We start from the raw sequence: 72,089 nt of genomic DNA on the forward strand, positions 1-72,089 counted from the left end.
GATGACAGTGCTCTCAGTATTACGCTCCTTCCCTAAAGAACCATGAAGGCAAGACCCCAGAGCATGAGGGCTTCTGGGTTTGTTTGGGACTGTGACTCTCTGCAAAGGAACTTTAAAGCTGTGGAGACAAGAAGTCTGCTGGCCCCCCCTGTAAGAGGAACCTCCAGGGTTAACCGTAGTTTCTCTCAGCCTCGCAGCAGCTCCTTCTCATGACTTCGCTGGCTTCCGGGGCAGAGAAGGGGAAGAGGGGGAGCAAGAAAGCAAGAGCAATTAGGGTCATGAAGAATATGGCACTGTTCATGTTACATCTAAAAACTATACTTTGCCTTCTAAAAATTTTCCTCTAGAAAGCTGAGAGTTGTCTTGACAGCACAGTTTACAGTGTCTGATTTTTTTTTTTTTTTTAAATTTTTATGGCATGCTATGAACAAAATTTAAATACCAGTGCCAAGAATTAGGATGATTTACATCATTCTCTCCAGGGTGGGGCATACTCTGTTCAGTTAGAGGCTCATAATAGCCCCCATGCTGCTGAGCTGTGTTTATCACTATAAATTAAAATGTTTCCATTTCAAATCCTTTCAGCTCTTGAAGTGGGGATGGCTTGGGGGTTAGGAAGTGGGGTAGGGGTTCAAGTCCCGAAGGAATCAACTGTTTCCAGCACAACCACAGCTCCTGGCTCCTGCTTCATTCCTGTGAGCCTGAATGCAGCCATTCATCTAAAAAGCAATAGCCAGAGTAAAAGGAGAGTGCTTGACATCCTACCTTCTCTGTGTAAGTACCGCATGTCTTGTGACCCGTTTTCCAATGCGTTTACCTTGAAGCAGAGCCACACAAATGCACTTTTTGCACTTCTGTCTTGGAGGGCAGCATAGCAGTACCGAGCTGGGGATCAAGCTGGTCAGACACTCAACCTGTCGCTGGCAATTTAATGAATTTCAAATCAAAGCACGCTCGCAGCTAATAACATGATTCAGCTAGTTTGCCATCTCTTACCAGGACTACCCAAATCCAGATGTTCAGGAAAGTTTTGCCCAGACTCCACCAAAATCCCAAGACATTCCTGAAGGAGAGCCATATTTCTTATTATTCTTCCAGGGCTAAATTATCCTGCTCTGCAACAGTTTCCAGCAGCAAATGCAATCCTACCAGAGCCCAGCTAAAGCCAGTGCATTATTATTTATTACTTGGTTTTTTTTTTTTTTTTTTTTTTTTTTTTTTTTTTTTAATATTTAAGCAGACTAGGGTAAAATTACCCCAAAGGTGCTAACAAAAATGAATATATTGTGTACAGTTTGCCAATATTACCCCAAGCTCCTTTCTTCTACACGAAAGGGGGCATATGCTAAAGAAACAAGACCTTTCTGTATGACCAAAGACAAAAGCTATAAGCTGCAATTTTTAATGCATTTCTTTCTCTGAAGTTACTTTAACTGCTGCAGGCAGAGTTCTCATATGGCTCCTGCAGCATCTAAAAGGAGATGTCCATAAGCAATGCTCTCACAAAACAAAGGTCTCCTATCAGCAGATAAAAACAGAAAGTTTAATAAAATCCTCTAACAATAATGTGTTGGAAGCATCAAAAATTGCTGGAGAATAGGTTTTCTGTTACTTATTTTACACAAGCATTAAGCAAAGGAATCAGCGTCTGCCACAGCATCGTGTATTTGCCTGCAAAACTACACACAGCCAGCAGATCTAACTTAAGGTTTGTAGTTCATTCTCAATGCTGTTTTTAATCGAAGATGTTGCAGCTTTGGAATGAAATAAAGCTTTAATACTGAAGCGCTATACCTTGCTCTCTCAAACAAAAGCCATGAAATAGCTTCCATCCATATTAGGTCATCTTCTAAGACCTGCAGAATTTTATTATTATTATTGCTACTATTATATCAGCAGCAAGATCCAGAGCTACAAGGAGTTGTGTTTACTTTAGTTCAACGCTCTGTTTTCTTAGTTACCTCAGAGTACTACTTAAAAGAAGAAAAAAGTAATTTTTGCTGAAAAGGCAGCAAAAGCATGGGCCTTCATTTTTTTTTTTTTTTTTTTTTTTTTTTTGCTGGCTGCTGGATACCCAAGTTTAAACACAGCTGCCAGAAAGATTGTGGTGGCCTCTAGTGGCTGTTTTTCCTAGCATCCCAAACTCATTACATGATTTGGCTCATAAGGCTGCATCTGCTCCACTTCCTGGCAGTCTTTGCTAGATTATTTTGAGTGGGGCAGTAGGGCAAGACAACGATACTGAGGAGCAGCTGGGGAAAGGCAGGACTTGTTAGTCTTCCCAGCTGCCATTTATGTATGTTATCTGCCAGTCCTCACCACCAGGTGCAGTTGAATTAGTGATCTGACAGCTACATCTACCCCTGAAGTAGCTGTGGTTCTTAAAATTATGCTTTTTCTATTGATTTTCTAACACAATTTCTTTTTAAGCTACAAGTGTGTCAATTGTAATTGACCCAATTGTAATGAACCCAAGAACCAGATGTGTCTTCATGGATGACTAATCTCCAATTAACATTTTCTTTCAATTAATTAGAGGATTTACAAGTTACAAATGCAGGATTTAAAAATAGCTAAACAGTTCTTTAGGAGAAAATCTCTGATTTATCTTGAATTGACTACAGAGAGCCTTGACTCTGGTGCCAACCCCTCCACCATGTAAAGATCAAACCCATTCAAAGGTAACATTTGTAGCACACATTTTCTACAAACTGTTCAACTTTACCTCTGGTTAAGGTAATCAGTTCCCTACCACCTTGCTTAGACCACCACTGGGGTGAACATAGAGGCTATTTATAGGATTGGATGAAATTTTATTCTTCTGTATCAGTGAACCTGAAGCCTACCGTCTTTAGAAACTGCTTAGCTGAAGAAGAGTGGAAACATCTGAATTTGACTTGTAAGCTCCCAGGCCACAACGGAAACTTCCCAGAAGGGCTTTTGGTGTTCTCTCCGTAAGTTTGTGGTTCCCCTCCCAAGCTTGGAAGTGCTACTCAGAGGACACAAAGCACTGCACAAGCATTACAGCAAACAAGCCGCACCTCCCTATGAGGGAGGACCAATGCACTTTCTCAAGTTGACAAATGTGAGAAACTCAACCTTGAATTCCTGATAAATTTTGTGCAAGCTCCAGCCTGAGCTATGGGACGTTCCTCTTCAGTCTATGATTTCCTGGTTGGGTTCATTGGTTAAAGTAAATATCCTCACAAAGAACACTGTATTTGTCTTTGACCATAAGTCTCTCTGGTACTGATACTGCTTGACTGTTAGCAAGCCTCCACTTCTGTAACAGACTATTCGAGAACAGTTTTAATTAGATACTTTTTATTATGATATCCAGGAAAACGATAACAAGGTGATTGCTTATTACAGCTTCCACAGATTGGGGCTCCAGGCCTTACTGGCCTGGGTACACACGCACACACACACACAAAAGACAACCCTTGCCACAAAGAACTTACAATCTAAATAAACAAAACAAAGGTAATGATGAATCTAAGAAACAAAGAGGAGGAATCACCTGCGTGAGAACACAAGATAGTTTTGGCTTGGCTTCTTGCCTGAAGTTTGAGAGCTGAAATTCCTACCCTGTTACAGTATTCCCAACACCACGGACTGATTTTTTAAAGCTGTCCATTACAATGCAAGATACATTCTTCAACATTTATAATCGACATAAGAAGTCACAGACAAAGATCAACATCCTTGACCATAATTTCCCAATATCTTTGTTGTGTACAGCAAAACTACAATCCAGAGATTCAGAAATACTAAGTGCCATGAGATGCAACAATAGTGAATGAAATACGGAAAGCTTTGAGACTAATGAAAACATCCAGGAATACCAATTTCTCCCAGAACAGTCAGGACTCAGCAACCCCCGCCCCCCCAAGTATATCAAATTGTATAACATTCTTGTGTGGGGAATGAAGAAATGACAACTGCATTGTGCTGCATGATCGTGCCTGACCTTAAACATTAACCACAATAAATAAGGAGAAAAAAATGAATACTGATGAGCTATCAAATTATGCAGCTACACCTTAGATGCTCTGATTCTGCAAAAAAAAAGTTTCAAGCGTAAGAAGGAAAGGAGTTGTCATTTCTGGCACTCACATCACAAGTTTGCCAGTCTCGAGACAGATAAAAATAAAGCATTTGCAGGTACCCAAAATAAAAGTGACAGGACACATAGCAAGAGATCAAGAGCAAATGCCTTAGATTCAAAACTAGGTAGCACATTTTTTTTTCTTTTTAAACCTGAAAAAGGAGTTGTTGACTTTCTTCTTGTCAACATCAAAAGAACTTCTCTAAGAGGCAGACAGAAGCCTACTGCAGCTGCAGCCCAGGACTCCTCATCCATCATTCACAGAAGGGGAACCGACAGTTGTAGATGCTAATAGCAGTTCCGTTTCACTGACAGAAAGGCACTTGCTAGCTGAATGTGAGCTATATTCAAACACCTCACTTGAAACATGAGTTGTATCAAAATGTATTCATCTTAAAGAGTTTCAGGTCCCATTAAACAGGTTCCGATGACACCCTATATATTGCTTTGATGTGCTGCTTTCTCCTTGCATGTTTGCTCCAGACACACTCAGGCACTGCTTCTATTTTAGTTCTGAAAAGTACACCAAATTCCTTAACGTGTACAGAGCTAGGCTCATCAGATCCTAAACAGAGTAGTTCAGGGAGCAGTGAAAGAAGGGGACAGCAATGAGAAGAGGGTATACCCCCTCCCAGAGATCCATCACAACAATCTACAGGGGAAAAAAATCAAACAAACAAAAAACAAACAAACAAACAAAAAAAAAAACAACAACCAAAACAAACAAGCACAAGCTAATCTAGTGATCTAAAGATAATCCACGTCTAACAGTGTGAGAAAGTCATATACAATGAACAGACGATAGCAGATGTCAGTCCTTCAAAGAGTCCTATTCTTTCCAAAGGATCTCTCCTAAGTTTTCCCCCAAAGCCTTAATTTTGTGGGACATTGTTATACCCAGCCCAAGGAATAATCTAAGCACTTGCCTAACAAGATGACTAGTAAGTACTACAGCCTGCAGGCATTAAACTACCATCCACCGGAATGCAGCGTGCCCTGCGTGCAAACTCTCAGCATGCCTGTAAATGATACAAATATCATGACTGTCTCTACTTGGTGGTGTTCAAGTCCCTTCAATACCGAAATTTTCCACACAGAACATTAGGCCAGCAATGACCAACATGGACAAGACTGCCTATTGATCCTGCTGATCCCCACCTTCTAGAATGCAGGTCCAAAGGGCTGAGTCACAAACAGAACAAAACTGAAGTATGACCTAAAAATTGGCTAGCCAACTTTTTGAGAACAGAAAAATAAACCCAGAGAAACTGAATAACCCTCCCTCCCACACACCTAGATAGAAATACAATGCAGTTCTTGCGAAGCTCTCTGGAAGACCTACTTCAATACATAAAGGGTTCACGTAAACAGAAGCTGCAGCTTCCGGGCTGTTAAGGAAAGCAATCTTAGTCCTTGATCCAAGAGAAACTATGTTTTCAGAATTCCTATTTCTACATTACCAGTACCACCTTCCGCTGCTTGGAAAAACAGAAGCTGAGACAGATAAAAAGCATTTCAATAGAGAATACTGATTATTTCCCTCTCACCACAATACCTGGCAAAAGAGCCCATAAATACTTTAACAGTTTGGCATGCCAGAGCTACCAGATGGCCCAGTTTCCTTCTAGTACTGAAAACTGGAAGGCCTTCAATAAGGTCTCCCATCTTTTACACATAGTGTAATCTACTGTCATTTTCAACCACCAAAAGCGCAGTTGAAAGGGGTGTAGTTGCCTTGATGCACGTATTCCTGGCATCTTTTCTTCTTCCTTATATATAAATACTCGTGTACCTCCAGGATTACTATCAGGCAACCAATCCAGCAGAGAAGCAACCAAGCAAAAATGTCAGGTTTCAGCTGCACCAGCTCCCTGATCAAGCCGACTGTGCAACCAGAAGGGCTTGTGCTAGAAAAAGGGAAGAGACAGGATCCCGTATTTTGGCAGCAACCTACACTATTTTCAGTTCAGTGCAGCCATGAGAATGGCTCCCTTCCCTCCAACATCAAATTTTGCCCTTGACAAAACTGCTTCAGGTGCAGTTACTTGGATACTTGCGTGGAACAAAAGGCCTGGAGATGTACTTTAACCCTTTTTACAGAAGTCTTATTACTTGTATCTTATTACTTTGTACACGCTACTTACTAGAATTCTGGATAATGCAATTCTATTAACACAACTAAAATTCTCAAAGAAACTAAGTATTTAGGAAAAATATCAAATGCTTAATAGCTACCGAATTTCCAAATACATTATCCCAACATATATCATTTACTTTCAGCATATTGTAACAACATAGCCTATGCATTTTCTCTGCACAACAAACTTGATTGTTCCTAAGTCTGAGCATGGGATCACCCAAAAGGCAGTATTTGTAAAGTGCCATCTTCCTGAATAATTTACATGAGAAATCTATTTATTTATTTATTTTTAAACTAGCCACAAGGAGAAAACGTCCAGGTAAGAGCAAAACCTGAAAATTAATTTCAGCTGCTCTGCATTCCGTTTGCACTTGGAAGTTGTATATAATTACTTAGTAAAAGTAAAGTCCTGGCTTTGATAACAAATCCTGGCACATAACCTGAACATACATTTAGAGCCAAAGAGTCTTGAAATCATCTACTGCAAGTCTTGAAAGCATTCTGACAAGGCAGAGGGGCCTTAAGAAAATAGAATAAAAACCCTAACAACAGTCTCTATGAATCACTCAGTTCAAATCCATCTAACATGGACAAAGCCTTCTTTCTGTGGGATCTAGTAATTCACCACGATAAATAACTACAGCCTAAGCAAAATTTTTTATTAGGCATAAGAATATTACAATAAGTTCTTCAGTCATTTCCACTTCTGAACTTCCTGATTCCATAATCATGAAAACATGATTAGACAACTTAATCTTCCAGCTTACTGGACCCCAGATTACAAAGAGCCAAAATGCAGTAAGAGTTGAAAAGCAGAATTTTAAGCAACTCAAAAGCAGTTGTCCAGGCAAACAAGAATGATCTTATGCCAAAGCAGATAATAACAAATTGGAAATAGAAGTCTCAAAATCTTCTAAATTCATGAGGGTTTCCACCCTAAGGAAGAAATTTAAAAATTATTGCTTCTGCAGGAAGTCAAGAATGCCTCCTCCCAAACTCTAAATAGGGATTTTTAGGTATGACACAAAAGATGAAAGAAACTGGTGTTCAATACTCTGTTCAAACCCAAGAACAACAGAAATAATTCTCTATTACTTGGCACAAAGCATCAGCTACTATAAGGCAAGGATGAAGATTAAGTCATCACGGAAATAAAAGTTCTTTTTGTAAAGTTCAAAGGCCAAGAACATCCATAAGGCCAACAGGAGACAAAAAGCAATGTCAATATTAACAGGCAGGAATATACTCTTCTGAAGTTTTTGGAAGAGAACCTTAAGTTTACATTTCAAGACTCCTGTGGCAAAGAATGAGCTTTACAGGAAACAGTTTGCCTCAGGGAAACAACCACCAGACTCCAATGTCTCAAAGAGCTCAAGAAGTACCTTAAAAGCTCTCTTCACAATTTGTTCCTCCACCCCTTATGATTTTGACAGCACCAAGACAAACAGATTATCACAAACAAACTGATTTAGAGTCAAAGTACCAGACAAGAACTTTAAATATTTGCCCCTTTTGGCTTAAGGTACAACTTGAGAGAGCAAGGCACAGAATCTATGAAGGTCTTTGTTAGAAATATCAGACATGAAACATGATTTTGTGCAGTATTTAATGTATGCCATTCCCCCAACATTTCTGAATTCCAATTTTCCAGTTTCATGGTCAGATCGGATAGACTCACAGTTGTGCTACTTGAGTTTTATTTCTGCAGATCAATACATGATATAACTACTTCTACTGAAGCAGACTGGGTGTATTTCAGGGCATGCTGCCCCAGAGCTCTCAAGTTAAGCAAGTCCAATTCTGTCAAGTCCACTTCAGGAGCTGTGAAGCAAGCACTCAAGAACTGTGACTTAAATTAGCTGACACATGTAATAAATTATACTGTAATAACTCTAAATAGCACTATATGATTGAAGAATGGATAGTTACATGTAGTCAAGATTTTGTACTAGAAATGTTTATTCTGTATAGTAAGCAACCAAACTGTATAAGATACAGAATGCAGATTTATTATTTTTTGGGGTATAAACTAAACTATAGTAACAGTTTTAATTAAACTATTTTATTTATCAGGTTGATTGCTTATAATTACTCCTACTCAATCAATAAGCAGTCTAATACTTGGGTTAACTTGAAAGCCTGATTTAGCAACTTCTTAAGACTGAATAAAAATCTTTAACTCGTTCCCAAGTTGAATTACTCCCATTACAAAAGGATACAGAGGAAAAACATTAACTGCATATTAAACTGGAAAATCAACTGGACAAGGCTTCACATTTAATACCATTATGAAAGACAGATAACGGAAAAAATCTTAAATTAAGATTTTTCCAGCTGTAGCAAAGGGCACAATAAACCAGTTTTAAGAAGTTGTAGCTTTTAAATATTCTTTCATAAAAATATATATAGGAGAAATCAAACTATTTCCTAACAGAGGTAAAACAAAGCAAAGCAGTTAGAATAAAGGAATGTTTGTCAAAACTTGATCCATTTATCTAACAAATTCCCTCTTCACAGAGCATTAAATGCCTCCTAGAACAAGCACAACGACACACTGTAAGAACCTCCACCCTCTAAAATCAGAAAGACAAGTTTTCAAAGAAGGTCCAACGCACACCAATTCTCCAAGATATGTACACTTTTAAAAGCACAGACGGGAGTTAACAGTGCTACTCAAATGAACACTTTCAATGACATGCACTTTCCCTTCTAATTTTCAAGTGCTAAAGCTGTATCTCAGAAAGGTTTTTTGTTCCTTTAAGGATATTTCTAACCAACAAGCAATAAGACTCTGCAACATTTCCAATTAGTTCAGTTTTGTTTTAATGATATGGGGCAGTTCTTAGAGCAGACATTGTGTAGCCAATAACTACAAAATAAAAAGGTTTACTGATGTGGTCTTAGAATTCCAATTTGAATTGTGAATTTGAATCAAGGTAATTAACCAAAAAGCTAGAATATCTGCAAATGCACACTAAGTTTTCACTTGATTTTGCAATACTTCTTGAAGAACTTGGAAAAAGTGAAGTTGGTAAACAGTATATATCACCAATATTACAAAAACTGGAAAGAAATAATACATTGCATCAGTGATCCTCATTAAGTGAAGTTATCATCACAGTAAGTGTTTAAAAAAGTGTCAATGTTATTTAAAAAGTGTTGTGACCCCCCACCCCCCCCAAAGTGTTTGTAGACAGATAAAGATAAACCTTTTTTTCTTAGTCAAAATGGCTTTTAAAAAAAGTTTCACAAAACAATAGCAATAATCAAAAAACATGATTTGTATTTTCTTTAATCTATAACATCTCTAGTGCTGAAGGGCCATCCATGTAAAAAGCAGATTCTTTGGGGACATTAGTCAATTAACTTAATAAAACCCAGTTTTACGAGGATTTATCCTTCCTGCTGCGAGGCGAGTCTGCTCCATTTGAGGTCACTGTTCCATTTATTCCATTTTCTAAAAAATAATAAAAATATAATATGTATTTTTCAAGTAGAATAAGACACTTTATTATTACATTTTAGTAGGCCCTACACAAACAATGTTAACTTCTTTTCTGATGCGTCTTATTTGTTACATCTCAACTTTTATGATGCAATAGTACAATGAAGCTTTTACGAAGTTCAGAATTTAAAGTTTACTATGAAAACTGAAGGTCCAGTTTCCTGACATGACAAATATTGAAATGTTTGCATTATATTACATCTAAACTGAAAATCAAGATTAGCTGTAGTATTTTAGAAGGTATTTTCTTACAAAGAGAAATATTCAACCTGTAGATGAGACGATCCTATGTAGTTTTGGGATCATACAGTATATACAGTTCCCAGGTATAAGTCTCAACCATTTTCCCACCTGTTTTATTAATATTTGATAAAACTGCACTGTTTAACTTACCTTTACAAGCTTTTTTTATATGTAGGAAAACTGTGTATGTGTATATATGTATAAATAAGAGTTTAATTAATCCTATACTTTAAAAAACATAGAAATCATTTATGTTCTGAAGAAAATATTTGAATAGTTAGACTTGAGAGAAGTATGGAAAGACTTCAAGCACAAGACTGGACACCCATGTAAGAACACAATGGAAGAACCTGTTACCAGCGGTAGCTCTCATATTTCAATCCAAATTCTCGACCTAAAAGGTCTTAACAGTTTTAGTACGTGCAGATACCATGTTGTTGAGTATTTCATAGCAAACATTTGCACTAAAACAATGACCCAACATCTACAGATACATCACACACACAACAGAGTAAAACAGAGCAACATGATACCACTGTGAATTAAAGTATCCTCTTTATTTAATGTCACCACGACCCATGGAAGCACAGCTGTTGCCTGACAGTAACCAAATTTACAGAACAGATCTGAAGAGCAGAAGTGCACAGTCAGCTCTACTGCCTGCTGCTTACATCAGGCTCTGATCATTCAGCATCATTCTGATTTCAAGCAATTGCTGTACCTGTCCATACAAATGACTGGTTAAATTCACATTTTCCATATCCAGGTGTGTTGCAGATCACAACACAAAAACAACTGCTGGCATTCCTTCTTCCCTCCTTCCCTCACTACACCCAATACTCCCATTTATGCAAACAAGCAACTAAACAGAAGTAATGAAAAATAAAACAAAAATCAGAAACATATATAAGAAAGAGACTGGTCACAGGTCTACTTAGTCCTACAGGAACAGTTCAAGTCTGCTTAACTTTATTTGGTTGTAAATGACACCACCCTTGTAAGTTTATGTCTTCAGATTCCTATCAAAAAGTTGGGGTTATTCTTGATTTACAAAGCTTACAAATGATAAGCTAGACCCAAGCCAGCCAACTGATATTGCATTTCTTTAAAGAGATAAGTAAAAAGTAAAGTAAAAATAAAGAACAAAAATATTTATTTTGGGGTTCCCCTGGGTATCCCACATACATGATCAGAATTTTTCTGCTGTCACTTCTTGATTTTGGCACAGTCCAAAAGCAAGATACTCTGTGCCCTGTATCCCAAAATCTATCTAGCCAGCCAGATAGAGAAAAAGACTGCTTTAAACACACCTTCATTGACTATATTACTTCTCAGAAACACCAGTTTGCTGCATCCTATTCAAGTGTTCTGAACAAATAACGTTACAGGGATCTTCAGATTAGAAGAATCTGAAACACCTTTGAGATTTTAAAGTTCTTTTTTTTCTTTGCATTTAAAATTAGCTGCAAAAATTCCTCAGTCTTTAAGACAGTTTTAGCTCAATTATGTTGAGAATTAAACCACAAATCAAATTAAATGTTTTTTTTTCTATTCATTTACCTCTTTCAAGTCTCTACTCAAGTTGAGTGAAAAACAGCAAATTTGCCAAATTACATGAATGAAAGTTTCATTTTCAAGATGTTTAAAAGCTGTATTTTTAACTCACTGATTAAAATGCTATTTACGTTTACATTTTATGGATATTTCTATTTAACTTTTTAAATGAGTTCCACAAAAAAAAAAAAGTAAGACGTAACAAACATTAAGCTCAGATTCAGTGTGACAACTACACAGTAAAATAGGCTCACTCAATAAAAAGGGAAAGTCCAACCATGTTTTTCTACTGCTATCATATAAACATTTTCAAAATCTACACAACCAAACCAAGACCAAACAAAAAAAACAAAAAAAATCACTGTCACCTGAAGTACTTTTATGTTAGCATTGGGCAGTAAAAGGAAAAAAACTACAACAACAATCACCAAGTCGTGCTAATAAAAACGATCAAAAAAACCTCCAGAAATACGCTATTATGCACGTGATTTTAATATAAAGAAAAACTTATACATGTAGGTTGAAAATTTACCTATGATCATAAATCTCAGTATAACTGTTTTTATACACTAAGTTCTACGTATCAAAAAAGTGGAACAGGTTGGCAACAAACGATCATGGGTAAAAAGTTTTTGTGGTGACTCAGTTTCAAAAAAGCGCAGAAACTATTCAAGCTAACATTTAACTAAAGAGAAATTTAACAGCATAACAGAAACATTTATTTATTTACTTAAAGAGAATACATAATTTTCCTTTGAGGAAACTAGGCAGACTATTTGTCTTTCTTGCCCTCTTCATAAGAGGAATTTGACATAATCGAAAGGTCAAACCAAGAGCCATTAATACAAAGGTTTAAAGTATTAAGCAGTTATTACCTTCCTTTTTTTTTTTTTTTTTTTTTTTTTTTTAAAAAAAAGGCATAATATTTTTATTTTTAGTAAAGACGGTCAAGCATAAGCTTATTTGCTGGATCATCAAACCACCTTCCCCTAAAACCTGAGTTTAGTGGCACTAAAAAACTTACTTGAAACTCATTGCAAGAAAAATTTAGAAGTATATGATTAATGAGAACATCTAAAAATGTGTCTGTTCCCTTTTTATAACTGAACAAAACATAAGCATGACACATTTTGCACAAGTAATAAAATTAGATCTTATAAAATCCAATCCTGCATTAACTGAAGAAATAGTAATTCTTTCGTTCAGTTAATTAGAAGAGAAAACCAAACCTTTTATTACAGATGACTCACGTTCATATTTTCTTAAATAGAAAAGAATTTTCACTAATACTGTTTTATAACTGACTCGTCTCACCTGAGAGCTAAACATAAAAAGTTTAAGCAACTATATCAAAAAGGGCTCTCTGTTACTTAAAGTTGTTTTTTGAGAAGTCAAAGCAACAAGAAACCTGAAAATACCAACCTCTTTCTTTTCTGGAGGTCTTTCCTTTAGCCGTTACAAACTTCTTTTTCACTGTCTGAGGCTGGGAAGAAGAATGTTCTCTCCATCTCCGAAGCTGGAAATTAATGAACTTCCACATCATAAATGCTTGAGCCATGCAGATGGAGGCCAGCACACTGATTCTAGGGGAAGGAAAAAAAAAAAAGACAAAAAACACCAGATATAAAAGTTTATCAATATGTTCATCTTGTTCAAAGTGGAAAGAAAAGTAGAATAGTGCCTCACACAGTTTTTTAGATGTCAGAAACAGCTTATTTTACTCAGGTTCCACAAATGCATTAGAGTGATTCTTTCTGGATTATGCATAAGTAAATGTTCTTACATTGGCAATGTAATTTTTATTTGTATTTAATTCATTAGAAGGACAGATGATTGATTATACTTATAGATTTCTCACCTGTAGAGTGTAAATTATTCACTTTATTGTTACTTTACAAGTTTGTTACTGAAGCTACTATTGATCCCATTAGGTGCAAGAAAACACTTAATCATTCAGTACTAGCATGAATACCACACAGTTGATATTGTGTATTTAACACAGGTTTATAGCTCATGCTTAAGAACCATTCCAAGTTTACTGTACCTAACAGCCAGGATGTTAAAGTTTCCAGTACTGAAATTCAGCTGTTGATCTTCTGCTCTTGCCAGTCCAAAGCCAAAAGTGAGGACTGAAAGAATCAAGGTGAGAAGCCTTCCCAAAACAAAAAGAACTGCCCACAGTGAAAATCTACAAAGAAAAATATCACAAACACTATTAGAATTCTCTGTTCACACCACCACAAGGACTAACAATGCAAATATTTATTCTTAACTATGTGAATTCATCTGAGAACTTGATTAAATTCATTATTTTGTTCTTACCCTAAACTAATGTTGATTTCCAGTACTCAAAGACAAAAAGAAAATCCCAGCCTAGCGATTTTTTCCTATGAGCCAGAACTATGTTCTGAAAATTATTTTCAACTCAACAGAAAGTGTCTGTCATTGCTACTAGAATGTAAGCATGTTCCTACAAAACTGATTGCATTAGCAACTTATGCTGTTGCCTTCCCTATGAGAGCTGTACATGAAAACGTTTTTTTTTTTTTTTTTTTTTTTTTTTTTTTAAATAGTGTGAGACTTGATTTCCGTTTATACAGCTACTAACATTTACTTGTATAGGTGAATAAGTGAAAAAAAAGAACAACGGTGCTTTAAAGACGTGAATACTAAAATGAGTTTGGAGAACTGTGGCTTCTAAGGAAATACTGAATGAATTTCCTTGTAATTTTGGCTTCTGGTTAAGTTAAATGCATGAGGCTCATGAGACGGAAATGACCACTTACCCTTTCTGGTATCTTTCATCACTGAAGTAGAAAAGACGGGATATGTGGAAAAGAAATTCAACGAAGTAATGCAATACCAGAAGAACAAGTCCAAGATGGGTCAGACTATAAAAGCAAATAGAACAAGCATTCAAACATTTTGTTAGACGTTTAAGACAGTGATTGAAGACTGCAAAACTTTACAACTGACTTACTTTAGGAGATAGGCTCCAGCAATATGAAAGAGATAAAGTCCAATGTATACAATCTGGCGAAAGATATCCTCCTATTAACAAGAAAAGAAGTAATTATATATTATACATGATGTCATACATTATTTTACAATGTTATACGTTACTACAGAATATTTCCTAGTCTTGGAAATTATTTTTGTCTTCCCAGCTACCTTGATGTGGCCTGTTCTGACACTGAATTACTCAGCCTGGATCTTCTAATTACACACATGACTTACCACGTGTTATTGGTAAGTAAGCACTATCTCACATACATTATGTGAGAAGATGCATGAAGAAGATGCTTTTTAGAATGGCAATTTTTTCTTTGATATTACTTATCTGAATTTGTACTAGTTATTACAATACTTGATTAGTATGTGTTATTGTATCTTCAGAAAACTTTCTTCAGTTCTACGTGTTTTTGCTCAGATTCTGTCAGATCACTACAGGAATAAAATGAACCAAAATGAAGAAGTTTACAGGTGTTGACATCTGTTTTAAAAAATTCAAGATTTTAGCCAGCCTCATTCAATCACGTGCTTCATAGAAGCGAAGTAATAAAGAGGAAGAAACATGAAAGAAAACACAAACAAGCAGTGTATGGAAAGCAAAAGGTACCATCTGTGAACAGAAGAATCACTGCAGTGGACTATTATTGTGACCTAGTGTTTCTCTTGAAATGGTATGTAGAGTTGTATGCATTTGTGCTCAAGAAATCCCTATTTTTCTGAAAGATTCCCTAAGCTTCAAGTAAGGGGCTTCAGTTTTGTCTTGTACATATGTAAATTAAAAATACAAAATTAATCTTGTAAGATCTGTGTTATGTTTGCAATACTCCACCTCAAAACCAACAAAAGCTCAGAATGAAATGCTCACTTGTGACAACACCTAACAACACACGTACAGAGGTACAGAGAAAACAGATGAAAACCTTTAAATTATCCGGAAAAAAAAAAAAAAAAAAAAAAGTTGTATCAGGCCAATCAAGAGTAGTCAGTACAAATACTCAGGTTCTCCAAGCACTACTAGTACAAGCCTTTTGCATTCTATTTTCAGAACCAAGGCAACACTTAAATAGCCCATGCTGCCTGCTTAAACAATTGTCAAGAGACTTATGGCCTACTGGAAAAATGCAGGTGGGTCTCCACTACCATACAGACAGCTGAGTTGAAAACCCTTTTTTCACGCTTTTTATGTTAATAGATGACTAACCTAAGTAAAAAAAGCCAATTCTTTCAAGAGAAAAAATACGGCAGAGATGCCAAGATAGGTGAGGTTACAGTGTGATGAAAGAAATATCAACTATGAACTTGATAAAATAAATGAACCATTACCCTTAAAATAAATCAACCATTACTCTTAAAACTAAATGATATAGGCTAAAATTCTAAGCAGTGACCCAACAAAACACTACTGTGGAATATACAGCATTTTTGACAGCTTTCTTAAAGTTACATTAAAAGCAAAAACAGAAAAGCAACCAACATTTGGATATTAATTCAAATTGTACAGTTGTAACTAGCACAACAGGGGAGCGTTAGCTGAAGTGTCTGTAAAACATCAGTGTTTATACTGCTTGTGAACAGTATGAAAAAAAAGCACCTCATTACTATTTTCCCAAGTCTGCTCTAGGCTCTTAAACAAAGACCTATAGTTATATAACACGTATGTTTCATTTTCTTGAAAAAAAGCAGAACTCTGACAGCAGAGACTCAGTCTAGTCACAGAGCAACAAGAGAAGAGTTTAAAAAGGAAACTGTGCATACAAAATGAGCCTGAGGAAAGAACATGCAAAGAGACTACTTAAATTGGTCAAGGTAAGTAAAAGATGTGCTACAAAAACCTGCAGGAAACTCAGTGTTAACAGTTGAATTCTGAGAAACCCAAGAGAGAAAACTCTCAGGTGGCAAGGGTGCTGTAAAAATCCACCATCAAAAAACTCAATACAAAACTATCTAAAAATTCTGCTGAGGACAGTGGTATTTATAACAAATCCTGGTGTTTAATGTTGTTTGGATTTACCAAATTATTCGCTGCTTATTTTCATCACCTGTATTGTGATTCGTGAAGCAATTCTGTATTTCAAGACAATTAATTACAAGAATCTTGAAAAGAGATTGAAAAAAAAAACCAAAAACCTCTGATTTTTTTTTCCTCAAAGGAAAATTCAAACTCTTATAGTAGATGAAGTAGACCAGTAATTTGTATTTACACAACAGATACACTGTGTGATATAATATGATTATACTGCATTTAGAAATACAGGATTTAGTTGAGAAGTCATCAGCATTCTCACATAAACATCTGGGCACCCAAAATGCCAGTAAGAAAAAACTTAAGTACACTGATAAGAACACGGTACGAAATGTAGCACATTGCTCTGGAAGTCCAAAAGAAATGCATCATTCCACTGCCAGAGTTGCTTTGTTTGGCATTCTTTCCATTTACATTTTGTACTTACTTTTTTGGTTTTCTGGAAGTACAATTCTGGAAAAGCATGAAACCAGTATGCCAACTGTAAGATGTAGAAAAACTTCATTTGAAACCTGCACAATATAGCAAGAATTGAGGAATATTACTTTTTATTAATGAACTTAAAATGTTTCAGAAACTTCATTGTGAACACATTTAATCAGTCCCTAAAAAAAGAAAAATAGAAAAAAGAAAACAAAGAAAAATATTTGTTGCCAGCCATCTCAATTCTCAGCAGCATTTCTAAATACCAAATAATAAAAATGATACAAATAAAACTCACAAACATGTAATTCCTTAAATTACTTGCAAAAACGTAAATTCCTTAAAGCATACAGAAAGATGACTCTATATTCTATAAATTAAAGGAGAATAAAGTTTCTCCACCAATGCAAAAAAAAAACAAAACATCAGTGAGTTATAAACTACTAGTTTAGATTATTTACTCTACACAAATTGTATATGACATACCCTGAGTTTAAAATGCCAACACCCCTCTCCTCCCCCCAACAATCCTTTAAGGAAGAAGCCTTACGGAATCAGAGTGTGTGGGTAGTCCCTCCACAGAGAGGTTGGATCTGATATATAGTTCTCCTAAAACAAACAAACAAAATGAAAACTCTTGAAGTTACCCAGTGTTGTTACTTCCTAGTCAGAAATAACGACTGCACATAAATACACGTATTTACTTAATGTGTACACATACAATTATTGAGACACCTACACATAAGTAAAAGATTGATGTATTACCCCCAAAAAATACAAACAACAATTAAAAAAAAAAAAAGAACACACAAAAATGTATTACCTTAAAAGAAAAAAAAAAGGCAACAAAACAAATCAAGTTCCCACTGAAGACGAAAAGAGTCCTTATGAGACAGAGGTCATTTCAGCATCATTACAGCTGCAAGTCTTCCCTTATAAACTGCTGACAAGCTATGAACATAACTAAGGGGTGTAAACTTTATTTAAGACATGTTATGTTACATTTTTTTTTTCCAAAAATTTTAAATTTCTATTATCATTAGATAGTTCTGCACTAAAGAACAGGCTACTACTACCAGGGAAAAATAATTTAGGAGACTACAATAAATCAAATACTTCTCAGTAAGTGTCCAGGCATGTGGGAACAAAAGATGGCTTACCCCTCTTTTTTTTTTTTTTTCTGAGGGAAGAAATGCTCTATAGCTGGGGATAAGCTCATACATGTGCAACTGCTAGGCAAAGGGCATGTCATCTGAAAGCACACGCTCACTTAAGCCTACAGCAACCTGTCCATATACCCACTCCATAGGCTGCCAAAATACTATATATGATGCTTTTTTTAAACATTTATTTTACAATAATGAGACAGCATTATTTTTTTAGAAGTTATGCTTTCCTTTATTCATTTGACAGTAAATCCAATTAACTGAGACTAAGCAGAAGTCAAGCTCTCCGAATTTTTACTTATACTACCACTACCCCAGAATTCTGAAACCTGTCCCTGCTTTAATATTAAAACCAGCTAAAACCATGAGCTGAAAAGTTATTTATCATTATAAGAAAGTGAACTTGTGTTTGTGTTATGAGATTTCAAACAATGAAACATACTTACAGAGACGAGAATACTTGTGCCCCAAACACAGGAGAAAAGGTAGAATGCACTAAGTTGCCCAGACTCATTGAACTTGCTATGCTTTGTTTTTGAAAAGTGCATTTTCCTGTTAATTTTCTGCAATGAAAATCCATTGTTATTTACATGCTCTAGCACTTAGCATTTAAGTGTTAACTGCATTAGAATGTCTAAAAGTTTCAATGCATTGTCTTACCACTTTAATGCTTTAACGCACAAATTTACTTTTAAGTTAGTCATAAAGTCTAATTAAAAACCTGACAATTATCTTGATGAAAGGAATTAATATTTTGTACTTACATCCAATACGTACTCCTGAATAATAGCATGTATGATTATTGCTACAAGCATGTAAAAGAAAATTGTAGCCAAGTCTTTGATACCATAATGATACAGAGAGATTGTTTCTGAAGATTGTTCTTCTAAAAGACAGAAACAGAGTTAACTGTTAGACAATGATACAGTTTAATTGTTACCAAGTTTGTTTCTTAAAGTAAAACCTTTCAGACAGAAGTCATTTGCCATCAACTGAACAAATACAATTCAGATTAAACTGCCATCATGAGCTAGGTCACTAGAATCTATTTACAATTCTCTTCATCAAATCACAAACTAAACCTGATTCTGGAAGAATGCAATATAAAAATGAGAACTTAAGTGCACTTAGGAAGCTTACCCAAATGCATTGAAAGCAAAATATAAAGTTATGTTAAACTATCACCTTTCCATTGACTAGCAAAAAAAATATTATAATCTGCAAAATCAGAATTAGAATTAACATGAACTTATCTACTAGCCTGACTGGGTTTTAGTATTAAGGATGAATCCAACAGAAAAGATACATCTTACCTAACATGGTTCATTAAAAGTTTTACTTAACCTCTATTCAAAGTTAGTAATTCATCTTACTGTCAATTTAGAAAATACAGCACACTAACAAGAACACTGTCTCGTGAATAAACACCTGCAAGACACATACCTGTGGCAGGAATGGTAACATTATACTGAAGTGTAACAAAAATGACAGCTGCTTTTGCTGTAATCTGAAAAAGAAAAAACAGAAGTGCTGTAAAAATCTCATTAAAATAAGTTATATTAAAGTTATATTAAACTGAAAACTGGTTTTGGTACCCTTCCCCAGGGGTCCCCTCCTAAGAAAATGATCAGCTCACATTATCAAGCCATTTCATTTGACTTTCTAACAATAGAAGAGACTGCATGATCTCTACAGATCTGTTTACAGAAATAATTTCAAAATTTCTGCTTACAAATAGTATTTTCTATCTTAAAGTTATAGCACACATGGCAATTCTTTATCCAGTGCATGTTATTCTTTATCCAGTGCATATTATTACATTAACAGCATGTACGATGTCCTGTAATTCCTAGACCACAATGTGTGCAGCAATGGATGAGAATAAACTTCATTTAAAATTACTTTTTAATTTGACAAATTTTGAGGGTTAATATCATATTCCTAAACATGTAAGTTATTTGAAAAATGTGAACAATGAAGAAAAGGCATATAGGAAAGAGAACTGTGCTAGCTGCGTGCCAACTCACTACAACTAGCACTTGACCCTGGAGATCCCTTGGCAAAGAAAAATAAAAAGAACAAATACAATTTAGCAGTAGTTATACCACCCCTTTATGAGGGACAGCAAGAAAAATCAGAGTGAATGGAAGAGGAAGGGGAAATATGTTTGTTCTGAAGTCTTCCTTGGGCAGGGGTATGGCATCATAAAAACACACACACACAAAAAAAAAACAAAAACAAAAACAAACAAACAAACAAAAAACAAAAACAAAACAAAAAAAAACAGCAGCAGTTCTTATCTGTCAGTAATCGTGAATTAATGTTTGTGTTTTTGACATCTTTGGTGAATCCCAACCAAGAGCACGAATCAACACAACAGAGCAGGAAATATTACCATGCTTTACAATGTTCATGATCTGATCTGTTTCCCACTGGTATAAAAATGTAGCATCATCCCTGCTTCATCTCAAGGATTAATAAAAAACATCTCTAAGATTCTTGGAAGGATGCCTTGGTATCTGAAGATAATCATTAGATTACTACCAGCAATTACCATCATTTAAAATATATTTTTTTCATCTTTTAAACTAGCACTTTGTAAACAAGCAGTAGATTTTCTGGGAATCCTTTAATACATTGTGGAGCGTTCACTTCGTGTAACTTCAGGGAACCTAACTAGTTTGCCTTCGTTAGCTGCCTAGGGCTTCCTATACATCAAGGGAGCTTCCAGAGGACAATCCAAAACATTAGTCAATTCTCAACTGCCCTTTGAAGGCTCTGTCAACCACTCCAAGTCCTAATTCTGTTAGTCAAATCATTAGAAGTACCTTACCATACCAACACTAACCAAACCAGGTGATTTCCAAGACCTATATCAAAGCATTTCAGAAATTAAAGCAATCTTTTCAAGCCACACCACAGCTGTACCGGCAAAGGCATATGGCTCTGCTATGCTGGGGTAGATAACATCCTCAAGTGAAAACCTCAGCATATCCAACCCACTCAACACTTCCAGAGCTACCATTAACGCAGTAAATACAGTAACCCAAAAGTATACATGAATGGTATTGGGTTAGTCCACGTCTTTAACCTCAGACCCCACAAACCACCAAATAAGGGCTGTCTGCGGTGACTTTTGATAGCAAACCCAAACATAATGGCTTTCTTGGTGTGCCTTGTTTTTTCTTTTCCATATGTTGTTATTTTTACTCAACTCCACTTTAGGGCCGAGCAGCATCAAAGGCCGAATAGAATTACTCTGAAAACCATCCCCATGGCAAAAAAAAACACCCACAACCCTTCAACAAATGGCTTTTGGTGTATCAAGTGAACAGAAACGGACGCGTGGTCCTGTGACAGGCCACCCCTGGCAACATCTGGGCAACCACACAGGCAAATCCCCTTGCGGGGTCTCTCGAGAGGAAGGCCTAAAAAAAGAGTCGGTGTGGATCAGAAGCTAATTTCGAGGGGGTTTATTCATTTATTGATGTATTTATTTATTTATTTTAAACCAAGTTTCGTGGAGGCGGGGCCACCGTCCCGCCAGCCCCAGCTCCCCCCCCCCCCCCAGCCGCCTCTCTCGGCGCTGGGTCGGCCCCGTCAGGCGGCGCGCGGCCCCGCGGCTCGGTGGGGGGGCGGTAAGCCACGTGTGCGCGCCCCGTACGTACACGTCACCGCTCCTGCGGGATTGGCGGGAGGGGTGCCGCAAGGCCTCACGGGAGCTGTAGTTCCGGCGGGGCCCGTTGGGGCAGCGCACACAAAGAGCGCGATGGGGCCGCAGCGGCAGGGCCTCGCCCCCCCCACCCCCCCCTCCCCTCCCCGCTCCCTCCACCCCCTTCTCCCGCTTCCCCCCCCCACCCTCCCTCCCCGGGCCGAGCGCGGCCGCGCACCCCTCCCCCGGCCCAGTGCCACGTCGCCCCGCCGCCGCCACGGAGGGACCGAGCGGAGCCGGGGCACGGCCGAGGCGGGCGGAGGGGGGCGTTCCCGGGGATGGCGCCCGGCCGAGCTCCGGGCTCCGCGCTCCGCACACGGCGGGGGCCGGGGGCGAGGCAGCCCCCCCGGGGGGTGTCCCGGCGGCTCCCGCAGGGCGTGCGCTCGGCGGGCAGACGGCAGCCGCGCTGCCCCGCGCCTCCCCTCCTCGCCTCGCCTCGGCTCACCTCGAACATGAGCCCCAGCAGGAAGATCATGGCCATGCAGGACACGATGTCGGCGTGGTTCTGCACGACGAACTCGTGGCTCAGCACCGGCGGGTTCTTGTTGCTCTTCTTGCGGATCGCCATGGCGGGCCGGCAGCCGGGCTCCGCCGCCTCCCCGCTGCCAGCGCAGCTCCTCTCGCCGCGGCCAGGAAGAGGCGGAGGGGGGGGGGGGGGGGGGAGGAAGGGGGAAGGAGGAGGAGGAGGAGGAGGCGGCCGCGCGGCGGGGGAATGGCAGCCGCCGCCGCTCCGCTTCACCCCGCCCCGCCCGCCGCGGCCCCGCCGCTGCCCGGCCGCAGGGAGCAGCCGCCGCCAGCGCCCCTGCCGGCCGGCGGGGAGCCTCCACCGAGCGGCCCCGGCGGTGCTCGGAGCCCCCCGAGGGCGGTGGAGGGGGGGGGTGGGGTCCCGGCCCCGCGCACAAAATGGCGGCGGCGCGCGGCCGCCTGAGCGGGGTCGAGCTCCGCCGCTGCTTCGAGCCCGGCTGCGGTCGCTTCTCGCCTCCCTGGCTCTCGCCGAGCTGTGTTTATCGTCAGGCCTCTCCCCGAGCTGCGGGTGGAGCGGGGGGAAAGCTGGGCTCGCCGGGGTTGTCACCGCTGTAGCTGAGGCACAGCCTGCGGGTGCCGCGAGCAGGCGGCGGGCTCCCGGCGTCCCGTCAGCTTACGGCCCGAGATAACGAGCGTGGTCCGAAAAGTTGGCCGAGCAGAAGGGCAGGAAAGCTAAACGGGAAATAGGGAACGAGGGAAAGACATTAAAAGGGAGGTAAGACAGGTAAGATGTGGATAAAACAAAAAAATAAGCCACCCACTCCCAAAGCAGAAAGCTGTTTTGGACCCAATATAGGCAAATCTAAGAAAAGTCAGCACAGATACAGAAAACACAGTAACCCTCCCTATAACTAGTATAACAAAATCATACTAGTTTTGTTAAAGCTTCCAGCTGACAGATATTCACAATGGATACGTGGAGATCAACCTCTAGAAAAGGTGTAGCTTATGGCTGAATTTAAGCCTTGTCAGAAGGGGTTTTGCTGCCAGCTGCTAACGAATCCTGATGTTACGATGCAGCTATTCAGAACGGTTTTGCCTCATCAAAGCTGAAAGCAGAGCGTGCACCACAGACAGTCTATGTCTATGAACTGGTTTCTTTCAGTGTGGACCAGTGACTTGGAGATCGGGCTGCCTAGTGTAGGACCAGGCATCGCATCTACTTTTTGACATGCCTGAACTCATGAATAAAAACTAACTATAAAAGAGGGAACTGTCCCTGTGATAAATTTTATAATTACTTAGAAATATCGGGTATTAGGAAGAATTTCTTCATGGGACGGTTGGGTAGGCATTGGAATGGGCTCCCAGGCAAGTGGTGGAGTTGCCACCCCTGGAGGTATTTAAGAGATGTGTGAATGTGACACTAAGGGACACGGTTTACTGGTGGACTTTGTAGAGTTAAGTTGATGGTTGGACTTGATGATCTTAAGGGTCTTTTGCAACCTAAATGATTGTTTTATTCCATGATTCTATTTCACTTGAAAGTTAGACTGAAACTTCATTAAAAATGCCCATATAAATAATGTGTGTGTATATATAAATATTCACACCCACTTGTCAGTATTATTATGTTTACATTAGAAGTACAATACTCCAACACTGCAACTCTGAAATAATGTTCTAAATGTTTTGAATAGTCCATTTCTAGCAACGTGACTGAGAAGAATTACATAGTTAGCTGAAACATATTGTCTATCATGTTTTGTCATACTCTGTTGGTTTGTTTTCCATTTTACTTCACAGTTCCATGTTTTGTAGACTAAAAAACAGAAATTTACCAGGCTTGCTACAGTAGTCACTGTATTTGAAAGCAATGTGCCAAAATTCAAGCAAGAAAGTCTCTTATTAGAGTCTTTTCTTAAAAAATAAATACATACTAGAGTGTTTATTTTTAAAGTAATATTAATTTCCCCAGTAACACTTTTAGAAGCGCTGTTCCCTTGCAATTCCTAGAAGTAAAACCTGAGACAAAAATAAGTTTGTTGTCCTAGAAGGGAATAGCTCAAGTGCTTCGTAACACCAGCTATCAGACTCATATCTCTCCAGTCTACTTCCTGTGTTGCTTTTATCAGAACACTAGACCAAATGTTGGGCGGTGTGTAGGCATGAAGAAACAGTAGGACAAAAATGCCTCAGAGCCTCCTGGAAGTAACTTTCTTTGGCATCCATTAACTGTAAGAGAAAAAACAAATAAAATAGAAAAAACAACAACAACAACAAAAAACAACTACTGAGTGAGTGTGACACTTCAGTGGCAAGGGGGTTGGGGTTTTGGAATTAGTTCTTGGGCCACAATCAGAATTTCTGTATTTAGCAAAACTGCTTTAATCAGCAGGCAAATAAAGGAAACAAAGTATTGGGGAAAGGGAAGAAAAAGGCAAAGTAATAAAGGGGGAATAGGGAATGAAATGATCAATATGGGCAGAAAGAGGACAAAAGGGTTAAAGGCAATCCCCGAAAACAACAGTAAGACAACGTATCATAGAATAACCTTTTGCTGCTAAGCCCCAAGCTCAGGTTGAGAACTGTAACATCCCTCAATCTATTTTCTGAGAGCTGTTTAGATTGACAATATACAGCTGCAGTATATTTCATGTAGGAAAAAGGAAAACCAAAATAATCCAAAAAACATGCAACAGCAAGAAATAATGATTCTTAACTTGGCACACAGCGCTGTTGCTTAGGAGTTTAAATGACACTTGTCAACAAAAGCCAGATTTATGCTCAGGCTCAAGCATTAAATCAAGAATTTTCACAGCCAGAGGTATATTGCAACGAATAAAACTTGGCTGTGAAGATTCTCAGAGGTTCTGTATAAATTTATTAAATTAGGGAGATGGGGATACTGTTTAACTGGAGATGATCTAGAGTATTTAAAAATACAGAATACATACATTCCCCTCCCCTCTGACACATTGTTTTTAAATATATGAAAGAAAGAAGTCTGAATTGAACAAGCATTTGTATTTCAGTACCAATATGTTTTTATACCTTAGGAATACCTCCATTTCCTGGCCGTACCAGTATTCATAATTCTAAAGCAAGAAGAACATAAACAAGAATGGCTGATATGAAAGTAGATCTTGATTGCACACTGTACAGTTACGGATGTAATGTACCGCAGAAGTGAAGCACATTGAGATGGTATCAACATTAAAATTATTTTTTTTCTTGAATCTATTTCTCTACTCTACTTGAAAATAAATTATGTCCACAGAACCTAGGGAACAAGATTTAACTAAGTGACTGTGGTAGGACATCCTTTTTTCACGCTGTAATCAGCAAATGCTGTGAACATCTGGCTGCAGTCCTGTCACACAGGCATGAAGATCTTCTTGGTTTCAATCCATTTTTGTGTTTATCCTTATATAAATTACTCTACTGAAACAGAAAATAAACCTGTTGCCTCATCTGAATATTTTCCATGCCTTCCTTCTATTGGAGTTCCCTCTTCTGCCATATGATGTTTCTGATGGCACCTTAGGAAAAGTGTGATGATCTAAAATGCTTGAGACTGTTGCCTGTCAGTCCTTAGTCTCCCTCTTGCCAGTGGATTGCCTGTCTATGTTTGCCACGTTTCTTTCCAGATTTCCATATATTGAAAGACTAGGCTTCAAAATGATCACACAACTTAGGAAGGAAATTCCTGACAATCCAAGATCTGTTGCAGGTTGCAAGTCTGTAGAGGATTTGGTAGTAACCACATTACTGTACCAGAAGTAACAGATACAAACAGAAGAATGCCATTCCTATTTGGAAACCTTTCCATCATCAAATATGCTTAAAAATATAACCAAGAATGACATTTTACAATAAATATAAAATTAGTAAGAAATAGAAAACCTGAAAGGGGTATAACTTCTAACGAAATTCTTTTCTAGCTCTTAAAACTAATAAACCTACCTTTTTGTATTCTGTCTCTCAGGAATGTATCTTAAAACTAGCTGCCAGGAAAGCTGGAAAGCAAATTTGTTCTCCTTCAATAGTCTGTCCCTAGCTGTTTATAAAGTTAATGCATTGAACAACATTTGCCCTTCCATCTTGATCAGACAGAATTATTTCTCTTTTTATTTCTTATTATTTCTTCCCTTCTCTTATTTTTATTCTTAACTTTTAGTGCATTCTGGACAGATGAATGTAGTCAAATGCAAGGGATGTAAGTAGGCTAATCCCCATTTTTATACATACATGGCATATAGCTTACATTACTGTTCTATTTTTAAATACACATTCCTTCTGACTTAAAATCTCAGTCAACAAGGAGTCTTAAGACTTTTACAACATGTCATAGCAGTTGCAAGTATCCTTCACTGTATGTATATACATCTTAGTAACTGCAATCCCTGCTTTTAAAATTTCAGACACCATATATGATAATGAATGACAAGTCAAGTCTGGTTAAACTGCAATTTCTGTCATCTTCTGAGAATTTTAGGTGTTTGCTGCATCACAGCATGGAACATGTAGTTCTCTGATTTGCATCATATCTCTTTCTTCACTGTCTGCAAACTCCAAAGATGCTTTAACTCAGTTGTGAAGTTGTTTCCGTGTATTTAAAACGAAACACAGTGAACCAGAGGAAAATGGTTCGGCGACATTTAGGCTGCCATTAGACTTTTTTAGCTTGGGAAAGTAATGAGACATCACCACTTCATATCAGGTTCTGGCTATTAACCTCTGGTTGTAGGTACTCAAGCTTCCCCTCATGACAGAAAACCATACCATTCCACTTATATTTCTGTGCAAAATGTCATAATTCAGAGCACGTGAATTAGCTTTTTAAAAAAGAAAAGAAATGATAATTACCTTTTCATTCCTTGCAATGAAAAGGGTTAGCAAACATTCATGAAGTACAGAAAAATAATTATTATTAATGGCAAGAAGTCTACATGAAAGCTTCTGAGTAATTATGAAGAGAGAAATAAACCAAAAAGAACTGAGAAAAAACAGTGTTTGTGGGAGGCAGAAGAAAAAACGAAGTGTTTGTACTGGAAGATAGAACATACAGAAGTAACACAAAATTATATATTTGTATTTTTATGTTTATAATATATATGTATATATAAATAAAATATGAAAAATACAAAAGTAGGAAAAGTAAACAGAAAACGTATAAGGAAGAAAAAACTAGGAATAGTATACCTGAAAAAGACTATAAAATGGCACGGCACAGAACGCAAACAAAAATCACGATGCGGTTGAAAATCAGATGGAGAAAGTTTACAAAAAGCATCATTTTATAGAGCAGAAAGCTAACACTTCCCCTCTTCAGTGGTTTGTTATTACTTCAGAATATGTTTTCAGCTTTGGATCACTGTTCCTGGGTTTATTTTTGTATTGGATCTGGCTCAGATATCAGCGCAAATGCTATCAACTTCATAAGATAATGAAAACTCTTAAGCCATGCCTATTCAAAGTACCCAAGCACAAATGAAGGGACTGGACTTGAAAGGTTTTCAAGGACATGTATTTGTCTTCGGTACCTTTAAACATCTCATATCTCGTTTTTTTTTTAAAGTTGGACCAGCATTAAAAGAGTGTATAAATCATAAGAAACTCATACATTTTAAATACACAAAGTAATGCAAATATTTATACATTATTCTGAAAGTTTAAGCTACATGGAAAACTGAACTGTAAGTTTAATTCATTTTCAAGCACTGCATTTTAACACACTATACAGTATTTTACAATCAAATACAACCTTTAGTTAAAATATTTGTAGTTTAAATGGAGTTAATAGCAAAATTTGAAGCTTGTTAGTTATAACGTGATAGAAAAACTTAACCTCATATGGTGCACAATAGGTATGTCAATTTACACAGCTTTTTAATCCCTTTCTTATAGAAGAAATTTAGAAGATAGAATTTAAGTCTGCCCTAACTTTGTGCATCTTTTTTTTTAACATTAATTGGTTAAAATTAATGATGAATCTTGAATTAATTTCACAGAAATCATGTTTGCCTGAGAAAACAGAGAAGTCTGGAAGTACTTTCAGCATTTGTTAAAACATATTTCAGTGAGTAACCAGCAAAAATGTTCACAGGCACATAAATTTAAAAAAAACAATCAAACAAACAAAAAACCCCAGCATTTCCACCTGTTAACAAAAATTGGTTGTTTTTTAGAATTTACAGGTAAATTATTAAAAAGACACTTTTCAAAGGCACAGGCAAATGCAAACAACTTTAGTTTCAAATCTTTTCTATTCTTTTTACTACAGATTTATATCTTTGATTTATTAAGTTTTTAGGCTTTGCTATTTGTCTTCTGTGACCAACGATAAAGCTTGGCATTTTATACCAGAGGTAACACTCAGTTCTTCACAGTCATTCTATTTATTTACCTCAGTAACTATAAATTTTTAAAGTCCCATAAAGTAGAATATGAAAATTATCATTTAACTGACTGTAACATTGTTTTTAAATTGTTAGTACTTTTTTAAATGAAAGAAGAATTAATTTTTATTTTACATGTCATCTGCAATCATCTTTCTGTTTTTTCATGCAGCAACTGTGCAGATCGAGAACGTTTTTGAGCAATCTTGTGTAAGTTATAAATTGTTTCTCCATCTGAAGTTGGGAGATGCATCACGTACTGTTAAGGAAAAAAAAGACCAAATTATTCACAAATTAACACTTACATGCTATGTATAAACATTAGACTACCTAAACCTTAACTTGTACATGTGTACATTTCTGTTTGTCATTTTTAAAAATTAAACTCTACCAGCTTGTCTATTAAAATACTTTCCTTCAGGCCAATGCTGAATTTTAATGGAAGCTAATAAACATTATCTGTATCACAATGTAACTTCTAGTGATATAAAGCATGAGTAATAAAAAAGGGTTTAATAATCCTACAGTTGTTTTAAGTTCAGGATATTAACATTTCTAGATTATTAATAAATTTGATGTAGCACTTGCTATATTTTTTGAAATTTATGAACTTGAGAGAAAAAAGGTGCTGCTAAATTAGCAACAGTTAAATTATTTCTTTTTCATCAGCAGCGGTCTTTTAAAAATGCAAAACAATGACAATCATCCAAATATGGGAGAAAGTTAAATGCACATATTGTGCCATGCTCCTGTATATAAGGCATTATTTTTCTGTTTGAAGTGAGAAAAGTAAATCATTAAAGGCAGTTATCACTCCTAATTGTAGCTTTAAAAGTTATGTACCCACATAAACTGCAATCCCTAGAATGTAGTGGTGAATTAATGACTGCAGCAGACAGCATATGGCCATAATTTGCATGGAGTAGCTCTCCAGTAACAGTGGAATATGGCTGTCACATTTATTACCAACACTGACAACACGTTTCTTTGGGAAAATATTTTGTGAAAATTAAGCAAACAGTGTTATGACTGCAGCTCAAGTCTTCCATAATGAGAACAAAACCTGAAATACTGCAACTCAGACTAGCTTGTAAGGACATTGTATCAAAGCCAAATGAGCATGTAAAGTGAGTATGCAAGCATTTCTATGCTACATGCTCAGAACCAATAGAATCAATTTTCCTTAACAGATGTCCTTAATTTGAACTGAAAAACCAACAGCGGTCACATGATGTTAAGTGTGTATTACAGAACTGGGTCTAAGATTGTATTGAAAAAGTTAGCAACTGTTTCCACACCGTTGAGATAATCACAAGAAACTCCCAAGTGTTCTGATGAGATTGCTTTCTTCCTTCTCTATGAGCACAAATTGAAGATTAAAAACGAAACGAAACCAAAAAACTTTAAAAGGCAATTCTTGTGCTTCTGGGAAAGCTGGAGTACGCAGCTAAATCAAGGACCTCCAACTCGAGTAAAAGAACCACAATAATTCCTCTGATTAGTATATCCTCTAGAACTTCATATATATTCTCATATATATATATATCTATATCTCCTCAATTACTTCACAGTTGTTTCAAGCAGTTGCTACTTTGTGAACAGGTATCTGACTGAAGCTCCCTATCTGCTCTCTCTTCAAATTTCAAAGGTGATTTCTGAGGAAAACTGAGTGATTTTTGCCCAGTAAACATGAAAAAGTTCTGAGCAAAACTGGCTTAAAGAGATGAAAGTCACTAGCTTCCTCAGACAAATCAATTCCTTAACGTTTAAGTTAAAGTCTTTTAAGTTTTTTGTATCAAAGACTGCAAGTCTACCTGTAAAGAGAAAGTTAATTTACCCACTATTTCATCTAAACAGAAAATGTTGCTGCTTGAACTACTCCAGCAGTGAAAGGGAAGGGATAAGTTTAATCCATAGTATCTGATACCCTGGAGCAATCTTGTATAGCCAAGTTGGAGAAACGTGTAGGTCTAGACTCAATAGTGTATGTCAATAACCAACAACTGAGATCACATTTAATTACTGCTGGTGCAGTATCATGTTGGTAAGCTTCAATGGCATTCTGTACAAACTATGCTTAAAACCATTATTTTCCAAACTTTGATAAAAATAACTGCTTGCATGATTCTAATCTATTTTCTTGGAATAAAAATCATGCTACTATTATTATTAGTATTAAAAAATCTCTATTTTTGAACCAATACTGAGCCTACTACCTGATTTATCATTAAAATAAACAGAAGATATAATGATAAAAAAATATATTATTTATATTATTAGACTCTGACCCTTCCCTCTCCCCCCACCCTGGACACAGAAAATTGAAATGAAAATGACTGTCCTTACACCCCACTACCCACAACTTACACACTTTTCCTTCTTTTTCCAACTTCTTCAAGTGGACTAGGAGATTTTTTTCTGCTGCTAGCAGTAAATTTTCAGGAATGTCCTAAGGGGAATACAAATATGAGTTTTGTACTTGTTTAAATACCTTTCAATATTGCCCAATGATTTTTTTCAATATATGGAAATCGTGGCTTATTAACATAGATTTTCCTCTTCTGAATTACTATGTTGAACATTCAGTTAGTTTTACATGTATAGTGACAAAAGCATAGAATACGTAAACCAATTTTGCACCATTTAAACTAGTAGCCTAATAACACATTTTTGTTTACTGTTCTTAAGTTTTGCATCATGCGCTTCTATTATCCAGACTTTGGCCAACTCAACTGTGTTCTACTGAACTTAGTTGGCACTGGGTTGTTGGTGTAGCTGAGCATTTTTCCATAGGTTTTACTGACAAATTTAAAGAGGCCTTTCTCCAGATACCTATAGTACTTCTATTTCGTGATACTACTTGCATGAGTTTAAATGTCCTTTAACAGTTAGTATTTGTAAATCAGTATGCAAACAGTTTCAGGAGGACAAAGCGTATCTTAAAAAAAAATCAGTGCTAAGAAAGTAACAACAAACAATATTTCTCAAAATTCCTTTATTCAGCATAATCTAAGTAAAATCTCCTTTTTGAAAATTACAAAAGTTCTTCACCGAATAACACGAGTCTGTCAGAAGAAATCCTCAGAAAACTGTCTCAATAAATTGCATATCTTTAAAAAGCTCTGACATTTTTTACGTTAAAGCTTTAGTAGTACTGAAAAAAACACTCTTATCTGATAATGACAGGAAAAATGGTTTTTGATTTACAGAAGCATGTGAACAGCTACGTACTTAAAAACTGCAGTATTTCAGGCAGGAAAACTGCAAGAACTAAATAAACAGCCACAGTTAATGGTACATCAGCACTTCAAAATGTTCAGTGTGACTTGTAGTCACTCCTTTGGAATCTAGGAATTTGTAGAACCATGAAAAAATGAGCTGTGAAGCTGTTACAGACCTCTTCACACAGCACAGCCATTGTCAACTATGGCATCTTCTGAAGCTTATGCTGCATCTCTCTGAACTCTGTTTGCTAGAAGGGACAATCCCCTTACCATATGTTCAAATTACTGAGGTTACATGAGGAACGAAGTAGCAAACAAGGACTTTTATGCCTGTCTAATGACGTACAAAAGCTACCTGACTTCTGAGAGCAATACCCATCTCTGTGAAAGCACAAGCCAATTAATCAGGAACTACACGTTCCAACCAATCTGTCAGGAGAGTCCAAACGCACTTTGACATATCAAACATTAACAGTCATCTTGTAATTTCCACTTGAAACCAAGCACTAAAACTGTATTTTTGTTTGGTCCTATGAAACAAAACTCATCTAAATAGTGAAAGAAGAAATTTTTGACAATCATCTCAGTCCCAATCCAAGGCAGTCACATGCATTTTGAACAAGCAGAAATCTTTTAAAGCTTTTTTCTTCTTCTTTTTAAAAAGGTACCATGATATTCACCCAAATACTTAGGCTGTCACACACTATTTTATGAACATAACCTCAATTTCTTTAGTTTAATCTATAATCTTTTAATCAAGAATTACCTTGTATACCATACTTAGGAGCTCTGAGGACGTAAATGATTTTCCAACATTCTTCTGGAAAACATTCAGAATTTGCTTTTCACGAGCAGTTCGGTGAGAAATGTATCCTTGAATTCTAGTGTTTGCATCACGTACTACTGGGCCATGACCTAAATTGAAACACACGTACCAAAGCGATATTACTTACATTTGGAATTAAGTACGCTATCGAATAATCGACTCATTCTTATGTAAACTATGGTAGTGTTTTTTTTTTTTCTTTTCATATAAATAGACTAAATTGAGTGTCTGCATCACATTCTGCACTTGAATAGCATAAAGATGGAAAGGGGAATTAGAAGATCTTAAAAAGTCTGAATTTGGAAAAGGAATAGTTCCAGTGGTATAAGGAAAGCAAGGAAATACTTAGATAAAGATTAGTCAATAAAGAAAAAAGGAAAAAGGAGTTTACTACTAAATAGATTTGAGAGTCAGGTTTTTATATTACCTCTCCCTGACTCACACCCCACAGAGAATACTGATATTGATGACAAACTGATACTGGTCTCTGCAGAGTAATGGCTGAGGCAAAGACTCCTGTATTGTACTACTGTTCCTGTTGTGGAGGGTAACTAACTCCAGAAAACACAGAGGTGAGGGAAGTAACATTGTGACAGATAAATTTTCCAGTACAGATCTTCACAACTCACTCACACACTATACTTTACTCCCCTACATACATGTTTGCACATATAATCAAAAACCAGTGTGACAATCCCAACGTGCCAGGGCAGGAAGAAGCAATGCACATGAAAGGCTACATGTCGAACACTGTGGATCTGGCTAGGTAATAAACAAGATGCACATGCTTTTTCCTGGACTTACTGAGGCAGATGAGAATCATTCAACGTACTGAAAGGTCTTTGAATAAAATTAGAAAAAGGCTTAACTGATAAATCACTAGCCTTTGTGGAAAATGAAATACTGCCTCATGATACAATAAATAACAGATGAAATCAAGATATTTTTCAGACACGGGAGTTACGTGTGCACAAATTAAACTTTATGATTTACTTATGGACAAATTTACTTGCAGTGTTGCGTAAATATTTATCACATGCTTTTTACAGCAAAGTTTCAATTTTTTTTCCCTGTATACCTCACCTGAAGTAGCAGTAGCAACTTCCATCTCTGCCTGACTAAACGCTAAGTAATTTTTATAAAATGAATAGGACAGCAACTACGGTAAAAATAACTGTCTTTTAGAAATTATTGGGTATCATCCAAACCAATTTATTTTGAGTCTCTTTGACTACATTTAAAAAATCATTACATTATTTGCTTATAGTTTTGGGTTGACAGACTAAATGAGTTTTAAACTTGAAGACATTTTAATTTATGGCTTATTTTGCCTGAGGACAGGCAGCTTATAGAAAATGAGCAAACAATTTTTCATGATATTTGTGAAATAAAAAAATAATGTCAGATGAATCTATCATTTAGCAAGAGTCAAAAATACTTATGCATATCTTAACTTATACACTCATTTCAGCAGACTTGAAGTTAAAAATGTACATTGAAGTGTATCCTGAGCCTAAGATAGTATTATAAATAAAAAATAAATGGCCAATATAAAGCTATACTGTCATGAGCACATATATTTATTTATTTCAAATATATTTAATCTGAAGCTATTGTTCCTATACAGTATATTTGGTAACATTATGTTTACTAAGTATGTAGCCATTCATAAAAACAGAAGTTTAAATTTAGAAAAACATTAAGATATACAAAAAAGACACTGTAATGGTAACTGTCCATTCTCTTCTGTCATTCTCTAATGACAGAAGTCACATCAAAGTATTCAAAATTATGGCCATGGAATCACAAGGACGTCTTAAAACTGGTTTCTACACTTCCCAGTGATTTAACTTACTGGGCCTACAAGACCAGTGTCAATATCTGGAATGGAACCCACGTGTTGTAAAGGTAACAGAATGCCATATTCACTATGCCACATGGTCTACAGCCATTTCATATGCACATACGGGTATTAAAACTACGTCAGAAAGCTTGTTTTAAATTTAGGTGTGGATCTTTCACACTATCATTTTTCAGGGACAGCAGCATAGTTAACTTCATGAATAAATTATTATCCACATATACTTAAACTATTTCTGAGAATTTTAAACAGATCTTACAATACAACCATCTTTCCAATATTAACTTAGATGTTGCATCAGACAGCTTCCTATTATTTGAGACCTCTGTCTATTCCAGGTCTTCTATAGAAGAAAAAAAAAGCAGCAACTATTTATTCTTATAGTACCCTGTGAAGACATATAGGTTCTCTAAGTTTATACATGAGAAATTACAGCACAAAGAATAAAACTGAAGAAAATAATTGGTTCATGAAATCTTGCACAGACTCCTAACTACCATTTTTTCTGTATTATCAAGTAACACTGTTTATTATTACAGGTTAGGGAGCCCTCTGGTGGCTAAAACACCCTTTTCTCTTCCCAAGGATTCTCAGCTATGAACAGTAAAATAGATTGCAATGAGTACTTTGCCAGAAGCAATTTCCACATTCAATTAAAAACAAAAACAAACAAACAAACAATAAGCAAACAAAAAACAGGAAAAGTAAAGGATTGGCAAAGTTCTGCTACTAACACCTAGCCAGCAATCACCTTGTTACAAAAATTCATGCTCTCCTACATCTATTTCTCAAACTGCAATGTCAGTGCTAAAGCATGGACAGGGAAAAGAGATGATACAAGAATTGTGAAAATCTGAAACTGCAGTAAGACCAAGGTATTGAGGTTATACAGAACGTATTGGTAAAACAAACTGCCTTCTGCTATAGTTATCATTTTATTGTACTACACACCAATCATACAAACAATTGTTTTGACTTGGCAGTAGTTATCTTTTACACGATTGTACGTACACGTTGTGATGCATGGATAAAGAAACAAAGTTAGCTTCAAACCATCTCAATGCTTAGCTACTTATCAAAGGCATGGCATAATGTCCCACTGTCTTTCGAACTGCAAGTACAACATGAAAACGTTTAAAACAGTGTAGCAAACAGTTACAGACAAGTGGGACAAATATTCAACCTTGGTGAATGTGTAATCTAGATAAATAATGACTAAGAAGAAGTGAAAAGCAACAGATAAAACTGATAAACCAAGTAGAATTTGGGGTATAGGGTTTTGGAAGACAGAAATCAAATGAAGGAACAGATTATGCCTTCCAGATATTTAAGAAAGCAGAACATTTCATTCATTAATAGATTGAGACTCAGGAGGCTAAAATATTCTTAGTTTTACCACTAGTTCAGTCAATTACTATAAATACTATTTCTGTGTAAGCCTCCACATCCATGGAATACATAGAATGGCATTTTTTCTTAAATAGCATTTAAAAAAAATACCCATAACTAAGCATTTTTATGATCTTAGATCTTAAAGCACTTAAAGAACACCTACTCCAGAATAAGTGTATTTTAAAAATGAACACAAAAGAGATTCGGCTATGTAGGTTAAGCATAGATGGTTAATGGAGGAAGACAGAAATGAGAATAGAGAGTCACTCAGAATGGCTAGTTGAACAAGATGAAATGGAAAAGGTCTGAAAAAATCCTGAGATGTAGCTCTGAAAAGAAAATGAGGAGCTTAAACCTTAGTTACATAAAGAATTCTTAAAATCCAATCTTGTCAAATAGACACATGGCTTATATGAAAATTAAATGCATTCCCAAGGTTTGGGGGAGATAAGAAGAGAAAATGAAAAGCAATGTCATAGACCGAATGAATCAGCAATTTATTTTTAGAACATGATGTTCGACCTCTTGGCTCTCGTTCAAATTTGAGCTAAGTCATTAACTAAGATAACCATTTGACAGTTCTGCAGCCTCTCAAGATGAATTTGTGATTAATCTGTGTTGCAAAAGATAGATCTCTCTCTCCAAGACATTACTAACACAACAAAAAACTAACACTGCTACTACTAACTACGCTATTACTACTAACTACTACTACAAACACTCCTAAAAACATTACTAACAAAAGCTACCCACATTGGCAGTGTACGTAGGGCTGCAGAGGACCAAAAGAACAACTATTGTTTTTCTCTTCCAGGGTAACATTAAGGGTCATGGATAGTTTAATAAAAGTATACCCAATTTTCTCTATGGTTCCTACAGTAAAAGATCCTGGCCTCTGTATGCTTTTAATACAGAAGCATAATCTGTTCACCTTCAGAGGGAGAAATCACAGGAAAGAAAGACATCTATCGCTGAAAGATTTTTAAGTCTTGCAAAACTCCATGCTATTAAGTCGGCATAGCTTAGTGCTAGCAGTACATTAAGTAATAAACTGTAGTTGTGACATTAATAATGATGTTTGACGTATTAAGAGAAGATACAGTTTATATAGTAATATATAGCAGTTCAAAATAGAACAACTAACCTGGATATATTAAATCTGGCTTCATTTCTAATAGCCTTTTCAAAGTTTTCATGTAATCATACAGGTCTTCAATTACTGTTGTTCCTTCCCCTAATATACAGTCACCAGAAAATATAGCATTTTCTTCTTCTAGATGTAAAATCATATGGTCATCAGTGTGCCCAGGCGTATGTAAAACTCTAAAGAAGAACAATGAAAGTGTAAATTTTTCATACACCAGTCATACAGAACTTGTAGCTTAATTTTCAGAAGCTAGAAACAATGATAAAATGATACACCTACTGAGTAGTCTACAAGAAGAATGAGAAAAAGTACAGTACCAAGAAAGTCAGATTGAAAGTCTGAAAAAGTGTAGTACTCAGAAGGTCAACGTAAACAGAGTATCATTTCATCTAACTATAGTTCATTTTCTTAGGCCATGTAGAGAACACATAACATCATCACTAATATACACTGAATTACATGACACTTAAAAAAATTACATTAAGGTAGCTTGCTAATCATGTAAAATTTGTGGTACAGAGGGCTTTACTCTGATGTTTTAAGAAAGAAAAAAATGACGTTATTTCTAGATTGAAAAGTGTAAAGTTCATGACATATACATAGTATTTGGCAAAAGAGGGTAAGGGTGATTTTGCTAATTCTTTTGGAAATTCACTGTATACTACTGGACCCAACCCAAATAAAATTCTGTCTCCCCAAATTTATTTTACTCTGAAAGTCCCATAACACAGTGGAGTGGAACCTTAAAATACAAGGAATTGTGGTCTTTTAGCTGTTCTATGTGCAAGTCATGAAACATCCAAAAGGTATGGACTTAGGACCCCCCAACTTGAACGAATACCACATTAGAGAACAGTTGATATATGTATAGTATACCTGAGCTACCATGGAGCTGCACTGCAGTATCCTTGCACTACAGTTTTCAAAAGACAGAAGGCCTTCTGATTCAAGCTGAAAACATGCAACTTGGACCAGCATCACTAAAATTCAACAGAATCAATCAAAATCACTGCATCAAAGCAGAGACTATGAATTTACAGAGCTGGTGCTAAGAGTGGCGTACAAGCCAATGCTAAACAGCACCCAGCCAAGTCAGTGCAGGGCTGGGAGGCCAGTGGCACACCACTGTGTGTTGCAATGACTCCCACCTCTTACGGAACATGGTGTTCAGCAGAAAGTATGTGAGTATGTTGCTCTGCTGAGGCAACATAAAATCAGTTTGATAGGTTACACCTTGTCTTTGTGGGAGGTGGTATCTTCCAGTTCCTTATGAAACTTCACCTGGAAATTTCATTATTAACATGTTAAAAACAAACAAATAAGAACCCAATGCAGCCTGGCACACCTCCTTTAGAACTTGAAGGTTGCTAACTGTAACATGAAATGTAACATGCAGATATTGTTATTTTAGAACCAATGGGATGGACATCTATCCTTAAAGTATTGACTAAACAACCAGTTGAGATTATTTGCTTTTAGTCAAGCTTGAAATTTGGTTGCATAACTGCAGACTTCAAAATGTATTGCCCCTGCCTTGCTTGGAGTCAAATTGTTTTCCATCTGTAAGTTGATTATGTCCCAATACTTACAGTAGTTATGTCTTCAATATTTTTATGCCCACCCTGTGTATTTTGTTTTAAACTTAAAAAATAAAACGCTTTTGGTCAAATTAAACCTTTATCTTTACAGCTTTTCTTCTGGTCAGCCAGCTGCATGTTCTACAAGTGGGATATAATTCACATCTAAACTGAACAAAACAAGCAAAATATGTCCTGAGAAGAGTAATGCCTTGTTGATGAAAGAATTCTGGAGACAGAATGAGCAACGATTTTTTTTGGTGCCTGTGTGACAGAGGGTAGCATTCGTTTTAGACTCATTCATGCAAACAAGATAGGCAATGTGCTCCCTGGGAAGAATTTTCTCCCAGCTGGTACCTTGCAAGAACCTGACAGCTAAAAGGATTAAAATTTAATGTTTCAATGCTAAATATTTGTTTTAATGTCTCCTTTGGAAATATTTTACCTTTTCCATCTTTCCAACATAAACATCCCCAAAGGTATTAATTTTACACCATGACTACTTGAGTAATGAGAAATTACATAAAATGCTGTATGATTTTTTCCTAAGGAATTATTTTTCAAGGGAAATATTCTTAATTTCTCTGGCGAGGCCAAAGACTAAAGGCTGATTCCTGCCTGATACTCATTCATTAGAACAACTTCTCTGGGTAAGCATACCCTTCTGCATTATGATAGGAAGCCTACAAGACTAAATGTTGACAGGATCAGATCTATGGATTACCAATCATTAAAAGTTAAGATACATATATGTGCCAGAATTCTGAAGAAAAAGGTGATTGAGCAAAGCTGCAGAAATTAGTGTTTACCTGAGTGTGGCTCCCTCTGTCTGTACCACGTCCCCATCTTTAAGATATGAATATTTATGTCCTCCTTCTCCTATTATTTCTTCACGGTCAGGGACACGAGGAAGCTTACAGATGCGATATTCAGAGTCTGTTTAAAGAAAGCAAAGAAAATAATGGTTCATATTTTAAATTTGTCACTAATGAAGTTAACTCCACAGAATTACTTTTACTCTTTGTAGATGTACCATTAATCATTACACACTATTACACTGCAAAACTTGAAGCAAGAAATTCTGAACAGTAATTTTATGTTTATTAAACAACCTTCTAGAGTTACAGAGCAGTGAAGTCTCACTACTGTACTCTGAATCTGATATACTCTACTCTGTACCAGCAGCAATTTTGAAGATGAAAAAGCACTCGTGAAATTAGTAGGAAAAAAAATCCAGTAATTATTACATTTTGCAAATGTTGTTCCTTCTTGACTCATCAAGAGCCAAAAAATAAGTCTCTGGAACAGCACTAAGACTCTGGTGCTCAAGCTCTGTGTTGTGAGTCACAGAAGCACTATTCAACATTTATTTGACACCGAATGGAGCCTTTTTGCCCTGAAACTTCCCTCAGTGTCTATCATTCCGAACTGTTTATGTGCTGAATGCCTTGGTATGGATGGCAACCCAGAAACCAGGCATTTATATCCCTTGCAAGTCTTCTTTGTCACGCTCAGGAGCTGACAGGATCAAAATTCTCACAAAGACACCCATGTTGTTTCCAGTAGTGCCCAGGCTTCTTTGAAGATGTGCATCTGGCAACTTTACAAAACCTGATGACTTTACAACTTTACAAAAGCCAGTGAAAAAGTCCAGCAGAACTAAGATGAGCTGTATTATTTTTATTGCTTATTCTCTTCTCAGATATCAAAAGAGAAATGTCTTACTGCTTATCAACACGCAATGCACATTTTACATCAGAATTTATCTGTAAATATCCCTACTTTCTTCTCCAAATGTTTTGAGGCCTAAGAACTTGTCAGCTATTTCTTATGGTCTTCTGTATGAAATATCAAAGTTATTCATGTTTATTTTTCAGAGATTTCTTATTGATTTACACAAGTAAAAGTAATAGTCAATTTGTCACTACTGTCAATGTAGAAAGGAACTTCTTTTCTATTTTTCTCTACTGTCAATGTAGAGAGTATCAAGCTTTTCTCACATCTTTTAATAATGTGTAAACTGCTTATTATTCACTTGTAAGAAAAATTCACTATGACATTATGCACAGGTATTGAAGAAAAAAAAAAGTAGTATTTCAACTGTGATACTCAGATTATTCACTGTTCTCATTCTATACTTTACAATAGTACTGTTAAATTACATGTGGTTTACATGGAGATTCTAGAAGAATAATCCAGCTGAAGCATACAGAAGGACTATACAAAACTTGTTTCTTGCCACATACCTAACATAAATTCAACAATATATAAAAATATCTGGCCTACCACTAGGGATGTTTTTGCAGATATCAGGTATTCCACCAGTATGATCATGATGCCAGTGTGTCACTAAAATTTCTTGAATTGAGATGTTGAACTCGGACAGTGCCTGTTTTAAACAGCCAATGTATTCAGGAACAGCTGGCTCTCCAGTGTCAATAAGGATTCTTCTACATACGGACCAAAAAAAAAAAAAAAAAAAAAAGGAAAAGAAAACACACAGAAGAACACAGAGAATTTAGAGTACTCATATGAGTTAAATAATGGTAAAAAAAATAATAAAATAATGACATTGCATGTAACTGTGGTAATAATGGATATCTCCAGCTAAATTTTACTAAGAGTTTTTAATCATTAAACCAGTTAAAAGCCACATAACGTTATTTTAATTCTCAGTCCTTATGGATTATCAGATTACAGTTTAATTCCATCACTAACACAGAACCATCCTGGCTCTAGCATCTTTTTAAATTATTTGAGCACACCACCATTCAAACCCTGCTTTTAGGCACAGCTCTGCTACCAACCCACCCACCACAATCAAGGCAAGGTTTTGCTAGATTTGGTCTAGCTTAATGCAGGCAAAATCGGGGAGCTCTGCACTCATTTATTGGGATCAGGTTGGGATCAGGGAGATATTATAGATGCTTGGGTCACTCCACACAAAACTATGTGAAGTCCAGGAAGGCAGGCTTCCCTCAGCTTATATATGTATTTATATGTGTACGTATCTAGTATGTATGTATATAAATATAATGTATTATATATTTATATATATATATATTTCCAAACCTGCTAAATTTTCAAAGTTTATATTCCTTAATGGGAAACTTACTATATTTGACAGGTAGGGTTTGAAGCTTGCTATACTTGAGAGGTAGGGTTTATCCTTTCACACACACAAAGCAATATATCCAAGACTCTTTCCTCTATAATATTTCACCTCGTGACAGCACCGTTTACAAAGGGGCTCAGCGTTTTGCTCCACAAACCCACATTTTTGTGCCCTCTGACCGGTTTTGTGCCACCGGGCAGTGCCGAGGCCTGTAGCAAGCTGCCCACCTGCTCCCCTTCAGCCTAAGGGCAGCATGCTGAGACCTCGACACTGGGGGCCCGGTTCTAAAAACGGTGGTTTTTTTTATTATTATTATTTTTTAATTTTATTCTTTAAAAGGTCGCCAGGGAGCGGCGAACGAGCCCGATGGCGGCTCCCCCTGCTCCTCGTCTCCCTCCCCGGAGGCAGCGCACGGGCCCCAACACGGGCGGGGGAAGGGGCCGGGGCCGAGGGGCGGCGGCAGCCCGGCCCCGGCCCCTTCCCCCGCCGCCGGATCGGTGCCGTTACCTGTGCCCGGTGCCCACCAGGTAGGTGTTGGTGCCCTGCAGAGTCATGGGCCCCGGGTTGCAGCCCAGCACCCGCACCACGCGCGACGAGAGCCGCTCGATGCGCGGCAGCAGCGACACCATCTCCGCCGCGACGATCCCCACCCCACCGCCACCAACCCCGGCCCGGCCCCGTTCCCCTCACGGCCACCGAAAGCGACCCGGGCGGCGACACCGGCGAGGCGGAAGCCGCCGGGCTCCCTGCACCGCCTCCCGGCCCGCGCTCCGCCCTCCGCAGGGCCCTGGGACGGCCCTGAGGGGAGCCCGGCTCTTATGGGTTCGTGGTGGCGACACCACAGGAGAGGTTGTGGAGTCTGCCCCTTGGAGATCTTGTAAAGCCACCTGTGGGACATGGGGCTGGGCAGCCTGCTCTGGGTGGCCCTGCTTGAACTGTTTTGGATCAGCTGGCCCCCACAGGTCCCATTCCCACCTCAGCCGTTCTGCGGTTTTGTGAAATTTTGTCCTTGTCATACAAATAGTAATATGTTTGCAAACGGCCTTCTACAGTCTACACCACACAGTTCACCTATTCAGATATGTAGCGCCCCCTCTGAAACTCCTGATTACTTTCCAACTGGCATTCTTAGAGACATTACAGCACACTCGTTCTCTCCTTAAAGTACCTGCAAAAGAAGGATAAATAAATTTTAACCTGAAATTAATGCAACTAATATTAACATAGGCAACTTTAGCAATATTCATAGAATCATAGAATCATTAAGGTTGGAAAAGAACTTCAAGATCACCTGCTCCACCTATCATCCTACTACCAATGTCAGCAATTTCAAGGTCTGGTTTCAAATATTATCTGGTTGTTTATACAAGTAAATTTATACATGTAAATGATTCCATACATTACCCATAATAAAATAGTTAAAATAGGTAGAGGTAAATAATATATTATCTATAAAAATATGTATTTTAAAATGATAATAAAGATACAGAGCACAAAAAAGAGTTACATGGTCACTTTTTTTTTTTTTTTTTAATTTAAATTGTTCTTAAGTGCTCATTATATGAAAATAAATGTGATCTGGGGCCATTTCTAGGATTTGCATGGGCAAAACAGGACAGATTCTCTGTGCTTTCTGAAGAGGTGCATATTCTCAAGTGCAATCTTGAGAGGCAAACTTCCAAAACTTAGGAATTAGATAAAAACGACTCAGACCGTGGCATGGAACTGAAAAACAAAACTTCATGGCTTCAACAGAACTTCATAACTTCATGAAATGTCAAATTTTTTTGGTGTGCTTATACCCTAACGTAGGCAAGTAACATGCAATATATGCCAGGAGATTAGCTATTAAAGACTTCAGCATGCTAATAAAGGTCTGCATCTTCCCATCTGTGACAAAGTGGTGTATCCCACTGTAATGCAATGTATCTCCTCTTCCCATAGCGAGTTCTCAGTCTGCCACAGACCCACCTGACATGTTTGGCTTCCTGGGCAGTAGCAAGGCGGAGGCTGTTCCTGGCAGTGAGGCAGTGGTGGCAGGCCCAGCTACCTGCCTTGCCATGCTGCGCTTGCTAGTATCAGTGCACAACCCATGATTTCCAGCAGTCCTCCAAGGTCAGAGAACATACAGTGCCCTTCAGCTGCCATGTCAGACAGCAGCAGTGCATCTGTCCAGGCACCAACAGTGTGCTTGCCTCTAGGCCACTTCATCAGTGTGAATTTAGCTGCATGTTAGTACACTTAAAAGTGCTAACCAGCCCTTCAGCTACACTAACAGTATGCATTACTTTGCTGTCACCCGTTCAGACAATTTATTTTGTGATGCACATGAGGCTCGCTGGCAGCATGTTGTGCAGGCCTGTATCGTGCAGCAATTAAAAATATCTGCTTCTGGGCATAGACTTTGATTGCAGTTGTTAGTTGCTAGCCATCAGAAAAGCCATAGACAGCAACTGAACCACAGTGCAGATACTGGACATCCCTATCTTTAGGGCTTCAAGCTGAGCTCTTTGGTTTATCTGAATTATTCCTCCCCAGATGTTGCCTTGTTTTAAAAAATATATAATATATTTATTTATTATTTTTCAGGCTAATCGAATCATGAAATAGAGACAGCAGAAAAGGATGCCTTAGGTTGAAGGAAAGAGGCCTTTCTGTGTGCATGTGTGCTACCGGAATAAACAAGATACCTTTATACACAATATTTCAGTATTTTTCATATAATTTCCTAGTCTATTGCTTTATAAGGAATCGTGACTAGACCTGAACTTACTCAGTCCTGAGGTACTCCACTGTGCTGATTTTACAGCACATATGTATACTGGTTTGGTGGTATATTCAACTCATTTTCACTCACTAGGTAAAGTCCAGTTGCTGTACTGTTAAATGAAGGTTCTAGCTAAGCAAAACTAAATTGAGTATTTCAGTGGTTTCCTACTTCTAAGAAAATTCTGAAAATGTTAGGAAGATTTCTAAAATGATTTACCTGAAGTTTTCCATATAGTTGGTAACTGAGAAGTAGTAAGTTACTAGTTATTTTTAACATCACAGATTTGTTTTTGTATTATTATTATTATTATTTTTTTTTTTTGGGGGGGTGGGGGGAGAATGTAGACCTGTTGCCTGGGGAATACTTACTACTCTTAATTAATATGGTGTAGTAAAATAAATTTTCTATTATTGGGTAGGAGCTCTGAATTTGTTTCGTCTGTAGGTGGCAGCAGTGGGTGCCTTTGGAGAATTAATTCCAGGTTCCTTTGTCGTCTTTGTCGTCTTCATTTCCTGCACAAGCTTACCAGTTTCAAGTTTGATGTTTCTTATAAAACAGAGGATAATAGGGACATAGTGAAAGTCTTGCTGTTACACTCTCTAATGTGGTACAAAGAAATATGAGTGCATTGCCTTAAGTTATTCTTTCGGTTAAGTTGTTGTCTTACGCTATTAATAAAAAATTTTGAGGGATTTTTTTTTTCTGAATCAGATAATGTTAGACTAGCCAGTATAAATAAATAAATAAATAAAAATAATAAGAAGCTGTGTTTCAATAAACCTCAAATGAGATTGCTGGTGATATTCAATATGCTATTTGATGTACGATTAATTTTCTACAACTATTAGATACATGAAATGCAGTATGGTAATTTTGGAAATCCCACAATGCCACTGTTTATATTTTCAGCACTTAAGAAATCTTTGAGTCCTGGCACTTGTCTTTCTCCCCTTTCAGGCACAATACTTGGGGATAAATGCTTTTCCACTGTGGCTGTGGAACAGTCTAATAGATCTAAGCACAAGCATGTAATTCTGAGGTAATTTAATCAACTGAATAGTAGTACAAAGAACAATTTTTGAGATAGTTATATCATCTTCTTAGGCAGTGGTGTCTGAAAGTCTTATTGAGAAGAATTTTGGTTGGTAAATTTTCATGTTATTTTAATACAACTCATTGCTATTTATAAGACATATTTTTAGGAAGATATGCATCTATGTCTTGGTACTTACAGTATTTTTCTTTGAGTTTCACTGTGCTTTTATGCTTAATACCTGGTAGAGTTAAGTAAAAAGACCTTAAACCAAATAGAAGCAAAGGAGCTTTTGCATGGGGGGATGTAGGCCATAACATGATGACTACATTGCCTGTCCACATTGTGTGGAAGATGTAGAAAGCCAGTGGCCATCTGGCTTGTTGGAGATTATTGGGGGGGGAGGGGAGGGGTGATGAAGGGACTGGAGCACCTCTCCTGTGAGAGGAAAGGCTGAGAGAGCTGCTCGGTCTGCAGGAGAGGCAGCTCAGGGAGATGTCAGCAATGTGTCTTCAGTAATACCTGAAGAGAGGGTACAAAGAGGACGGAGCCAGGCTCTGTTCAGTGGTGCCCAGGAACAGGACAAAAAACTAGAACACAGGAAGTTCCCTTTGAACACCAGGCAGCACTTTACTGTACGGGTGACAGAGCCCTGGCACAGGTTGACCAGAGAGGCTGTGGAGTCTCCCTCCTTGGAGATCTTTGAAAGCTGCCTGGACATGGTCCCAGGCAACCTGCTCTGAGTGGCCTTGCTCGAGCAGGGGTTTGGACCAGATGGCCTCCGGAGTTCCCTTCCAACCTCAACTGTTCTGTAATTCTATGAGATTCTCCTAAAAATCGATATGTTAATGCTGCTCAGAGCATATGTATGCCATACAGTTTCAACTTTTGTGTTTGCTGAACAGGTGGCTGAGGGTTCTGATGTAGCAGCATAGAAATTAGCAGTGGTGATAGAAAACTACTGATAAATTGTACAACAATATTGGAGTAACTTATAGAGAAACAGGGGAAGCTATCATACTGAAGTCCTCAACCAATATACTGTTTCGAGCCATGCATTAACTCCTGTAACATCCATTAATACCAGCACCAAAAATATTAATTGACTGCAAAGCTTAAACATCAAATGTAAAGAGAAAATTACACAATAAATCTCCAGAAATCCTGTTTTTGTTGTTGTTTGTCTGTTTGTTGCAGGTTGGCATTTCATCCTGTTTATTTCTATGCTAGTATTAGTGAAGATCTTAATTTCTGATGTCTGAAAAAAAGTCAACTATTCCAAATATATACTATTCAATGTCCTGTTAACACTAATTAAAGCAGAGAAAAAAGGTCCTTCCATTTACATTTAGAAGCAAATAACAAGCTGTATACCGTAGGAGTTTTGTCACAATGTGATTTCTTCAATGGCAAGTCTAGATAGAAAACAAATAAATCATCCAGCCAGTAATTTAGCTCAAGTTGCTTGATTTACAGTCCAAGGATCAGATGCGTAAACCTCTTTCTCTTTTTCTCTCTCTCTAGTATAGAGTTTGTGTCATCTATTTAATAATAACAAAGGTCACAGCAGTGAGTGTGTGACTTGGCTGATTTAAGACATCTTCCCTTAAAGCCCCAGGAGCTTACTCACCATTTGGGCAAACAGCTTGCAAAGCCTCTTAGAAATTTTAAAATGCTGAGGTGGAATTATAAGTATTTAAAACTACGTAACAAACTCATTATATAATGTATTTATTGCTATGTTGCAAATTTATATGTATTTTTATCATTCTGAGAGAATGCATATCTCAGATGACCAAAAATTCTTTCATACTGAAAAGAATGATAATACTTGACTTACATAGCTAGAGATTTTTTATAATTTAAAAGAAATCAATGTTTACTGGAGGTCACCTGCTTTTCATGTCTGCCCCAGACTCATGGAGAGGGACAGTCTTGGTAAAAACTGCTAAATGTAGGTAATGTAGTCCACAGACAGGTTGCCACAGCCTTGTTTTGTCTACAGCTACTTTTATAGTCTCATCAACTGAGCTCCCAGTGAAATGAAGTTTATGAAGAACCAGTGGCCCTATGCCTTCTGGTGGTTTTTATGGAAGTCCGGGGGGAACACAAGAAATGGGTGTGAGGTATCCCTTTTGTACTTCTTGGAAAAGACTACATAGGTTTACACTGGCATCATATTTTGACTTTCAATTTGCTGCAAGAGCTTAGTTCAATGTTGAAGGAAATATTGTCCACAAAAGGTAAATTCTACCAGAGAATGATATTGTTATTGCTATTATATTGTTATACTATTATATTGCAGCTTACTTCTCATCTGTTTCTATCTGTCTATAGAGGACCTCATCTGTTTGGTCTTGCATCCTTCCATTCCAACACTCCAGTCATGGGAGCCATCCCAACACATCTCCACAATACCAATGAGGTCATAGCCCTGCAGTCTACATGTCTAACTCCTTCTGTTTATGCTACGTGTGTTAGCAGAGAGACATTTGAGTCTCTCTGATGAAGTTGCCTTACTGGCTGGAGTGCTGCTCTCCAGGTGCTCTCCTGCTGGCCTGTGATCCTTCTCTCCAGGCTTTTTTTTTTTTTTTTTTTTTTTCTTTTCTTTCCATAAATCTTTGAGCTACATAAATGTACATAAAAATATTTATATACATATAAGCAGGTTTTCAGAAGGCAGTGAATGCATTGTCCCACAACTGAACCAGGAATTTTGCTGTACTGCTTGGGGTCCAGCCACTGTTTTGTTTAGCTTTGGAAAAATCTCTCAATCCACAGGTTCCATTCTTAAGGTGCTGACCTGAAAATAGTAATAAATTTCAGGCACTGCAAAAACCACTTAGGACTAGGATGTTTCTAATCTATATAGAGGAGGGAGTACAAAACAGGACAAGAGATGATCTTACGTTACCCATGAAGACACTGATAGGATTATATTTCCTGTCCTAAGATCTAGAAGAGCTATAGACTGCTCTTGCTGAGGGCTTGTATCATCCTGTGCAGCACAATCAGAGAGGCTTAATCCCAACACCTGCTCATCATACCCTGCAGCTCATTTAAACATGCTCTGGATTTTCTCAGTAGCAGGAACGTTGTGTTGAGAAATGATAGCACAGCTGGAACAGACTCTTGCAAACACCTGCAGTTTTACCAGAGGAAAACAATTAATCACTTGCCCCTGGACACATGCAGTCTCTTCACATATCATTGCACAGAAAAGCTTTTCACAAATATTTTAAAGTATATTTTACTGTATCTTTTAACTATATATTTTTTTCATATATATTTTTTTTCCATAAATCTCCGAGCTACATAAATGTACATATATATATATATACATACATATATATATATATATAAACACACATATAAAAACACACATATATACGTATACATTTCCATAAATATTTATTAGCTTTTGCTCAACAGGTGTAACAAACTAAATTTTAAGTTTGAACAAGCACACACACACACATACACACACACATATATATATACACATACTGGAGGACATTGGTACATTTTTTCTATTTTTTTCCCTCTAAGGGACAAAGTATGAAATAAATTTATTGAAGAAAATTTTATAGTACATTAACAGAGACAGGGACTTCTAAACCTACCTTTTAGAATATATTTTTTATAATACATTCAAAAGAATAAGTTATTGACAGGTAGCAAATCATTAACTGTGTCACATGCTTTGCATATTGTTTTAGTTTCTGTTTGTGTTATGTCAGTAGCCCTTAGACTTTTCGTAGATTGCAAGTCTTATAAAAGTGTGGATGGAAAACCTGTGAATATACAAATCTACAGTTTTTAAAGTAAAAAATCAAATTATCCAGGGCCAGTATTAAGGTAAGTCTGCATTTTTAAATAGTATTTGAAAAGGATCGTGAGAATGGAAAGTCTAGTTAGTAGCATTTTGTTGATTCTGCTTTGCCACAAACTGATTCTGTAAAATTATTGTAGTTTTTAGAGCACACATATTTATGTTGGCTAACAGACCGGGGACCAGATAACTGTGAATGATGCAATGATACAAGGCATTCTCTCTAGTAACACTTAATTGTACCCCACCTGGTGCATGAGACCATGCTGCTCTTTGAAGTGATGTCATGGACAAATGTAGGGGATATTAGGAGCTGAGATCTTTAACAGAGATTTCATATGCACCTGCAAACAGGCATTTGTGTTTGGTCTTGGAATTAAGACATTGGACTGCACTTTGGGGGATACAGACCTGCGAGTCTCTGTATAAGTCTCAGCTTACCTGATAGCTTTCTGTGCCACCAGACATGACTGGAGACAAACAGCATAGCAGCTGTTTGGACAGGTTGTGTGTCAGAGGTAGAAATCACCTGGCTCCCAGCTGCTCTCCATGCAGTTGTTTCAGCATCTGGATGGAGTCTGTAAAACTTCCATTCTCATTAGGGGTAATAAGGCAATAAGTTAACTCCTGTTTGTGAAGTGTTCTGTCACAGAAGGATAGGGAGGTTGTAAAGACCGAGAAATCCAGTTACCCAGTTATTCATGCCAGGTACAAAATCAGAGGCTATTCTCTGCCACTCAAATGTCCAGTACAGTATTACTTATTAAATATGAACCTTAGAGTGTTTGGATCCAGTCATTGACTTGCCTTTTACTGTCATGTTTTCTACAACAGTCAAATAGCGAACCATTTTTTTTTTTTTGTCTGTTCTTAAAACCATGCATAATGTTCTTATCACAAAAAGGTGGTACATCAAGTTGCTGATTGACATGTCTGTATGCAGAGTAAATAGTTTTCTTTGGATTTTTTTTGAAAAAACACTGCTAATCAACTCATAGGATGATTCATACACAAGTTTGCAGATTAAGAAACATTCATAAAGACAAAGTTCAGTTTATGCTGAAGTTCACTGACGTTCACTTCCTAGAATCTGACTGTAAGTTGGATATAAATTGCATCAGTGATTTGAAAAAGACTAGTGCTGTTTTTGTTTTGTTTTATTTTTTTGAGAGGGTAGGAAAGGACAATTAAAGGATTCCAGCTATCCCAGCTGTGATATCACCTGACCTGACTGACCTCTTCTGGGCCAAGACATGAAATTGAAGTAGAAAATAGAATGTTTAGAGACCTAGCATCTATTTAGGCTGTTATGTCTCTACTGTCTTCTTCAGGAAATTAAGAGCTTAGGTTCCCTTCTGGGATTTGTACCTGAGTCAAAGTGTAGACAAGCCCAGTCAACAGAAGCTTAGAATAGTCATTACCTTTCCAAGGGTTTGTGTGATATTAACTGATTGTGTCATTTCATTCTTCAGGGGCAGTGTGCCTAAACTAACAAAACTCCATGAGACCTGTCTCTGCCTGCCCTGCCCTGTCTGCCTTGGCACAGCTGTTCTCAGGGTACTGCCTGATGCTCTTTGGTGGAGGCATCACCCCAAACCTGGTGCTTTGGCATGTCCTGCATCTCATTCTTTGAAAAATTCTGCCAGCAGAATTTTTCCTAAGAAATGCAAACAAAACAGTGGATGCTGTGGTTCTAATGTTCACATCTTAGCAAAAGTGGAACTGAATGAGACAAAGATGTACTTCATTGTAGCGCCTGCCAAATAGTACAGGTCTGAAAAGGACCCTTACAATGTTAGGCAATCTAAACATAGGTTTGGACTGTGAACAAATTTGTTCTGTGGCAGCTAGTGTGATTAGGTTATCTGTGTGTAGCTACTACTCACACAGCTTGGGAGATGTTTATCAAAGAGGTGTAGACTGGAGCAGGCCTGAGTCCTTCCAAGTCTCTTTAACAGGAGAACTGCAATCCAATTCAGCACTGCATTGCTGCATCAGGACAAACAAACTCGGAAAGTAAAACTATGAGATGTATGCACACAAGCCCAGTCACCCAGCTGGAGGTGACCTAATGACGCATACTCTGATACAGTGGTGTGTACCCAAGACAGGAGTTCCCTCAGTCTTTTGTGCACAGTGACGGAGTCACTCAGAAGTCAAAGTGCTGGGAAGGAGTCGATCTTTTTTGTTTCCCTAATCTGGTTTTAAAAAATTAGTAGGGGTAAGCTTTTTTCTTAGTATTTTGCTACTTTTAAGAATTGTCTCAGTGGCTGCTTGAGAAGGAGAAGAATTGCCATGGTTGGGAGAGTGACTGCCCTCAGGAGGTTCAGAGGTACAGCTTCTCTGGCACTGATTCTTCACAGATATCTCAGTACATTCTGCATTTTGTACTTGCTTGTTTAAATTGCAGTATGATAATTTAAAAATAAATTATTGTTACTGATGATTTTCCTTTTTCTTCTTAGGTTTAGGAACCCATAATGAAAAATGAGTGAACCAGTTAAAAAGACAATTAGACAATTTAGATTTATGTTCTCCATAATAACATGCATCAATGAAGTTAGTTTAATATTTAATTCAAGAACACAGAAAAATGGAAGTCCTTTGGTTTTTATTCAGCTTGCCATGATAAAAATATGCAACCAACTTTTTTTTTTTTTTTTTTCCATAAAGGACAATGAACAAGCGTTATCATCAGGAAGAAGACTCTGTTGTAAGAAAGCATTTACTTTTAATCTGACTTTCTTCACATGAAATGAGGACAGAATGACAACAGCAACAATCTAACACATAATGAAGTATACCAAGGAGAATTTTATTTTTTTACTTTGTGGAATTATAATTTATATAGTTGATATAGGAGTGGATTTCTGGGTAGCCAGTAAATATTTCTATAAGGGACAATATACTTGGGCTATATTAATAATCAGTTTTAGATGTCTTTCATCACTAATAACTCAAATATTCAGTTATCAGTGGTTTAAAAATGACTGTGAAGGTACTGATCCTGAGAAGCTCAAATGGATTTTTCTGGTTCATTTCTTTCACTGTGGAATTTTTATAAGGTAAGCACTTTTATTTTATTTTATTTTATTTTATTTTATTTTATTTTATTTTATTTTATTTTATTTTATTTTATTTTATTTTATTTTATTTTATTTTAAAATGAGAAATCATACTGCTTTTAGCCAGTTTATAAAGAAATCCCAGTGCCAGGTTATTATGTTAATATGGCTTCAGGAACACTGCTGGCATTAACAACTACTACTCCACATAAGTGAATAAATTTTGTCTGCTTATGCCAGGAGTAAATTATGCCAGGTTTTGATGGAAATATAGATTTTTTTTTCGTTTTCATTTGACCTATTAATAATATTTGATTCATCATCCTTTTGATAATTTTAATAAGATTGCTTTACAGAGAGGTACTCTTGTACTTGATAAAGAAATGTAGGTTTTTAAAGTGATGTTAGGAAGATAATTTGTGTGGTTACATTAGCTGGAGTAAGTTACATAGCTGAAGTAAGAGGTAATATGTGAAATCAAAACTCTAACAAAACTTAGAAAACCACCAGAATTTGGGAAAGAAATGAGTAATTCAATACTAAGTAAGAATGCTTACTGCAGGGACTGAGTTATAGTGACAGGCACCTTTGTTTCCTGACAGGTGCATGTCCAGGAGTAGTTTAAGATACCATATGTTTAACATTCTTTCTTTAGCTTCTGTGGTGGTGTTACTGTAAAATTATCATTATAGAGATCATTTTTGCTAAGATTTTACTTTTATTGTAAAACTGATTTGAAAGATTTTGATGAAAAGTCCTGAGGACCTGAATTTCCATCATTTTGTGTAAGTAACATTCAATAAACCTGAGCAGATATAGACTCCTCAGAGGCATTTAATAAAATGCTTATTTAAAATGCCTCTTTTAACTTCCTATATTTATGCCAATGTAAAAAATCCTCTAGTATACATGTTTCATTCATCTTATATTATCATGGATTAAGGAAAATGATGAAGTTTCTACATACAACAATTAACTTTTACTTCTGAATATATACATTTTTTTCCTTTTGTCCAACAGCTTTGCTTTTCTGCTACTCCTCTTACAATTCTAAAGTCTTAGACTTCACAGAGAAGTATTTACTGCCAGGTTTTATCTTTCTGATGTCAGGCAGTAGAAAATCTTAAAATACAATATTTCAAAGGAAAAAAAATAAATAAATCCCTGTTCAGTTTCACCAATGGATTTGTATTCAAATCCATGGACATGGGTTGGTTCAGCCTGGAGAAAAGGAGGCTCAGGGGTGACCTTATTGCTCTTTACAGATACCTTAAAGGAGGCTGTAGCGAGGTGGGGGTTGGTGTATTCTCCCACGTGCCTGGTGACAGGACGAGGGGGAATGGGCTTAAGTTGAGCCAGGGGAGTTTTAGGTTGGATGTTAGGAAGAACTTCTTTACCGAAAGGGTTGTTGGACACTGGAACAGGCTGCCCAGGGAAGTGGTGGAGTCACCATCCCTGGAAGTCTTTAAAAGATGTTTAGATGTAGAGTTTAGGGATATGGTTTAGTGGGGACTGTTAGCGTTAGGTCAGAGGTTGGACTCGATGATCTTGAGGTCTCTTCCAACCTAGAAATTCTGTGATTCTGTGATTCTGTGAAGTGAGATGTACAAACACCCAGCCACAGGGACACTACCAGATTTTGCCTTTCAGAGGGGATATCTCTGGGCCCACTGTGGCCTACTCCTTTTTGGCCATCTCCAAGTCTCGTCATCTTCAGGTTTGGCCATCCTTATTTTGCTGCCTACAAACCTTCCCCATTGAGATTTTTTTCTTCCAAAGTAAATTAAAGCCCTGACCTCAGCTTCTGGTACCTGATGATCAATGTTAAGCCAGAAACTACAGTGTCATATGGTAACCCTCCCTTCTTCCTCTTTCTCTACTATGATATCATTCTCTGTAATCTGTATCAGACTGTAATTCTGGCTTGATGTTACACACCCAGGTTTCCCCTAAAATCTCCTGCTGATTTGTGCCTATCTTTAAGACCTCTCTTTAAACGTGAAATTTTAGGATTCAGATCCAAATTCTGATCATCTTCAACTCTTGGTTATGTAATCTTGACTAAAAAGCTGTATCCGTTCAAAGTACTACCTCTACACACATATTTTTAATAGATTAATTCTTACGCTTTCCAATGAATACATCTTACCATGAATTTCTATAATTTCCAAATATCTTTCCCACAATTAACCCCATCTTCTTTTAGAGGTTTGTTATCTAGTAAACATAATTTTGCCCTTCGCAGTGGCAGTGTAGCCATCTTGGTCACCTGTTCTCTATTGCACAAATAATGTTTTCTCCTGTGCTGCTGCTTACAGTTGGGAAAAAAAATCCAATTTGACATACATAAATTACAAAACTCTTTGAGCCACTCCTCAAAATTCATCAGTTTGATAATGCATACAGTAAAGTATAAGCTGATAACAGCAAGCTGACACCTGTGCTTGTACCTGGTCATCAGCTGTTATATACTTCAATAGGAAGCATATAACATTTTTCTTAGGTGTATTCACGTGCACTTCCTTCCTGCCCTCCTTCGTCATCCAGAAAATTTAGACAATGAGTATTTATTTCTATACTTATTTCTATAGTGAATACAGTCAAAACAGATATTGTCAGAAGTCAGGTCATAATTATTAAGGTGAACCTCACCAGGTTGTACTTTGGGGCAGGAACATATCTTTCCAACCTACCAAAGAGGGAAACAGGGACTAACTTGTAAATACTGACTCAGCCAGAGAACTTAGAATTCCTGAAACTGGAAGATATGAATACACCTTGCTAAATTCTCTCTCTCCTTCCAAGCTTCCTTCCTCCCTCCCTCCATTCTTCCCTTCCTTTCTTCAGGTTTTGTAATCACACTATCAGTGCTAAGTTATAAATATTGAAATCACATGTGTGTACATATATGAACATAATACATATGTACATAAAATATAGAAACATTATGCACAATATATAAATAAAAATTAAAATTATTCCATATATAATAGTTATGTTTTATATAAAATGTTATTCTCTGAGAGGAGCTTTTCAAGACAAAATTTAGGTGTACACTAGTACACCTAAATACATGTACATTAGTACATGTACATGTATTAGCCACACTGACTAAATTTATTTTCATCCTGACCCACATAGATGGGTCCCACCGATGTCAATAGAGTTAAGAACAGGCTGCAGCATAATAACTGACCTTAAGAAGATAACACAGTCAGTGAATGTGGAAAAAAGAAACATTTTCATGTGACCCTGTATGAATTCACTGACTTCTAGCAATTTGCAACATCAGTCAAGAACACTAGGAAGACTAAATTTTAGCAAGTAATAAACTTTTCTGTCAGAATAGCAGACCACAGAGGCAGCTACAGTTGTGATAGTGAAAGTTGCTATTATGTCTCTTGATGCTTAAAAGAAGGATCATGATGCCCTACTTTAAAAAGAAGCAGATGAAAAAGATTTTTTTGCATATTTTTAAAGGTGAATTCTAAATATATAAGAAATCAGAACAAATGCAAGTGCTCTGTTAAACGTGGTATTATTCCATGACATTAAAAAAAAAAAAGCGATGAGAAAAATGTAGTTGAGCTAGATGATGTCCAGTTATATTTGTACAGCTTTCGCATGTGGTAAACCACACCCAAACTGAGTGGATCAAAAACAAAGACTGAAGCTGGTAATGTGCCTCCAGCAATTTTGTGTACAACAAGAAGATCTGCAAGACAAAGTAATTAGGAAAGTATTTAAAATATTAAGTCAGTGTGGTACAGAGTTAATTAAAGTGGAAGTTTTGTAATGCTACTTTAAGTGAGTTAGAAATCATAGAATAATATGTACTTGCTCACGTTTTCTTAAGAAAACTTTTCTGCCCTAAGGTATTGACAGTCACATCAGTTTCCTGGACTTAATCCAAGCCTTTTGATACTTAGAAGATTAGGTTTAATGTGCAGCAGAGAAGAAATTCCCTTTGATTAAGGATTTATATAATTCTGTGAACTGTGACTGCCTGACCAGAATTCAGAAGAGACAATTGTTGCTGCCAGGTCTCTCTCACTCTCTCCTTCCATGGAACTATGACTTTCCAACTGGCACCCAAACTCTCATCAGTGCAGTTTAGTGAGATGGGATGTGTACCGTAGTACAGGGACTGCAGTGTAAATTTTAAGAGGAAGCAGGTGACATGGAAGCACTGTCAAGACAGCTTGCCCGTGATGTTTGAAGCCATGAAGTAACAAAAACAAGTAGCTGTCACATTTGTGAATTTCCAGTCACATTTAGAGCCTAAGCCTTCCTAATGTTACAGGAGAATACAAGGAAATTTCATCCCTTAAGAAATGATGAGGAAACTGTAGGAGCAGCTCAAGAACAGAGACACCTGATCTGTGCTTAAATGAGTGTTTATAACAAGGCGTCCTAACATCTGTTCTCCACAAAGCAACTCTGCAAGGGCAGAAAACTTTTTTTTTTTTTTTCCCTAACAAAGTGAATATGATATTTAGAAACACTGATAATTTTTTACTGTTCGCATATGACAATTATAGTTGTAAAGAAATCTGTTTTCATTCTTTTGTCTTCCAAGTAGTTTGTATATTTAATAAATGAAAAAAATCTTTTATGAGTTTAGAGAGGGTAAAAGTAAATGGCAAACAAAATGGCAATTTGTCTGTATTATTGACACACAACCATGCCCATCTCACCTTGAGTTTAAGATGTAGCTCTATCTAAAGTATGTAGTCAATCAAATATTTTTAATTAATACATTTTTTTATTCCAGGTGAAATAGTTTAAATAGTTTTAACTTTTTTTTTTTTTTTTTTTTTTCTTCTAATTTGTGAATATTGGAACAAAATGCTACTATGGCAATAGATATATTAATGTAGGAATAAAATGATGATGGGTTCAGAGCAGGTGCAGTGTTTAGGTGAATAGTGGTCATGACAAATAGAGAATACTGGAGCCTGACCTGTCCCTTAGTACAGAATGAACTCTACCCGTGGCTTTGAATGCACTAGTCCAATGCTAAGCCTAAAAGTTGACTACAGGTCCTTCCTAAAATATTGCTTACCAAATGGGCAGATGGTAATGGGAGTATAAGCTCAAAATGTCCTTATAAAATGAAAGATCTGTCACAGTGAACTACAGTGAGTGACAGAGACATGTGGAGCTCATGGAACACCATCTTTCTTAATACGTCATGGAAATATTTGGACTTTTACAGAAAAAACGATGTATTTTATACAATATTCAAAGTCAGAAGTGGACTAACCAAAGTAACTATTGCTAGTGAAAAATACTATAGCATATCTTCTTTTAACAATAGAAACCTAGTATACCATGCTAGGCTTAGAAGGAATATGCTTCTGAAAACTGACAGGTGATTTCAGTTGTGCATCCAAATGAAATACTCTTTTTACAATATGTCTGCTGTTTGCCTTGCATATCATCTGCTGTCTCAGCTGTGAGCTCTGCAGCTCAAAATTTATGCAGCTGGTTTTCACTTCACAGGCAAACACAGGCTCTGGTGAGTCCATGGACAACTAACAGATTGGTCTACCCAATTGTTTTTTCTTGAAAACATTGTAAACTCTCCAGATGTTTACATCTCCAATGCAAGAACCAGATGTTTTGGTATCCTAATTGTTTTATAAACTGAAAAAGCTATAGAAGGCTTGCCAAGCAGTTTAGTTCTTTGCTTATGGGAGATTACTCAGAAAACAGTAAAATAAATACACAAAAGCATAAAACCAGAAAACAGTTTCCTTTGGGAGTAAATAATGGATCTAGAGCCAGCTGACGGAATCAGAGTGCAGCCTGAGTGTCAGGACTACAGTCTGTAGAGTCTCTGTCAGGAGAAGGACAAAAGATCTTCCTCCAAGGCTCCTCAGTGGTGGCATAACTGCCTAACACCTTCTGCTGATGCTTCCAGGTTGCAAGCCTGGAAATTCTCGCTTTACATATAACATGCTTACTATTCCAGGAAATAAATCATGATTCCTCTAGTATGCACTTAACCCAGGACCTGCAAATCCTGACTCTTTCACTTGTAGCAACAGAAGGGCCCCTGTCACTGTGTCCCTTGGGGTCAAGGGTTTTGGTCTTTAAAGATGGTGAAGGTGTTAAACTTCTAACATCTGAAGGAACCAGGAATCTGTCTGAGCTCCTCCAGTAAACTGAGGTACTAAGTACTCAAAACTGAGGTACTGAGCTGAGGTTACTGTTTGAGCAGTGAGCAAAGGGGACTGTGCTTCAGTGCCAAATTGGGATGAGATCTGGGTGTCAAATGATCACTTGTATACTGTTTTCTGCATAAAGGAAATGCAACTGTACAAGTTTCATGGGATTCTTAGTATATGTGTTCCTGTGAACAACCAGGGAATTGGGAATCTACAGCACTTTAGCACGAATCTTGAAGTCATCTAGGATGCAGTCTCAAGCAATGGAAGTAGGGGCCAGGCTAAGGGCATAGCCTGCATGTTTGCAGACTTGCACAAATGTATGAGATAACCTAGTGATGGTCTGTGATGTTCTGCTTGATTTATCCTAAAACCAAATCCTAATGAATGATGCAGTCTTCATCATCTAGATGACTAAATTCTTCTGTCAAGAGGGAAGACCTTTAGCAATGTTTATGATGTTAGAAAATTTGGCTGAATAACAGCGAATTTTCTTGAGGAAGGATGGCTTTTGTTGTTGGATGTAGCCCAAATGGGTTCATTGGAGAAGAATATTAGAAGTTCAAATGATCTGGGAAATGCAAAGGCAGAAATAAGGTTGAAAGTGATGTCTGAAGGCTGTTAGGCTCAAAATTTTATTTATAGGCAAATACATTACTTGTAAAGCCAATAAATTATTATATGATTAAAATCTCAGTAGTTTATTCCAAGAATCATTATTAGTCTGGATCCATTTATTACTAGATAAGAAAAAATGCTTCTATGCATAAAAAGTTTCAGTAGTAGTAATCCATTTAGAATTGTTATACATATTTCTTGCTTCCTATTCCCTTTTCTGCTGTTTTGCTCACTTGTCCTCTACTCCTCTAGATCCTGAGCTCAGCAGTTTCATTCTGGTGTAAGGGGGTATTACAGTTACCAGTTTCTGGAGTCTTGATGGAAGGAATATAAGGCTCAAGTTGATGGCTTCTTCTTCACACTAGGATTCCCTTTGGGACTTTTTTGTATATTTACATTTGGACTTTGCTGTCTCTTAATTTATCTGCAGCTTATTATACATCAAAATTTAGTATCTATGGGCCCTTTAAGTCATGTTAGATGCTATTTATTTGCTGGCTTTTTTACCCCTAAAACAACTTTCATCTGTCTCTAGGTCAGCACTTCAGAATGTGAGTTTTAATGAGTAGTTTACAGCCTTGTTGTCTCCAATGCCAAGCCGTGCTATGCATTACTTTTCTGCACTGCATCTCAAGGCCTCTGTTATCAAACCAGGACTATATTTCTCTATACTACTCTACTCTCTACTCTATACTCTGACATGTCTTTTGGTGGTAGGGGGATAGTTGGACTACATGATCTTGGAGGTCTTTTCCAACCTTAATGATTCTATGATTCTATGTTGTCATGATAGTCATATATATATCATTCAAGATAGAGTATCTACTTGTAACTGTAACCCATATGAAAGTATGACTGTACCACACAAAAACAAACAAAAGAGCCAACTGGTCAATTAGATTTTTTTATTATTATTATTTTTTTTTTTTCCTGTGGCAAATACAAGCTAAACCAAGCTTGGTGTAGCTAAAACAAGTAAAACAAAATTGCAGGCAAGTCAAGAAAACTTCAAACAGAACAAGCCTGACAAGCATGAGTCCTGAGGCCTTGCAAAGTCAGTATGAAGCTCATGTCCCATTACTAGCAATGGCAGTGACTATTACAGTGCTTCAGTTACAAGGTCTAGTCTACAACCTTCACAGCCAGTGCTACTAATCACTTGAAATGAGGTAACTGGAAGAAGAAATCAAACATTGCTTTGGTTCAGGGTGAGAACAGTTCAGCTGGCAAGAGTTCATTAGCTGTGAGAATCTGTTCCTCTGGAGTTGCCCCAATCTCATCTACTATAGACAGCATTACACAGTACTTCTGGTTTCCAAAGCACTAGTGCAATGAACCACACCATTCCCCATGGCTGAGTGTATGTATGAGTCCATGAGGGACAGTGGAAATACTGTAATTTGCAGCAGCTGTAGTTCTGGTCCTACATCAGGCAGTGGACATTGTTCTGTTTTCCTAAACACGGCTTGTAAAAATTATCACGAACAAGAGCTGGTTCCTCTCGTAATCAAATGGTTTTTGATTAAAAATTATTTGTACTCTCCCTTGTGAGGTGCTATGCCCACCTTCATGCCCGAAGTAAAGGCCTTGAAAATGGGAATCAAAGCTAGGAATTATTTATCTCTAAGCATGGCATTAGAGAAATCCTGACTAGAAAAAGTTCTTTACTAGACATAATAATGCATGCCAGCCAACTGACTAACTAATTCTATTTATCTTTACATTTTCTGCTCTTTTAGAGGAAATTTTAATTTAGTCTTAATTGAAAATAAACCATAATTGTTCTAAAAGTCTTTGAGCTGCACTCATTTGCTAAGGGAAATGGCTTGTTCTTGTAAAATTACTCAGATAATAGAATCTGTAGTCCCAGGAGATCTGTGTCTTGACAGTAATTTTCTGAAATTAAAGTCTTCCTGGGTATTTAGAAAAGAATGTTTGAGTGATAATTTTTTAATTTTTTTTTTTTCCAAAAATCCTGTTGTATGTTTGCATTTCATCAGTTGTTATCCTTGGGGGTTATAGTCTTATATTATATGCAGTTGGATATTCACAGCTGGATATTCACTAATTCCCTTAAAAGGATAGAAAAAAGGTAAATGAGTATCTCATATAGACTGAGAAGAGATGCTGAGGGAATTTTCAGAAATGCGTTATCTTTTAAGAAATAAAAAACTAACAAAATAACACTTGTAATCTTTTTTCAGGCAAGTCTCATTCTCTTCTAGTTGTTTTTACTTTGCATCAGTATCAGTGGGCATAAATGATTATCTGATATCACCGATACCAGACAGATATCAGACTAGATCTTAGCTTAGTAGAAAGTATTGGACTACATTCAAAGAAAAAATGTGAATGGAGAATGAAATGGGAAAAGTCTTTGTTAGCCCATATAATTTTATATAGTCATGCTTTCAAAAAACAGTCTAATCAAGTCTCTCTTTTTAATAGGTATTGGTTTGCTTTGAAGTATGGCTGCCAAGCTGCATTTAAACAAAACAGCAATGGAGATGTATCAGAAACAGACCATCCCAACTTCATTCAAAAACAAGCCATTGATGTACTGACCGATATTAACATGCTCAGGATATTCAAGACTTTTCTGGAGACCACACCACAGCTTTTTGTCCAGATTTATGTACTCATGGAACACAGAAACCATAATTTCTATCAATGTGAGTCTTTCTTTCTCTATGATTTGAAAGCTGAGTATTTTACCTAAAAAGATAACTCGTGTTATTGTATAAAATTTTAAATGTACCTTGGAAAACATACACTGCGTTGTATAATTGCTTTGCATTTAGTTATAATTTCTGTCTCTTAGATGATCCATTCTGCTAAATTCATGGAAATAAGGTTTCACTGTACCAAGTCATTAATGTAAACATGATACATCATTTGAGAATAAGCTGTTGAATATCGTTAGCGTATATATTTTAGAACCATTAGTGTGTGCTTGCCTATAGTTCTTTTAAAATGGCTAACTGGACATCTAGAAATTGGTAACATATTTAGAGCAGCCCTGTGACTTGTCACTATCCTCATCCACGCTTTACAGGTAAGGGAGAGAGTCATAAAAAAAATGCACCAGCAGTGCAGAATGCCGTATGAGGAATAGATACTGGTTTAAATCTCAGAAGCAGGAGAGCAGCTATACTATTTTCAGCTCTGAAGCTAGCAGCAGTATGTGCAAGACATTTACCTGCTCAGGGCTGGATTTTATCTAACCAAATGGAAAAACCTACATTGTTGTTTAGTGTTTTTTCATGGAGTTAATAAGTACTCAGATGCAATGGTTAGATGAACCTCATCTTAAATATGACCATGTGAAGGGTCAAGTCTCAGTTATAGGTACCTACATATAAACAACCTAGCCTCAATATCAGTTTCTGAAACCAAAGTTTTTATGGGCTTTTTTCTTGCAATACCTTGGGAGTTTCTAAGGCACCCATGGACAGAAATGACAAATATGACACAAAATTTTGGTGAAACCAGCAACAGCAAGAGATCCCAAATGGCAACAGATGCCTAGATTTAGGCAACTAAACTGAGCCTTAAAATTAAGGTGACTTGTTCAGGAGCATGGAGGAAATATTATGTTGGTAAAAGGAAAGTGCAAAGAAACATGAACTTGGTCAGTACTTGTTCAAAACTTCAGAAATTTTAATGTAAAATAAATATATTTCTAATAGGTCTAACAGTTATCCTTGTGTTTTGTTTAGATGCTGCCATTATTATGTCTTTCTGTGGTATTTCCTTTTCAACGGTTGATTATCAGATATCATTACGAAAATCTCTGCCTGATAAAGACAGATTTCGTGTACTTTCCAAGTTGGTGTATCTCTTCTATAAACTGCTTACCATCACTTCTTGGATACTCAGTATTTCACTGGTCACTCTACTAAGTGCTAGAAGTTCTGTAATTCTGCTGATACTTCTTTGGAGCTGTGGTTTTGCCTGGACTTTGAAACAACACACAACATTTTGCAAGTCTAAGAAGATGGAATTTCTGTACAGAACTATCATTGGAATCGTCCTGCTTTTTACCTTTTTTAACATAAAGGGGAGAAAAACAAAAGTTCCTGTTTCTATTTATTATGTTACTCACACCCTTGTAACTGTAGGCATTCTGCTTGTATATTGGTTTTGGAAACCCTTGGTTGTCAAGGAAATACATTTTACAATTGTGGGCATCTTAACTATTCTCTGTCTGGTGTTAGGTATTGTTTTTCTTGTTGTTTATTACAGGCTTTTTCATCCTACTTGTTATTGCAAACAACGGACATGTTTCGATGAAGTTGATAGAGGGGCAGGAGACAATGTGGAAATTGGTAGATTTCAGAATTTCATAATGCAATGAAGAGTATAGATTTTTATGTAGACTTCAAAACAAACACTTGCTGAACAGTCTTTGTTTTTTGTTTATTTTCACTAAGTAGCACTTAATGGCACAGAGTTATTGGCTGTGAATAACCATTTTTTTTTTTTTTTTTTTTTTTTTTTTTTTGTGGTGCTTTACAAATCCTTTATAACATGAAAATTTTTCTATGTGCTGGTCAATGTTATTTTTTAAAATAGAAACAATTTATCCCTCCAACCCAATTCACTGTTTTAGTTTTAACCAATGTAAATAAAACAGGAAAAGCTAAAAGTGAATCAAATGAAAGACATAATTACTGGTGTATTCTGTTTATGTTGCTTCTGTTAAAAACAAGGCTTACTGGCTTATTCTTGCTGGAAGGAAAGAGGAGTGCATTTGAAATAATCAGGGGTAGCAATCTGTTAGTTGTCTGCTTTTTCCCATTACTGTAAAACCTGCAGTTTTTCTTTAGATGAGTATAGCTACAAAACTCACTGACTTTTCCTTAAATTTTCCCTAAAGAAGAATAGTTTTGATTTATGGTCCAATCACTGTCTTGCCACAAGGAAATTTGGGGAGATAGTTTAAAGCACTTTATCTTCTAGGTGTTTTAATGACTCCTTTATTGCTTTTGTTCTGCTAGTCTTTCACACACCCTTTTGTGTTTAGGAGTGATGCCACTTTATTGTTCTGGATTATAATAGCAGCCTGAATGATTTATTGATAGCAACAGGATTCTCAGATATAAAGGAAGAATCTTCCTTGAAGCTTTCCTCTCCTTCAAGCTCTAAAATGTAATAATTTAAATGCTGGTTACCACTGAAAGAAGAGGAGGCTAGGCATGCAGCGGTACAGCTTCTTTTGTCTTTGTCACTAGAGAAAAGTGGAAAGGGAACCAACAGTTCTTTTTGATACATTACATTTGCAGGAGGTGACAGTGAGTAGGGCTGAGAAGTGATGGAATAACCAGCTTGTGCATCAAATTTTTTTGGCAGAAGGCAGAGTGAAACTAGACAACATTTCATTCCGATTTTCAAATGCTATATCAACAACAGTAAATGCTGTACAAGAAAATAAAATCCATAGCCACTATTTCATCAGAATCAAAACCTAAGGTGAAGTCTTTCAGAGCTGCTGGTTTTACAGCTGAGTTACAGAAAGTGGGCCTCCTTCTTTCTCCTTCTTTTCCAATAATTTACATTTGCAACTAGAATAGCCACAGGCAAAGGGAGGAAATGGGTCTTGAGAAAAGAGACTAGAGATAAGCACAGCTGATAAACTTTGCCAGGAACAAAATCTGTTAGCATTATTGATTGACAGAAACATCCCTGACATTTTGGGGGAAGGGCTGATGCTCTGGTTGATAGGTTGCTGAAGAGCTGATTTCTGTGCCTTTTGTGTCAAGTCCATGAACTGCAGACCACTTTTTGATCGTTACCCTTCTAGCCTGAGCAGAGCTCAGTGAATTTTTTGAATGTGCTTTTTCCTGTTGCATTGTCAAGCGAATTGCTTCCACACTTCTCTTCACCAAATCAACCATCATTTACATCTCCTTAATCCCATTCCAGGAAATTAATTGCTAGGTGTATAGCTTGGACTTCATGGTCTGTCTTTCTGATCATACATGTGAAAAAACAATAGAGTGAGAAGAATTTACTTCTAAAATCCCTCAGTCACCCACTTGACTGAGTGGGGTGACTAGGATGTCTGTTCAGAAGGTAGAGAAAAAAAAAATCACAATCCACGAGAAAGAGATAAAAAAATAAAAAAGCACAATCCATGAGACTTAAGCAATATTTTTTCTCAAATGAGTACATAAAAGAGCACTTTTATTTCTCTTTACTCTGGAAAAAAAAAAAAAAAAAAGAAAAAAAAAGAAAAAAAAAAAAAGATTTATTTGCCTTGCAAAGGCTGCAAAAATGGAGCACAAGGCTCCATCCTTCTTTATACATCATGATTGTCCCAAGTTCTCCCTTATCTACAGAGTATTTATTACTGGTGTTGGTGCTTTTGGCAGCAAAATGCATGATTTTAGTCTGAATATACTCTTAGTTTTCTATGAGAAAATAGGATCTTAAATATTCAAGACTAAAATCCCTTTATTGCTTCCTACACTTTCATTGTTCATCTGAAATCCTAGGAAGAGACTAGGGTAAGGCAGGGTGGAAAAGTAAGAATACTATCTCTATCTTGCAGATTTTTTTTTCTGTTATTTGGAAGAAGACCTCAAACTTTGCACATTATCTTGGAAGCAAATCTTTGGGGAAATATGAGCTTCTGAGAAGCCTGAGCATCGGACTTTCAGCCCCAGGGCCTCCAGGTTGTCTGCCTGCCTGCCAGATGCCAGGAATCTGGAGCCTGAGTTGTGCTGGAGGAAGGTTTCTGGTGAAACAAAACAAATTTGTCTTGGTGACCTTTTTTTTTTTTTTTTTTCTTTTCCTCTCACTGAACTTACAAATTCCAACTAAAAGCATTTTGTTGTTGTATCTCTGCCCAACTCTTAGCACTCATTTTCTTTCATGGGAGAAAAAATGCATGTTGAACTGCCTTCTATTGTTCTCCTTTTGCTTTCTTCGTATGTCTTATCGTTCTCTCTTCTGCACTATGGAAGAAGAAAGCTACATGGAAGTTGAGTTCGCAACAAAGGCATCTATGTGGCTATTTATATTACACTAATACAAACACACACAAACCTAATTACTTAAGTTTCATTTCCCATTTTATGCCTGTAAATTCTAGTGGATATAAATTCAACCTTATTCTAAACCTTGGAATGGATCCTTTGGGAAGTCACACAGATTATTTTCATAAAGCTTAAACAGATCTTCAGTATCCTGCTACAGGTACTGTGAACCTCTCTTTTGCCATCATCAGTCACAGAGCCTTCGAGAGAAGTGAATTCATGTTAGCTTATCCCCTTCTGAACTTGTAGACTTCTATTTTTTTTCCCCAATTCAAATATCCTCTCTTTCTTGTTTGAAATATTCTCTTTGATTATAGTTATCAAAATGGCTTCTCACTCGTTTGGTCATTCTAACCCACTGTAGCAGGGGGTGGGAAATGCAGGGAAGCATATGAATTGATTATAGACACATTTCATACCATCAGAGGCCACTTCAGACAAAACAAACAAACCCCCACTTCACCTAGGTGTAAAGTTCAAACAATAGATTTTTATATGTCCTTTCTGTTCCCTGACTACTCTTAAACTTCAGCTGCCACTCAGTTCATGCATTGTGCCTGACCTTGTCATTTTAATCTAACTGCAAATTGAAAACAAATGTTTTTTTTTTCTTTTTTTGTTTTGTTTTGTTTTGTTATGTATGTCCATTACATCTTACAAGAAGTATTTTAATAAGTTAAATAAAAATAATAAACAGTTTCTTCCTGTTTTGACTACTGTCAGACGTGGGTAAGAGGGACAACATTCAACAGAATTGTTTTAATTATCCTACTAATATTCAATGTGCCATTTGATGGCATTGGTGAGCTCACCTGATGTAGCACAGATAGCACTGATTTATGAAGCCATAATTGGGTTTCCAATAAACATTTGTCAAAATAATGTATTCATTCAAACCAAAGCCTTCTTTATTTATTCATATAAAAGAGCACTTAACTTTCAACAAAGAATTGCCTGCCATCAAAAACACTCCATAAATGGAGGAAATTTATGAAGACACAGTACCAGAGGGTGATCAGTGGAAGACTAAAGTTCACTTTAACCCTTCAGAGTGCTGAGTCCCACCTCTTGCTTGTTACTTGGACTATATATACTTCTTCTTAAAAGTCCAAAGCCCAGACATTAACCTTTGTATATTTATATAGTAAAGTACCAGCTCTCTTTCTACCATAGAGTTTTACATCTCAAAGACTGTTTCAAAGCTAAGATCTCTCATTTTTATTATGTAGTGTAGAAGCATGCACACATCTCAAAGGTAGCTGGTTTTAGATTTACCTATGTTCTGCCCCAAATTTTTACCATGTACATATTCTTCTAAAAAAGGATAGTTTAAGGAGTTGTTTAACTTTCAGGAAGTTAAACAACTTATCTTGTCTGAACCTGAGCCAACACATGTACTTGTCATTCATTCCAGCTGAAGAATTTTTCTGTTCTGTCTCTCTGTGCACTTCTGTATTTCCTAGAACTTTAGCTTTAATTTACAGATTTTTAACAGAAGAATAGCAAAGTAACTGGGCTGTACAAGTGATATATAAGTGAAGTAAAGATGGCCCATTAGGATGCATCATCACCAGAAAAAAAAAAATATATTTTGCCTCCAATTATCTAGCATATAACAAAAAGGAGTCATGGTGAAGTTTCCCACTGTATGGGTCTTACATCCATTAGTGAAATGCATGCCTTGGTGGGATAAGTAATGATGTTTTAAACTTACCTTAACCTATTAACACCTATTGAAACTACAAACTGCACTGGTCTTCTGGTGATTACATGTTGATTCTGGGTTATATATATGTTTCTATTTTCAGTTAACTTTTTTTTTTTTTTTTTTTTTTTTTTTTTTTTTTTTGAGTACATGCAGCTGTAAATAGTAGAGCAGAATGAGAAAGGATAGGAAGGCACATTCTGAGGTGCTTTCATGCCTCAGAAACTCATTTGATTGATTTTCCTAATCTCAGTACAAGGTTTTGATCTTTATTGCTATTATTGTTATTATTACTGTCTCTTTGTCCAGAAGTCCAGGATGACAATTCATGGAAGAATGTGTATCTATTGGAACACAAGTAAAAAGTTGGTAGTAAATTCCTTTTGTAATTTGCCTGCTCAACAGTTACCAGTTACTTAATCTCTGATTAAGCACAGGTACTTTTTTAATGAGAGCCTATAGACATCTTGGAAAAGAGATGTTTACCCATTTGGGAGTAGGTCAACTGCTGAGAATCAAGGTATAAATGTCCCTGGACAAATCCTGGCTGCTGTGATAGAGAATGTAAATGACAAAGCTACAGGTTCGAAGGTCACTTGCAAAGATGAATGCATGATGATGGAGAGGAAGACAGAAAAGAGACAGTTTGAGCTAGCATTTTTCTGTCTTTTTTCACATAGCATGCTCCACATACGAGATCAAGTTTAATACCTGTTGTACTGTAACAGCAGAAGGGGACCTCAGATGTCATACTGTAGTTTGTCTTAGAGGAACACTACTGTGGCATTCCTGGCAGAAACTTTCTAAACTGTTTTGAGAAATACAACAACCCAGGCACTCTCTCACAGATCTTCACAGCCTTGTTGGCCAGAAATGTGCTATGTCCAGACTCTGTACTGCAGTCTGAGCCCCTTGTTTTCCTCCCTGCCTTGCAGAGCAGATGGTTTCCTTCTTCTGAAAAAACGTATTTTACATACTAACATATAAGATCATTATCACATTCTCAAGCTTCTCTAAGTGCCAAAAACACAAAGCCACTTAATTGTGTACATCCTATCTTCTAGACTGCCAGTCCTTCATGCTGCTTTCTCTTCCAGTTGATCCATTTCCTCCCTGAAGTGCTGCACCAACAAATCTGCAGTACTCTAGTACTGCTGAATACATGTATATCAGATACATTACTTATGCCCATGTGCTATATTCCTATTTTACATGATAATTCCAGCTTTTGTCTTTTTAATCATAGAATGGCTTGGGTTGGAAGGGACTTTAAAGATCATCTAACTCCAACCCCACTGTCATAGGCAGACACACCTCCCACCAGACCAAGTTGTCCAAAGCCCCATCCAGCCTGGCCTTGAACACCTCCAGGGATGGGGCATCCACAGCTTCTCTGGACAACCTGTGCCAGTGCCTCACAAGAGTGAAGAATTTCCTAAATCCTAATGAAATCCTAATGTCTAATCTAAATCTGTCCTATTAGTTTAAGGTCATTCCCCCTTGTCCTATCATTATCTACCTGAGTAAAGAGTCTTTTTCCATCCTTTTTATAGGACCCTTTTAAGTACTGAAAGGCCACAATTAAGTTTCCCCAGAGCCTTCTCTTCTTCAGGCTGAACTTGATGACTCTGATCAACTTTGTAGCCTTCTTCTGGACTCGTTTTAACAGGTCCACACATTTATTGTGCTGGTGGCCCCAAGCCTGGACACAGTACTCCAGGTAGGGCCTCACTAGGGCAGAGTTGAGGGGGACAGTCACCTCCCTTGATCTGCTGGTCACCCCTCTGGTGACACAGCCCAGGACATTATTCAGCTGAAAACTGAATTTACCTGGTTGATGTTATGCTGTGTATGATATTGCCAATATGGAGACTGTATTCTGTTGATAGTTTTGTTAACTATCAGGTCTTCATTACACTGTTTGAACTGAATGAAAATGCATAGTAAGAAGAACAAATACTTTTGTAATCTGGGCTGTGGACAATGGTGTCATACACTAGGTACAACTGAACCCGAGAAGATACTGCAGGTCTCTTTGCAGTATGCAACCAAATTTTTAGGTTGTTTTGCAATGCTAAAGTCATTCTCAAACTTAAAATTAAAAGGGTAAATCTTATTCAACTGTCAGTTGCTTTTGTCTGCACTCCAAAGCAGCACAGCAGTGTCTCACACAGCTTTGTGCTGATTTGCCAGTCACAAGCATGCAGCAGAATTATTTGGGTGATGCTGGTTGTGGGTTGGGATTTCTCTCTTTTATTTATTTATTTATTTTTTTTCCATAGATGGCTAATTCAATTTGAACATTAAGTTGCCTTGGGTCCTCTACAGAGAGAAAAAACACACCCAAATGACAGCCATTTTGTCTACCCTGCCACCTGTCTAAGATTGGATCAATCTACTTTAGAGAAGTCCTTTCCCATTAACTATAGAGGGGATGATGACCACTAGCTTTGAAAGGGTACAGTTTAGGTAGGTAAAGTTAGGTGACATAATTTACTCTTTGTAGCTCTACTACAAATAGCAGAACTGCAGTAAATTGTCAGCAAGTTGTCTATATAAGGAGCATAGGGATATCAGTTGATTATTTCTACCACTGAAAAGCTTAAAACGGAATGGTGGGAGTACATCTTTCTCCTATAGACAGACTTTTCTGAGATCCCTTGAATCTCATCTGCTGCTTCTGCATAATGGGTTGTGTTTACTATTTCAGATTGCCTCATTAAATCCTTCACACTATTTCTGTAGATAATGTTGAAATAGACAACCTTATTTGGAAACTTAGTCTTAATGTTTTCAGGGCAATAAGGAACCATCAAGTATTTTAAAGTTAAATAAGTATTAACTTTTACTAGGTTTTACTTAGGCATAAATCTATGATATTACCCTGTCATATTTTCTCAGCTGAGGAAAAAAATTAAAAGGAATTTAACCCAAGAGAATTTGCCCTTGGTTCTCCAGTATGGCACCAGCTACATGAACTTAACCAAGTGTGACCTTAATAGCTTGCAAAGCTAAATGACAGTTACACAGACACAGGGGAAGACATGCCACAATGTAGAAAAAGTCTCTTAACAAGAAATTCATAAGTGACTATATCAGAATCTGAATAAGCTAAAGAGCTTGGGCTCTGGCAACCACTTATCATAATCAACAGCTTTTTTAAAAAGCGTAATATAAGCAAAGTTATTTTTCAAGTTTTCTGTCTACGTCTACTATTCTCTTAAAAAGTCTGATAAATGTTATAAAAATAAATAAGCATGGAAATTTCAAACTACTGTGTGTAAAAAGCAAATATTAAGTTATAATTAGTGATTTAATGCCTATAATAATAATCAGTCTGCAGCAACAATTGTAGTTATCAGTAACTAATTTATGTCTTTGAAAAATGAAAACCTCCAAAACCCCCTCTAGCTTATGTTCTCCCAGCCAAAGAAATAATGTTTATATGTATGTACTTAGCATTATAATTAAAGCAGCTGGGTCTGGCATCCCTCAGAAAGAAAAAACAAAACAAGCTGAATTTTGTGTGTGTGTGTGTGTTCTTTTTTGGTAATGAGGGCTTGTGCATGAGACAATAGAAGGAATAACACACTGGCCTTGTCACGGGCAATAACTTTTCAGCCCACCAAACATGTCTGGGCCTCTGAAGTTCAGCAGTTAACACACTCCACATGTAAGAAGGATGGCCCTTTGTTTGCTGTTATATGGCTAACTATGCTTGGGTATCTTGGGAAAGGATGAAGCAAGTTTTCAACTCAACCACTTAACAGAAAAGCAACAGAATCCCACCAAAATACTAAGCCTTCCACTTGCAGCTTCCATTTATTAATAAAATGTGCAAATGCATGATTGTCAAGGCAATGGTTTATTTGTGTTCACAGGAGTCCCATCAATATTGTGTCAGTGGTACTTTATGTATGTGTCAGAAAGCCATGCACTCAGCCAAAACTTCTACATAT

At 37.1% G+C, this 72,089-nt stretch overlaps 3 protein-coding genes across 3 annotated transcripts; 1 reads left to right on the forward strand and 2 right to left on the reverse strand.

Moving 5' to 3' along the window:
- Positions 1 to 3,307: 3,307 nt before the first annotated feature.
- Positions 3,308 to 22,519, reverse strand: TRAM1 (translocation associated membrane protein 1). Its single transcript, XM_032180958.1, has 11 exons — positions 22,332 to 22,519; positions 19,618 to 19,681; positions 18,939 to 19,060; positions 18,621 to 18,737; positions 17,559 to 17,617; positions 17,013 to 17,097; positions 14,531 to 14,601; positions 14,337 to 14,441; positions 13,595 to 13,738; positions 12,973 to 13,133; positions 3,308 to 9,705 (listed from the first exon to the last, which is right to left on the reverse strand). The coding sequence occupies exons 1-11, from the start codon at positions 22,452 to 22,454 to the stop codon at positions 9,632 to 9,634; spliced, it is 1,125 nt and encodes a 374-aa protein (XP_032036849.1). The 5' UTR covers positions 22,455 to 22,519; the 3' UTR covers positions 3,308 to 9,631.
- A 5,340-nt stretch (positions 22,520 to 27,859) lies between these two features.
- LACTB2 (lactamase beta 2) lies at positions 27,860 to 42,562 on the reverse strand. The gene is made up of 7 exons (XM_032182663.1): positions 42,402 to 42,562; positions 41,066 to 41,229; positions 39,589 to 39,715; positions 37,200 to 37,378; positions 32,743 to 32,891; positions 31,120 to 31,201; positions 27,860 to 29,011 (listed from the first exon to the last, which is right to left on the reverse strand). The coding sequence occupies exons 1-7, from the start codon at positions 42,521 to 42,523 to the stop codon at positions 28,968 to 28,970; spliced, it is 867 nt and encodes a 288-aa protein (XP_032038554.1). The 5' UTR covers positions 42,524 to 42,562; the 3' UTR covers positions 27,860 to 28,967.
- A 9,760-nt stretch (positions 42,563 to 52,322) lies between these two features.
- XKR9 (XK related 9) lies at positions 52,323 to 63,742 on the forward strand. Its single transcript, XM_032180708.1, has 3 exons — positions 52,323 to 52,594; positions 61,834 to 62,057; positions 63,105 to 63,742. The coding sequence occupies exons 1-3, from the start codon at positions 52,323 to 52,325 to the stop codon at positions 63,740 to 63,742; spliced, it is 1,134 nt and encodes a 377-aa protein (XP_032036599.1).
- Positions 63,743 to 72,089: the final 8,347 nt, after the last annotated feature.

This window comes from Aythya fuligula, chromosome 2, assembly GCF_009819795.1.
Source record: "Aythya fuligula isolate bAytFul2 chromosome 2, bAytFul2.pri, whole genome shotgun sequence".
Classification (NCBI taxonomy): Eukaryota; Metazoa; Chordata; class Aves; order Anseriformes; family Anatidae; genus Aythya; species Aythya fuligula.

Bases quoted from the DNA above. Each gene is read 5' to 3' on its own strand.
- TRAM1 (XM_032180958.1), bottom strand. From the start codon at position 22,454: ATGGCGATCCGCAAGAAGAGCAACAAGAACCCGCCGGTGCTGAGCCAC. The intron at 19,682-22,331 runs GTGAGCCGAGGC...TTTCTTTTTCAG, and splicing joins TGCTGGGGCTCATGTTCGAG to ATTACAGCAAAAGCAGCTGT. The intron at 9,706-12,972 runs GTTGGTATTTTC...ATTATTTTTTAG, and splicing joins GACCTCCAGAAAAGAAAGAG to AAAATGGAATAAATGGAACA.
- LACTB2 (XM_032182663.1), bottom strand. From the start codon at position 42,523: ATGGTGTCGCTGCTGCCGCGCATCGAGCGGCTCTCGTCGCGCGTGGTG. The intron at 37,379-39,588 runs GTAAACACTAAT...GTTCTTCTTTAG, and splicing joins ACAGAGGGAGCCACACTCAG to AGTTTTACATACGCCTGGGC. The intron at 29,012-31,119 runs GTAAGTTGTGGG...TTTCCTTAACAG, and splicing joins GGAAAAAGAAGGAAAAGTGT to TACGTGATGCATCTCCCAAC.
- XKR9 (XM_032180708.1), top strand. From the start codon at position 52,323: ATGAAGTATACCAAGGAGAATTTTATTTTTTTACTTTGTGGAATTATA. The intron at 52,595-61,833 runs GTAAGCACTTTT...TCTTTTTAATAG, and splicing joins CACTGTGGAATTTTTATAAG to GTATTGGTTTGCTTTGAAGT. The intron at 62,058-63,104 runs GTGAGTCTTTCT...TGTTTTGTTTAG, and splicing joins AAACCATAATTTCTATCAAT to ATGCTGCCATTATTATGTCT.